The 72,089-nt window shown below is 42.6% G+C and overlaps 1 protein-coding gene across 2 annotated transcripts; it reads left to right on the top strand.

The window, feature by feature from the left end:
• The first annotated feature begins 35,615 nt into the window (after positions 1-35,615).
• Positions 35,616-47,014, top strand: LOC123179893 (ABC transporter D family member 1). Of its 2 annotated transcripts, none has more exons than XM_044591798.1 (25): positions 35,616-36,094; positions 36,223-36,514; positions 37,070-37,294; positions 38,057-38,254; positions 38,377-38,831; positions 39,370-39,508; positions 39,588-39,666; positions 40,757-40,995; positions 41,095-41,399; positions 41,484-41,589; positions 41,673-41,834; positions 42,261-42,360; positions 42,434-42,542; positions 42,749-42,839; positions 43,065-43,189; positions 43,288-43,437; positions 43,543-43,615; positions 44,207-44,387; positions 44,486-44,659; positions 45,183-45,329; positions 45,414-45,620; positions 45,767-45,921; positions 46,011-46,063; positions 46,153-46,231; positions 46,390-47,014. In XM_044591798.1, exons 1-25 carry the CDS (start codon positions 36,033-36,035, stop codon positions 46,474-46,476), a joined length of 3,993 nt encoding a protein of 1,330 aa, XP_044447733.1. In that variant the 5' UTR covers positions 35,616-36,032; the 3' UTR covers positions 46,477-47,014. The 2 variants fall into 2 exon arrangements, with proteins under 2 accessions (XP_044447733.1, XP_044447735.1); XM_044591800.1 differs by having other exon boundaries at positions 35,617-36,094; positions 44,486-44,644.
• The last annotated feature ends 25,075 nt before the right edge of the window (positions 47,015-72,089 follow it).

Below are 72,089 nucleotides of genomic sequence, written 5' to 3'. Positions count from 1 at the left end.
TGCGAAGCCCTGCCGGAGAGCCGCTACATCCACCACCACGCCGTCGTGCTGTTGGATCTCCATCAACCTCTCCTTCCCCCTTGCTGGATCAAGAAGGAGGAGACGTTGCTGCACCGTACGTGTGTTGAACGCGGAGGTGCCGTCCGTTCGGCACTCGGTCATCGGTGATTTGGATCACGGCGAGTACGACTCCGTCATCCACGTTCATTGGAACGCTTCCGCTCGCGATCTACAAGGGTATGTAGATCCACTCCTTTCCCTTCGTTGCTAGTAGACTCCATAGATGCATCTTGGTGAGTGTAGGAAAATTTTAAATTATGCTACGATTCCCAACACGGAGAAGACCCTCGGTGGGGCCACAAGTCTGGGGGCGTGCCCTGGTGACTTATGGGCTCCACCAAGGCCCACTGATGCCCATATTATGTTATATGAAGCCGTTTACCCTATAAAAAATGAGGAGAAAACTTTGGGACTAGACGCCGTTGTCTCAAGGTGGAACCATAGGAGGAGCACTTTTGGTCTCTGGCGGAGCGATTTTGCCGGGGATACTTCTCTTCAGGAAGGGAAATCGAATCCATCGTCATCACCAACGCCCCTCTCATCGTGGGAGGACCCATCACCATCAACATCTTCACCGGCACCATGTCATCTCCAAACCCTAGTTCATCTCTTGTATTCAATCTTCGTATCAAACCTCAGATTGGTATCTGGGGATGTTAGTAGTGTTGATTACATCTTGTAGTTGATGCTATTTAGTTTACTTGCTGGTGGAAGATTATATGTTCAGATTGTTAATCACATATTTATATCCTTTGATCATGAACACAATTATGCTTTGTGAGTAGTTCTATTTGTTCTTGAGGACATGGGAGAAGTCTTGTTACTAGTAATAATGTGAAGTTGGTTTTCGTTCAATGCTTTAATGATATGTTATTGATGTTCTTGCTCTAGTGGTGTCATGTGAACGTCGACTACATGACACTTCACCATGTTTGGGCCTAGGGGAAGGCATTCTGGAATTAGTTTGTAGGTGATGGTTTGTGGGAGTGATGGAAACCTAAACCCCATTTTATGAGCTATTCCGTAAGAGGCTGTTTTGGATCCTTATGTTTAATGTTATGGTTAGATTTATCTTAATTCTTGTCTTGTATTTCTGGATGCTTGCATGGAGAGGATAATCACAAGTAGGTTTTTTGTTCAAGTAAAAATAACACCTTAGCTCTGAAACTTATCAAAGCAATGAATGCAAGTTAACGAATCGTGGTGAAAGTAAATAGATGAATCCCCGTGTGTCCTCAAGAGCGCTTTAATCACTATAAGAAGTTCTTCTGGCTAGTCCTTAGCAATAATATGGATTGCGCCACCATGTTGCACTTTGTTACGTTGGTTAATGCCGAATATCCAATTCTGAGCCCGAGCTCATCTGCACCTGGTCAACAAACAATTCATAAAAAAAATCCATTTTTTTGTGCAAGGTAGACAATTTGGTGCGTGAGGGTCGCTGAAAATTTGGACACCTAAGTAGCTCTCAGCAAAAAAAAGACAAATTGGATCAGAACAGTATATAAACAACACACTTTTTAACAGACCCCAGATTTGTGTTTTTTGCCGAGAGCTACTCAAATGTCCAAATGATTTGAAATTTGGAGCGGACATCACGTACCAAATTATGTACCATGCAATTTTTTTTGGAATTTTTCAATTTTTTCTAGTATTTTTTTGAATTTTTTATTCAGCACGGGTGTAGATGAGCCTGGGAGCCAAAAGGCCTCACTCGGTTAATGCATACTTGCTATCATATTTGCTATCAAACGACCTTACAACACTTGCAGGAAATACTTTGCCGAAAACCTCTTATCCATTCCTTCTTCTCCTCGTTGGGTTCGACACTTTTATTTATAGGACTATGATTGATCCCCTATACTTGTGTGTCATCAAATACCTATTAACAAAACGGTAATCTCAAGAGAGATGATAGATATGCTATTACAATGTTACTTTATATAGGACAACACAATAAAAATAACTCAAACATATTCCATCTTCTTGGCAAAAATTTTGTATCAGAAACCACAAAGGATTGTTCTCTGGGTTTACTTTATCAAAAGAGCATTATCTATAATGCATTTAGTCAATTAATACAAGTATAGTTTCATAAAAATCATTATAAGTGTATAAATTCAAACAAAATAGCAAAGCATCAGTTGGTTGGCACAAACATTGTTAAAAGATGAAAGAACAAAGAAACAAGAAAAAACATATATGATACTTTTGCAAATGAGTAAATTGTGCAACAATGTTGCGTGAGTTCGCGCAAACTAGAATATATTTCAGTCCCGCTGTCCAAATTTTCTCTCTTTCTCACCGCCACTCTTTTTTTCTTAAGTCTAAACAACTAGTTGGCATGTGTAGGTAATCTACTAGTGTCGGTGTACAAAAGTAGGGGTCCCTTTTTGCACCCCTTTACTTGTGCGCGGGCAGTCGCAGCCCCACACCCCTAACCACGCTTGGCGGGGCAGGAGAAGCAAGGGCACAAGACAACTAGATCAACGCCAAGACCAGAGACACAAAGAGCAAGAGGGCGAGGTGGACTCCCCCAGCGAGACCCTTGCCGGGGCGGCCCCCGCAGCCCCGGCAAGTGCCTTGCCAGGGCAACTTGCCCGACGCCAGTAGAGCGCGCCACCCTTGAGCCCAAGGGTTCCAACGCTATCAACCACATTGGAACCAAGGCTCGGGAGGCACCTCCATGGTGGCATGCAGATCTTTGTGAAGATCATAAGCACACAAGATCAGATGAGGACCAGAAGACGACGATCCTCGGCAAGATCCTGGTCGAGGAAATCCACAAGACCCCCGGCAAGATCCTTGCCGGGGACAACCGCGATGCCACGACAAGACCCTTGCTGAGGCCCCGGCAAGACCCTTGCCGAGGACACCTGCGGGGCCACGGCCAGGCCCACGTCTGCCAAGACTCCAACGCCGTTCCCATACAGTTGCCAGCCCAACCAGCTGGGCAGGCACCTGCGTGGCGACGCGCGGCCTCAAGGCCAACTCAGCAAGCACATGCGTGGTGGCATGCAGATCTTCGTGAAGACTCTGCCACCGCACCAGCCCAGCAGCCAGCCAACGTGGCGCTACAACGCCTCATCAGCTCGGACGTGCGTCGGAGCCAGGCGAGGCGGCGACAGCTGGGACGAGCTTCCCCGCCGTCCCCGATAAAGCAAGAAGGGCACGTCGGCAGCACATTAAATGCATTTGTCCGACGGTGCCAGAGGATAGACTTAACCACTGTATACCTTTCCACCTCCTGTGTGCCACTGTGGCAGCCCCTTTTGACTATAAAAGGAGGCCCGAAGCGTACTGGAGAAGGATTCGGATCTTTTGGACTACGCACGCACCACAGCTAGTTCGAGGGCTCAAGAACACTCAAATATACACCAAAGCAGGACTAGGGTATTATGCATCCTTGCGGCCCGAACCTGGATAAACAATCTTTGCGCTGACTACCAGACCCGCTCTTTGCACAACCCCGTGCCCGCCAACCGTAGAAGGGATCCCAGTGATTCCATAGGTGTCGTTTCCCCCGACAACTAGGCAACTGGCTGGATCCGTACGTGGTCATCACTCAGCCATGCAGAAGCCAAGGAGCTTATGGATTATGGGTGCAACCGTTGGAAGACGGTAGCACGTGATACTTACAACCGGTTTGGATGGCGGTCCAACAACAACAAGATAAGTGTTTAGTCATCTTGTCCTATTTGTGCCAGTTGTGACGAGTGTTATTTGATTCATTTCAGCTCATTTTGTGAGTGTGTACCGAACTACGTATCTGATGTTTACTTGGTTTAATGAGATGGCTGCATGCATAATTTTGATGTAGAGATGGGGGTAATCCTCCTTTTTTAAATGCATCATTCCATATATACATTTGGGAGCCATCTCATACTCTTCAAATACACCCTCGATTTTGTTTTTGAGGGAAGGCCATCATGGCTAGCTTTATTCAAAATCAAAATAGGTTTACATCGTCTACGAGTTTGCTGACAACAATGTCAGGAGGCTCGTCCAACCAACTATAGGAAGTCTTATTACAATAACAAAAGTGAGCTAGCACATGAGCCGCTTGATTAAAACATCGATAACAATGCTTAAAAATGACCTTCCCAATCAAATTACTAATGTCCAAACATTCTGCGAAGATAGCCGCCGACGCATCCCACCAAGTTGTTTGGCCATTGCAACAATTAATGACTTGCAGATAATCTAATTCCGCTTCCAACTGATTGCATCCGAGTGCATTAGCAAACACAAGTCCATCTCGCATAGCCAAGGCTTCAGTACTAATTACATCTGCTACGTAAGGAATTAATTTGCATTGACCTCCAATAAAGTTACCTCTGTCATCACGCAAAATCGATGTTGTAGCCCCTACACTCTCATCAGGATAGTAAGCTGCATCCACATTAAGTTTAATAAATCGAGGATTAGGTCTGCACCATTTTGCTTCCGTAGTGTTCCTTGTTTGATCCAAGGCTCTTTGGTGATTACTTGAAATAGATAATACAGAGAGCGGCCACTTCCACATTGGCGGGATTGTTTCATTATGTGTCACCTGTCTCCGTATCCACCATAGATACCGCCCTCCAACAATTATAACTTGTTTGAAATTCAATTCTAGATGAACTGCAAGCTGTAGATCATGTAAAGATAGGATAAATTCGAGGATCGCAGAGCCAGATCTATCCACCTGTAGTGCTTGGTCAATAATATGTGTCACACCCAGCCTACGCCATAACTCTCTGGCGTTAGTGCAATGAAATAGCAGATGTTGGATGTCCTCGGCTCACTGATTACAAATAGGACATGTCTGATATGTCTCCAACGTATCTATAATTTTTGATTGTTCCATGCTATTATATTATCAATCTTGGATGTTTTATATGCATTTATATGCTGTTTTATATGATTTTTGGGACTAACCTATTAACCTAGAGCCCAGTGCCAGTTTCTGTTTTTCCCTTGTTTTTGAGTTTCGCAGAAAAGGAATATCAAACGGAGTCCAATTGACCTGAAAATTTACGGAGATTATTTTTGGAAAATATAAAAAATACTAGAACGAAAAGATACCGGAGAAGAGTCCCGAGCCCACCACAAGGGTGGAGGGCGCGCCCCCTACCTTGTGGCTGCCTCATGGGTCCCCCTGACTTGTTCCTGACGCCAACACCTCATATATATCCCCAAAACTCCAGAACATAACCTAGACCGGGAGTTCCGCCGCCACAAGCCTCTGTAGCCACGAAAAACCAATCGGGAGCCTGTTCCGGCACCCTGCCGGAGGGGGAAACCATCATCGGTGGCCATCTTCATCATCCCGGCGCTCTCCATGACGAGGAGGGAGTAGTTCACCCTCGGGGCTGAGGGTATGTACCATGGATTTGTTTGAGAGAGAGACCATCTTCATCCTACGCCTCCCACTGATTGATAAACCTTAGGTCATCCACTTGAAGGAAATTTGCTACTGTCCTACAAAACTTTGCGCTTGGAGGCCCAACACGAGTCTACAAGAAGAAGGTTGTGTAGTAGACATCAATGCCCCATTCGAACCAATGTGCCTGTTAACAAGTATAGCTCAGAGCGGTATTATTCATCTCAGTATTCTCCATCCAAAAATCTGAACTTTACGTGGAACTTGCAGTTTCCATAAAGTTTTCGATACTGCCAAAGGGGTAGACCCACCAGCGTGTCCTACCACGGTTGCATGCACCCGAAAACTATGCATCCATTGCATATGGTAGGCACTCTTAACTGAAAACATTCATGTTCTATTTGGGTGCCATGCAGTGAAGTCATCAAAACCTTGTAGATGTAATGGAATCTGAAGTATTCCGTCGACGTCCACTGGGTTAAACAAATCTGTAATCAATTCCTCATCCCATGACCCACTTATAGGATCAATTAATTCGCATACTCTTGTGATAATTGTTTGACCTCTTGGGGTGATAATCATTCTGTCCGCACTAGAAGGAATCCATGGGTCCCTCCAAATGTTTACCTTCTCTCCAGTTCCAATCCTCCATATATAGCCTTTTTTGAAAGTGTCAAGCCCCTTCAAAATACTCTGCCATGTGAACGAGGAGCCACTCTTCGGTGTTGCATCAAGTAAAGACCCGTTTGGGTAATACTTTCTTTCAGCACTCTCCCAACCAAAGAATCCGGTTCATTTATTAGCCTCCAACATTGTTTCGCTAGCATTGCTAAGTTAAAAGAGTATAGGTCGCGGAACCCCATCCCTCCTTCACTTTTAGGAACACAAAGCTTCCACCAAGACATCCAATGCATTTTTTTGTTCTCCTCATCATCACCCCACCAAAATTGCGCAATGATATACGTGATCTCCTTACAAACCCCTTTAGGTAAACTGAAGACAAACATAGCAAACACGGGTATAGCTTGGGCAACGGATTTCAGTAATATCTCCTTTCCTCTTGTAGATAGGATTTTTTTCCAACCAACCCACTAACCTAATTTTGATTCTTTCCACAAAATGCCCGAAGCAATCACTTCTGTCAGCTCCCACTAATGCTGGAAGACCAAGATACTTATCTGATAATGCCTCGGTATCAATATCCAAAATTTGACAGATCTCTGCTCTTGACACCATACTAGTATTAGGACTAAAGAATATATATACTTGACTTGACCAAACTCACCATCTGTCCTAAACTCTGACAGTAGGTATCTAGTGTCTGCTGTAAGGAAGTTGCATTTAACACATCTGCTTTCATGAGAATTAGAGAATCATCAGCAAATAAAAGGTATGAAACTGATGTTGCATTTCTGCACACTCTAATCCCATCCATGCCACTAACTTCTTCTTCATACTGCAACATACTAGAAAGCCCTTCTGCACAAATAAGGAACAAAAATGGGGAGAGGTCCCCTTGCCGAATACCCCTCGTTGGAGTAAATAGTTCTGTTTCATGGGAATTAAATCTTACCTTGTATTTTACAGAACTAACACATGCCATAATCAAGTCAATCCATTGTTCATGAAATCCAAGTTTTTGCATCATGCTCCTCAAGAAAATCCACTCCACTCGGTCATATGCCTTGTGCATATCCAATTTTACTGCACAAAGACCTGTTTGTCCTACTCTTTTGTTCTTGATCTTATGGACACATTCATAAGCAATGAGTACATTATCTATTATCATTCTGCCCGGGATAAACGCACTTTGAGTAGGAGATCTAATATCTGGCAAAATGCTTTTGAGCCTCAAAGCTAGCATCTTTGAAATGATTTTATACAGAACATTGCATAAGTTGATAGGTCTATACTGAGTAATCAATTCAGGCGTGTCTACTTTGGGAATAAGAAGAATGGAAGTACCGTTCCACTAAGCTGGAATCTAGCGGGTGTTTAAAGCAAACAAAACCTCTTGTGTAATAGCATCACCGAGTATATGCCAATATTCCTTAAAGAAAAAGGCATGGAGGCCATCCGGACCGAGAGCTTTTAAATCACCAATACTGAAAACAGCTTTACGTACATCCTCATGAGTATACGGCTAAATGAGTGCATTCCGTATATAACACTTTGGTCCATGAAGGAGCTTCCAGACTTGAGATCTGCTTTCAAAAGATTACGATCTGGGTAGTACCTCGCTATAAGAACCTGGTCGCGCAAAGAGGATGGATTCTTTAAAGGCCTCCAGCACTGATTTGCCAACATGGCCGTATTAAAAGTGTGAAGATCACAAAGCCCATCCTTTGGTATACAAAGTTTCCACCAAGCAAGCCAGTGCATCCGTCGATGGTCGTCATCAACTCCACCCAATATATGCGAAATAGCATATGTAATTCCTTTGCAAAAGTTTTTAGAAATCTTGAATAGTGTCAGCGCAAAAAAGAAAAAAAAATACTGTCATCACAAACACCGGTATGGATTGAGCGACTACCTTCAAAAGAGTTTCTTTCCCACCCATAGATAAATTTGTTTTTTCTTCCAACCACTTACCCTTGCTAGGACTATTTCAAACTAGCTAGTTCTTAAAAACAAATCACTCATGTCAGTTCCGACCATTGCAGCTAAGCCAAGATACATATCATTAAGGGATTCTGTCATAATATTTAATTCCTGACATCTATTACATTTTGAGTGTACGCGGCCCCAACATTTAGAGTCAGCCGATAATGATTTCTGGCCATCCACATGACGAGATTGACGTGCATGCCCCGGCCAATCCATTCTTGCCGCATCAACACATGAAAGAAATTAATAGCTTCAATGACACTCCACCCACTCTGCTAGGCCTAGCATCATGAACGGACGAATCCAATGTGATATACTCATCCCACAATATAAGAGAGTTTTTTACACTACACTGGGACGGAGGGAGTAGTAGTTTTGAAGGCAAGGCAAACATGAGCAGCATCATGAGACAACTGCAGTACTATAGTAGTACTCCTATTATTGACAAGGACTTTCAATGAGTGAGCTGTGAGCACATTGATTATGTGCATTGCATCCAATGCAATCATGCCATTCTGCAGTGACTGTGTCTGTGTGAACTACTACTAACTATGAGTGATCTAGTAGGTGACTCAGTTCCATCCCTTTCATACTGTTGGAGCCAGCTCCCTCCTTGTCAGTTTCCCAGAAATTGGAGTGAAGCTTCCTGCGTGCTTGAAGCCTTGAACGGCTTGTAGTAGCTCACCTCCGCTACAAACCAAGCCCATATATACTACTAGTAGTAGTCGTCCATCTTGATCTTGTGACACTACACCAATCAGCCACATACAAGAGGAGCTAGAGCTAGAGCGCTAGCAAGCTGCACAAGGGCCGGCCGGCGCCATGGCAGCGGCTAGAAGAAGAAACCATTGGAGGCTTGTCACTGCCCTCGTCCTGCTAGTGCTACTACTCGCCTCACCATGCCGATGCACAGGCGCTGCACCGGCGACGACGACGAACGCCACCACAGACGACGACTTGCGAGCTCTCCTCTCCTTCAAGGCCCTCATCAACGGCGACCAGGAGGGGGCGCTCTCCTCGTGGGTGAACACCAGCGACCCCTGCGGTGGCTGGCGGGGCGTGGGGTGCCGCTCGCTCCGGCACCCTCGCCGCGTCACCAGCGTGGAGCTCACGTCCTCCGGCCTGTCCGGCACGGTGTCCCCCTACCTCGCCAACCTGACCTTCCTCCGCACGCTCAACCTGTCAGGCAACCTCCTCGCCGGCACCATCCCACGGGAGCTCGGCTCCCTGCGTCGCCTCTCCGAGCTTGACCTTAGCGACAACAACCTGCAAGGTGAGATCCCTTCGTCCCTCACGCGCTCCTCCAGACTTCGCGCACTACTTCTGGGGCGCAACAGCCTGGTGGGAGAGATGCCCGCCAACTGGAGCCACTGTCGCCACCTCGAGGTCTTGGACGTTGGCGTCAACAACCTCACCGGCCAAGCTCATCCACTGCTACTTGGCCTCGCCTCTCTCTCCAACCTCAAGAAGCTTCGCCTCTACACCAACAATCTCGTGGGCACCATCCCTTCCTCTCTTGGAAACCTTACATCTCTAGTGATTTTGAGCATGGGTAGAAACAGATTAGTAGGCGAGATACCAGAATCCTTTGGACAAATGACCAAGTTGCGGTATCTCCATTTAGCCTTCAATGAGCTCTCGGGCACCATCCCGGCATCCATCTTTAACTTGTCTTCAATCAGACAGATCCAGCTGAGTCACAATGAGTTGTCTGGTGTTATCCCGAATGATGTTGGATCTACTCTCCCAAACCTCGAGCTTTTGTTGCTCTATCTTGCAATTTCCATGGAAGGATTCCCGGCTCATTAGGAAATGCTTCTCAACTCGTAATGATTGAACTTGCCAACAATCAGCTCCATGGATCAGTGCCACTCAACATTGGTAGCTTGAGAAATCTTGAGACGTGTCGGTGCAGCAACCATGGGCGTTTGCTCCTCTGACTTATGCACAGACGTGTTGCAGCTCCCCCCGGCAAGAATCGAACTTCATACACAACCAAACAAGAGAAGCCGCTCTTCATAAGATCAACGAGCGCATTAAGAAGACCAAGGCTTGAAACAAGCTGCGAGATTCACAACAGAAGCAACTAACCCTGGCAAGAACGAGCCGGCAAGACAAGGCCCGGCAAGCCCCTCGAGCACGGACTTCCTGCCAAAACACCAGCGAGACCTCTCTGGCCAGCTGATCGTTGATCAGTGAGGTTTCGAGCCCGCAGGTAGTTAGGTGGAGACGGCTCGTACGTGTCAGCTTGCTGGAAAGAAGGATTATCTTTATTGACACCCGTCGTCCTACTAGCGTGTCAAGCTAATAGGAGGTAGTTGGGCAAGCGGTGCGGCAACCTTGTCGGGGCTCCTCCTCCACACGACACCTTGCAGTGCATTTAATGCATTTTTGTCCTAACTAGCAGAGTTAGGTATGATAGTTTTGTATCTATCTAATCACCATGTAATGACCTTTTTGCCACTGTGGTAACCCATTGAACTACTCCCTCCGTCCCGTAATATAAGAACGTTTTTGATACTATACTAGTGTAAAAAGCGTTCTTATATTATGGGACGGTGGGAGTATTAAAGTAGGACCAAGGCAACCTTTACAAGGGTTCGAACCCTTTGCAACCCCACGCATAGGTATCTGTGCAGCTGCCCTCTCCTAGCGACTTGTCGGGGGAGAGCGCTCTGTGTACTTGTGTTCACAACCACCCAATACACCAAAGTAGGAGTAGGGTTTTACGCTTCTGAGCGGCCTAAATCTGGGTAAAATCATGGCGCCTCTCGTTGCCCTTGATCTTTCCTTTGAGTGCTCCCCCTTGCCGAACCAGGAAAGGGGCAGCAATGCCCCATAGATCACTAGCTCCACGCCAACATCTTTGGCGCGCCAGGTAGGGGGCGCATTCGCGTGAATCAATACAACGAGCAGCGTGTCGACTTCATCAAGATCGACACCTTGATCATCATCCATGATGCCCAAGAAGAAGGGCTCCATGACGGCGAAACCATCCACCTCCAAGCTTCCGCCACACTCGCCTGCGGCTGGCGCCGCTGCGGACGGTGCAGATGCCACGGGGGGTGCGGCTGGAATGAGTATTCCTACGAAATGTAGCGCAAAAAGAATTTGTAGATTTTTTCTATAGGATTAATTCAGTCATATAATAAGAGGGCCTAGAAAAAAATCATATGGATTCAACCCTCTAAACTTTCAGTGAAAAGATTTTGGATCAAAGATACCCTAAGGTGGAATAGAAAGACCACCATGGCCACAATTATCATCAAAAGTGGTTGATGTTTGTTATGAACTATTTTGAATACAAATAATCGGAAATAGGCCAAATATTTATAGGCCAAATATTTATTAGACTCGGAGAGGATGTGGCGTGCAATGGTGTTGGAGTAGGCAGATACCGGAGTAGACGTGGCACGTTGACCCGCTTATATATATACTATGTTTTTCCCGTTGCAACGCACGGGCATATTTACTACTAGTCAAAAAAACAGAAAGGAATAAATAAAATAGCGACAAAAAAGAAAACAAGAAAGAAAAAAACCAGTGCAAAACCGTGGAACAATGTGAAAACTGAAGAAAACTAAAGGAAAAAAATGAAAAAACGATGCAAAAGAGTGAATGCAGTAAAAAGTGGTGCTACATCACTGGACCGGCCTGGGCCAGCCTACTACTGCTTCAGATGAGAGAACACTGTGCTTTAACAACACGCGAGCTTAAACATCTCTCGCTGAACGCTTTCGTCCCTCGCACAGAACCCGGGCCGGCCCGATTATATTTCCTTCGATCGCTGGCGCTCGGGAGGGAGGGATCACCTCGCTGGTTCGCTTCCTTTTTTTTTTCTCTTCTGGTTTTTCGTTTCTTCTCCAGCTTTTTTTGTTGTTCCGTTATTTTTCATCGGTTTTCTTTGTTTTCTTCATGGTTTTATTTCCCTTTTCTGTAATCTTTGCTTTTGCATTTGTTTTCGTTGTTTCTTTCTCGATTCTCACTGGTTTTTGTTTATCTTTGTTTTCCTCTGTTTCTTTTTTGCTTTTGCTTTTGCCATTTCCCCCCTTTTTTTTGTTCTTGTCATTGCTTTTATTTTTTTGTTTTTAGTTTTCCCGGTTTCATTTTTTGCATTGTTTTCTTCGGTGTTTCAATATTTTGTTTTTTTTTCTTGGTTTTTCTTTGTTATTTTGTCAATTTTTATTAGTTTCATTTTTGTTCAACACGTGTTAACTTTTTTCCAATACACATTCAAAATATTTCTTATATATCAGAAAAAAATTCTGTATACATATTTTAACATATTTGAAAGACTTGATTAACATTTTTCGAAAAGTTATTTTTTTAATGTCTACTTTGTTTTCATACACATTTTTGGGTATATATCAAACAAATAAATTTCTAATACACGTTTAGCATTTTCAGATCCCAGTATAACATTTTTTGAATAAAAGGTCAACAATTTTTTATTTCTTGGTTTCAATATTTTTTGTTTTTCTTTGTTTCTTTATTCATTTTTACAGTTTTTCAATACTTTTTGCATTTGTTTCTTTGGTTCATGTTTCGTATTTTTTTATTTTTGTTGTTTATTCATTTTTTTTATTTCTTTTGTTTATCGTACTACATTTTTTGCATACGTTAAGAATGTTTTCTATTACAAGTTTAAGATTTTTCAAATACAGGTTTAACATTTTTCGAATACATGGTCAACATTTTTTAAACAATTTAAAATGCTTGATTAACATTTTTTTAAACCTCGGTCAACATTTTTTCTATTTCATATTTTAAATATTATCAAGTGCTTGATTTACATTTTTCAAATAAAAGACTAACATTTCTTAATATATGGTCAACATTTCTCCTATACATATTTGACATTTTACAAATTCTTGATTAACATTTTTTTAAGTGCAATACTAATTTTTTTTAATACATGGTCAACATTTTTCCTATACATATTTGACATTTTTCAATTGATTTTATGAATATTTTTTAATGCAATATTAAAAAAATTAATACCTGGTCAACATTTTTTATACACATTTAACATTTTTTATACAAGGTCAACATTTTTCTATAGACATTTAACATTTTTCAAATGCTTGATTAACAGTTTTACAAATGTAATGAATATATGTTCAAAAAAAATTATATACATTTAACATTTTTTCAAATGCTTGATTAACATTTTGCAAATACAAGTTTAACATTTTTTTCATACAATACAAGATCAATGCTTTTGAATACACGGGCAACATTATTTATATACAAATTTAAGAAAAATCAATGCTTGTTTAACATTTTTTTAAATAACAAATCATTTTTTTTCGCACACATTGAATATTTCTTGTATACATTTGTCTGGTTGGGCTTGGACGCTCTATTCGTTTGCCTCACGGCCATGCAACCATTCAGATTATGAGCGAGGGTTTACCCATTGGTTTTCTTTTCCGGATTCTCATCCGGTTTGTATTTCTTTTCATTCTCTGGCGCTACTGCTTTCCTTCTTTTGTATGGTCTCCTTTATGATATTTTTTTTGTTTCCATTTATTTATATAATTTTTTATTCTGTTCCTGTTATCTGTTGTCTTTTTATCTTGTTCTAAATTTTGAACATATAAAATTTCATAAAAAATATCAAAAGATTGATAAACATGATTTTTTTATATATTTATGAATAATTTATAATATCATAGCATATATAAAATTTGTGGTTTTAAAAAATTGTGTACAATTTTAAAATAAAAATTTAAAGATATGAACATTTTTCTAAATCAGTTAACACTTTTTAATCCGCTAAAAATGATAACACAAGATTTAAGAAATCCATCTAATTTTTTAAAAGGTATAAACACTTTTTCACAATACATTTTTGTGAATGTCAAAATAACCCGTGGCCAGTTTTTCTCGGAGGCAAGAGTGCCTTTTTTCGATCGTTTCTTCCTAATAGCATATTCTCTTTTGAGAACAACTTGGTGGGTGCCCCTTGGGGGGCTTCCATAGAGGGTACTTCCTGCCCACGCTAGGGCTACCACATGGCAAGGGGAGCAAACATGAGGTTTTTCCCATTTTATGTGTATTTCTTGTTTTTCGCATGTACTGGCAAATTGTGGAAGTACATGTTACATTGTATGTACTGCTCATATGTTTGCTCCACTCTATGAATGGTCTCGCGGTGCATGCAGTTGTGCACCCATGTCGAAGTTTGCTCCCACGCTGGGTACAAGTGTGTTGAACAACTTAGGTCACGTTCAGATCACAAATTAATACTAGTTTGAAGCACATGTTAGTTCTCATAGGTCCGCGTCCGACTAACAGCCCCCCGACCCCCACGTCGTCCCCAGGGCGGCTCGGGGGAACCCTAGGTACGCCGCCGCCGCTCCCCTCTACAGCACGTCCCCCCTCCCGCCGCCGCCGGATGAGTCCGCCGAGCGAAGCCCGCGCCGGAGGACGGAGGCGGAGGGGATCTCCGCGCGCTCGGCGGCCGACGGCGCGGTGTCTGCGGATGTCGCTCTCCTCCTGGGGGCCGTTGTGGAGTTCTCCGACCTCCTCCGCTCTCAGGTCACTTTCTTCGGGTGAAAGCCCAGAACCTGCGGTGCAGGACCAGACGATGGCGTGATACGTCGCTTCCCCTCCTGAGGGCGTCGTCTTGAAGATCGCGATTCCCTGCGTGCTTTCCGAGAGCTGGACTTGCACGACATCGTGGCAGGTGGCCGGCGATGCGCCCAGAGGTGGAGCGGTGTTTTCTCCTCCGCATCAAAGACGGTGGATCTCGGCGGCGTGGTGGAACGGAGACCCGGCGCCCGATGCGTGTAGATGGACTCGCGCAGGAGGAGGTGGCTGTCTGGCGTCATGGTGGCGTCGATGGCAGAGTGGCCTGACAAGGTAGAAGCCTCAATATCTGCTCTGAAGACGGACCTGTGGAAGATGGCGGCGATGACACATGTGAGTGCGTCAGACCGGTTTGTTCCCCAGACCTGGTATGTGGCTCGGCTAGGGCTTCCGGCTTTTGATGATAGGTTTAGGTGAGTGGTCTGGGTATTTGGCCCAGCTAGCATCCCTTCATCATCTGGATAGGAGTAGTAGCATATGTTGCCAAGATGGCGGATTCAGGCATATTGTTGTAATACTTTGTAAGGTCCTCGAGAATAATCAATAAAGTGGCCGCATGCATCTCCCAGATGCAGAAGCCGGGGGTCATCCTCCTTTTCTAAAAAAAACAACATGCGCTTGTAAAAAAGTTTGTCGAAAACTATAAACTATAAATGACCTTACAAGGATACCGCTTAACTATGATTTCGTTCTCTTTCTCGTGCTAGAGGAGCACACACAACTCACTAGTTGAGCCGGCCCAAATGCGTGTTTTAGTGTCCCTCGCATGGTGCCATGGCTTGTGTGTTTTAGCATTTTGGGCTACCGAATGGGTTCGCAACCGCCTTTTCAGTTCTCGAGGGTGGCCACCCGGGAGCAACAATGAACCAGCTCCGACGGCGATAAGACATGACTGCTACATGAGGCCACCAGCCCACCACCATCTATGGGTTCCACAGTGGAGAAGATCCATGAGAGCGGGGAACCATGATAGCAATAAGATGGTGTGGCTTGGCTTCACACACATACAGTGAACCCCCTTCTCTCACGGTCTCACCTCATGGACACTATATATGTTCCTCCCATCCGGGTTTATTAGGCCCCTTTTGTTTTGGGTCAAAGTTTGACCATAAATTTTAACTAATAAAATATAAATTAGATCTTACAAAGTTTATACCATGAGAAAGCTCTTTCGGATACAGATCAAGGACATACCTTTTGTAACATATACTTATGTTTTGCTAGTCATATGGATGGTTAAAATTTGACCCAAAATACAAGGAGTCCAACAAACCGGAAGGGAGGGAGTACTCCCTTTATTCCATAATATAGACGTCACAAGCAGAGTATTGCCAACGGCATCTGTCTGTGTACTCATTACTCAACTGTACGTAGCTAGCACGTACGGCAACCGTGCACGCATGCATGTGTTGCCACTGTCATGCAATAAGCACTTGCACGCTTGTCGCGCAATAATTTTCTGGTTGACAGGCAGTTCCAACCTCCAGCCCACGTCTACGCACGCGTACGTACGTCCATCGGGTGTGCACGTATGGTGACCTGACCGGGCATGCAACTGCACGGCTGCAAAATAATTAATCCTATGGCTCTCGCGTCCAGGCGGCTGGAACCCTAGCCGCCGCCACCCGTTAGGAGGTCAATCTTCTAGCGCCGTCCTCCGGCGGCTCCCCTCTGCCGGCGACCTCGGTCGTCGGTGATGAGGGGGGTCACCGGATCCACACGCGTGGATCTTTTTACTCTCTCGTAGTTTAGGTTTTTAGGTTCTTCATCGTCTTGGTTTCGACAGCGATGATGACGGTGCTGAATAAAGATTCTTCGGATCCATCCCTGATGAGGCCATCGGTCCTATGGTTGGGGATGAATTTGGAAACCAGTCTGTTCAAATAAGGATGGGTGGCAGCGGCGGCATCCTCGCGGTGGACCAGTGTCCTCGGGCTCTGCTGTTGCGACGACTTTTGCTCCAGCGTCGGCGCGGAGCTTGGGAGGTAGTCCAGGAGCGGATGCAGATTGTGGTCTGCATCGACGTCATCTGGAAGATGGAACGTGCGTTGGGTTCGTGGTTCATGGATGGTAGGTATGGTTTCCTCCTTCGGCGTCTTAGTCGTGGTGGGGTGCCGGATCTGGAGTTCGATGGCGTGTCTGGAATGTTGCCCCGGTCTAATTCGTTCAACGGCAAGGGCTTCACTTTTGGTGAGCCACCTTAGAGGTCCGCAAAGCTGCATATCAGCGATGGAGAGCTCGGGTGAGGAGGTGATTCGTCATTCTTTTTTTCGGTGGCTGCTATGGTGGTACCAGAGACATGTGACAGGTGTTGTTGTCAAGCTCAGAGATGTTCTACTATCTTTTTAGTTTTATCATGTTAGTCTTACGTGACTTATACTCTGTTTTTTATAATATAAATGAGACACGTATTACCATGCAAAAGAAATTAATCCTATGCATACGTGCGCACGCGTAGGGTTAAAATTTAGTCTTTGAACTTGATATTAGGCTTGACCTTGGCTTAGAAGAAGCTCGTGAAGGATCGGGCTGCGCTTGGCAAAGCTCGTTAACCAGATTTAAAGAAATGAACAAAAGAGTGACACTTGGAAATATGGTTCGAACAATTTTGGTAGTAGTTTCATGAACAATCCTTTGTAGGATTATCTTTTTGAACATCAGTACAGACACAAGCGCTCATATACACGCGCATATATTCACCCCTATAAACACACACACGCACATCCTATCCCTATGAGCACCTCCGAAAGACTGAGCCGGCATTTCATCTTGAAATTTACGAAGTCCCCGTAGGCACCTCGTCGTCGACGGGAACGTCTCCTCCCACTGAATGCGCATCGCCGAAAATCCTGAAATAAATCCAGGAATAAATGCGAGCACTAGGATTTGGACGTTGATGGGCTGGGAATACCACAGTTCATCTTTGTGGGATTGGGTTAACCAGGCTCCGGGGCTCAGCTAGACAAAATCACATAGATATGTATCTATATGTGCTAATCAAACTATTCAGGATTGAGCTCAGCTTGTTCAGGGCTCGAGTCGGGCTCAAACTGTGCCAAAATCGAGTCAAACTTGAATAACCCATGGAGCTTGAACTTTTTTACGACCCTACATGTAACCTCTCGAATTGGCAAATGCATGGTTTAGTTAATCTCTACCATTCTTAACAAACAAAAATTAATCAATGAAGATGACATATTTAGCTCGTGCGAATCAACATGTGATTGGATGGTTAGGAGGACAACGGTATCCTTGGCCTGTCAGAGTTCAAATCCTTGACTTGACATTGATGCTCATATTTTTCTGGATTTATTTCAGGCCTTTCGGCGATGGGCGTTCAATGGAAGGAGACGTTTCCGTCGACTATGAAGACGTCGGTGCCGACTCTCGTCAATCTCAAAATGATGTGCCAACTCGGTCTCTCGAGGTGCTCAGAGGTAAGGTATGTGTGTGCGTTCATAAGAGCACAAAAGTACATACACTAGTAGAAAAAGGACCTAATGTGAGACACATTAGTCCCGGTTTGATTTTGGCCCGGTACTAATGGTACCATTAGTGCCGGTTCGAACAGCTATGCATTAATGCCGGTTCATGTTGAACCTTTAGTACCGGTTCGTGCCACGAACCGGTACTAAAGGGGTGGTGGCAGGCTGGCGTCAGGCCGGGGCCCCACGATCACCCTTTAGTACCGGTTCGTGTCATGAACCGGGACTAAAGGGGTCTGACCTATAGTCCCGGTTGGAGACACAAACCGAGACTATACGGCAATTTTCAAACTCTACCCCCCCCCCCCCCCCCGTGTATCGCCATTTCAGTTTTGAAAAAATCAAAAGAAAATGATAAAAACTTCAAAAAATAAAATCCTTCGAGAGGTAGTTATATTACTACATCTACTAGTTAGGAAAATTTGAAAACTTCAATTTGGACATGTTTTGCAAAAAGTGTAGGGAAAATGTAAAACGGCTATAACTTTTGCATACGATGTCAGAAAAAAAGTATAATATATCAACAAATTCAGCACAAAAATCCGCATACGATTTTGACGGCCTACGGCCTGTTTGCAATTTTTTAGAATCCTTAAATTCCAAACGGAAAAAAAGATATGCTCAAATTTCAGTTTTTTTGGTTAAATCTGGTCAAACTATGGTCAAACTACTTATTCAAGAAGTATTAATGTTACTACATAATTATTCAAGAATATTAGTGTTACTAAATAATTATTTCAATTTTTTGAATTTTGGTCAAATCTGGTCAAACTTATTCAAAAAATATTAGTGTTACTAAATAATTACTGTTTTAAAAAATAATAGTTTCAAACTCAAACGGTGAAACGTGTGACCTAATGCTCAAGCTAAACTACTGAGGGTTAATAGGATTGTCAGCTTACATTTGTCAGGAAAACAATAAGTGCAGACTTGGAAAGTAGAGGGAATAGAACTCCGAAGTTAAGAGTGCTCAGGCTGGGGGAGCGAGAGGATGGGTGACCGGCCGGGAAGTTAGACGATTTGGAATGAGTGATCCACACTTGAGTAGTTAAGAGGGGTGATTAGAGACTAAATCATCAAATAATTCAGAAAATTGAAAATCGAAAAAAATTCAAATTTTTTTTCCAAAATTTTCAGAATTTTTTTTCAAAAAAAACCTTTAGTACCGGTTGGTAACACCAACCTGTACTAAAGGCCCCCATACCACAGCGCGAGCTCATGCCACGTGGTGGGCCTTTAGTGGTGGTCCGTGCCGAACCGGTATTAAAGGGGGGGGGGGGGCTTTAGTCTCCACTCTTTAGTGCCGGTTGCAGAACCGGCACTAAAGGCCCTTATGAAGCGGTGATAAAGCTTCATTTTCTACTAGTGATACGGTGGCCGGGCGAAGGGAGCTCATTCTTGTTTCAACGAAAATACAGTTTCTACATTCCAAAATAATCTGAAAAAATACAAATAAGCATATATGTATGTATGTATGTATGTATAAAATTTCATAAACATGTATGTTGATATGTGATGTACAAAATATAAAATACATAGATTAAAATGGCCTTTTTCTTTCTTATATTTGAGCCCAAAATTTTCTTTTTTTGTGTAGTCTGTAAATAATCGTATTATTTAATAAACTTTACAAATACTTAGAAAACATGCATACATATTTGTAAAAACTAATATTTATTTTGATATATATATTTTGATTTTTTTTCCTTTTAAAACAGGCTCCCTATAACCCGTCCTATAAAACGTTGCGTTCCCAATGAGTAAAAAATAAGGGCACAGGCCTCTCATGGTTTTTTTTAGTGTAAGGCCTCTCATGGGAGTATACCTCTTGTGGACTTGCACTACATTCAAACAAAAGAAGCAATGAAATTAAAACCCGCATCTGATGGAGCTTTAAATTCAGAGATCGGGGTAGGGGGTGCTGCTGGTGTGGCGAGATCGGCGACTTCCTTTCTTGGAGCGTGGAGCAAGCCGTATCCCGGCGTGTCAAATCCGTTGGTCATGGAGGCGCTAGCACTGCGAGATGCTGCCAAACTTGCTAATATTCGTGGATTCACACAGGTGCTTATGGAGACCGACTGCTTTCAACTAGTCCAGCTATGGAATACCCGGTTGCCAGCGCGTTCTGTCGTGGCACCGCTTTTAGATGAAATTAGAGAGCTATCCCTTCAGTTTAATTTCTTTGTAATTCGGCACATTTATAGATCGACCAATGTACCGGCGCATATGTGTGCTAAGCGAGCTTGCACGCTAAGTGTGTCTGAAAGTTGGATCGATGAGACTCCAAGCTTCCTGATCGGCACCCTTTTGGCGGACTGCAACATGAATGCATTATAGTTGAATAAAGCTCTAAAGTTTCCTGCAAAAAACAAAAAACGTCAACCCATAGAAAAGTCGAACCTGAAAACAGTCATGACCAGCGCCAAAAACCTTTTCTTCTTCTTTGCCAAGCTTGGGTACCAACGACTTTTCTTCCTTTTATCCAAGAGTTCAAGGTAAGATCCATGTTAGCTAATTTAAATAATTAACTATTAAATCGCCGTAAAAAAATTAACGATTAAATCCTTGCACGTTGTTGTGAACGAAGATCCCTGCCTACGACCTTGCCTTGATTTCACCGTGGAGGTAGCCACGTGCACATCCTTGTCACCAGTGAATCCACCCGCAAGCTAGCGCTAGGGCTAGGTTGGTGGGGTACCATGCCATACGCATCATGCATCATGCACGCATGGCATGACGTACGGACACGTTACGATGCTACTAGCGTACAGTGGAGGTTGTTGTCCGCTCAACATGTGACGAGAGGGACGTGCTGTGCCAGATCATGGAGCTTCTTCTCAACGGCAATGGCGGGCCCGTGCACGACACAACCAACGTGTACGTACATGCCGGGGCTTGCCATTCCTATCATATATAAAAGCTACTAGCTTGCATTTGATATTCAGAGATTCACCCTTTTGTACTAGCTTGCACAGTACAGACGCAAACGCTCATATACACGCGCATACACTCACCCCTATGAACGCACACATGCACACCGGCTTATCCCCTATGAGCATCTCCGAAAGACTGAGCCGGTATATCATTTTGAAATTTACAAAGTCATCGTAGGCACCTCTCCCACTGAATGTGCATCGCCGCAAATGAAATAAATCCAGGAATAAATATGAGCATCACGACTTCAACCCTGATGGGCTGGGGATACCACGGTCCCTCTAACCACACAAGCACATGTTGGTTCGCATGCATGCGCCGGTTACTACATGTGGTTTGTCCAGCAGCTCCTAATGTGCAGATCGGATGGCTATTGTGGGCTCATCTAGTATATTCAATGGCTAAATTAATTTGGGTGATGTGGCTTAAGGAGAAGCAAGAGAATTCCTAGTAACGGAGGGGCTAGCTATTTAGATACAGTAGATGATCTAACAATGAGTCCCAGCCATTCGGTACACGTAGCATGCTATGTCGCAGTTTTCTTTCTACTTTTTTTTTTCCTACGCGTGAATAGATCGACTGACTTACTTGGACGCATTTTTGTTAACGGCCGTCAGATGTACAACCGCACCATATCTTGCAGTTGGTTTTGCTAAACAGTTTAGGCGAGAGCGTGGGATGTGTCTGGCTCATGAACACGAACCAGTCCAGACTACCCTGCAAAAAAAAAAACTGTCCAGACCAGAAAAGGAACAAAACAAAAGGAGGAAAAGCAGGGTCATGAAAAAAAAGAGGAAAAGCACACGTGGCTCGCCGTATGTATCTGACAGGCCGTGATCCACCTAGCAGATCACTCTTGAAAGTTTAAATATGGCAAAACTTTTGCCACATGATCATGCGATAATCTAGATGAGAAAAACGGTTATAAATTGGGTAATTAACTTTAAAGCTGTCAAAGGATGAGGTAAAAGCAGCTGGATAGATTCTAGAAGCGAACCATCAATTTTAATTTGGTCGCCGAGGAGGAGGAGCAAGGAGATGCATACGTGCATGGAAGCTCACGACATAAGCGGAGTGAAGTGCCCAGCACGACACACGTTGCCGTTGCGGCGTTACGTCCGCTTAATTCCTTCTCCATGGGTTCTGTTGAGTGCTTGCCGTCTAAGCTTGATCGTCGCTCATGGGTGCGTGTGGTCACCGTACATGGAAGCTGAGGCTGACAGAGAAAGGGAAACGGGCCCATCATCAAATTAAGAACGACGCCCCAACCAACGGTGCATGTGGCGCACTTCCAAACCAGCCCTTAAGCAAATTCTCTATTGTTTTGGCACGCATCTTTTTTTTTCCTCTCTCTGTTTGACAGACTTTGTATGCACTTCTTTATGGCTAATTTTTTTTAAATAATACATTTTTTTATTAAATTACACAAATATTACGCCAAAAAATATTTTTCACAAATAATACACCGTCGGCCCTGGCCGACAGGGTGCGGCCCCACCTCGCGCGAGGCTGGCCGGCTCCGATGCGGTGGCGCCTGAGGGTGCCACCGGACCTTCCTAGAGGGCGTTCGGTGTCACCCTTCCATTCTCCTTGCCGTGTATCGGGGGAAACCCTTGCAGCAGCGTCGTCATCGTCGCGTTCTTTCTTGGAGGTGTTGCGTGGTACTGGCGCTTCGGAGTTGGAGCTTGGTGGAAGATCCCCGGTGGGCGCAGCGGTCGCGATGATTCTTCGTTTTTGTTGATCCGTTGTTGTCGGCATTTGTTTCTTTTATATTTTCTCTTTCGTTTCTTTTGGGCGTGCCTGTGCTGCTTCCGCCCCAGCACCTATCGTGGGTTGTATCGATGATGGTTGCTTTGTAATACAAAGCGGGGGGAAACCCTATTTCGAAGTATTGGCCTGATTTGTTTCGAACCATTTGCTGCTTTGGCCCACTCATAGAAGCATTAATTGGTTTGTTTATGCGTATTATCGTCGCCTACTTGGTTGGCTTAATTTGCATGATTTTGGATGGAGACCACCTTGAATATCTTATGACAATAGATTGAAAACTAGGTAGATCATGAGAGGGCACATGTTTTTCTCGCATAAGGCATAGTTTCTCTCTAAAAAGGAAAAAAACCAAGCTTCACATGATGAAGTCCACGCAACATGAACAATTTTGTAAGAAGAGCAAGAATGTTCCATGCGAAGGTTATGAGGCAGCAATGTTCAGTTTCTAGGAGAACATGATATATAAAGCTCAAAAGTGAAGAACTCAAACATATTCCATCTAGAAAGCAAGAACTAGTAACCGGACCAATAACTGATTCGCTCGAATGTACCATCTTACGATCAAAACGCCATCATTTGCCAATGCTTTTTATGTAGGAGAACACGCTAATATCTAGAGAGATGATAGATATGTCATTAGTCATTACAATGTTTCTTTATTTAGTACAACACGATAAGCTCTAGAGAAATATAATCATTAATCAAATGTACTATTCCATCTTCTTGGCAAGTTTTTTTATTTGAAACCACAAAGGATTGTTCTCTAGGTTGAGTTTATCAAAAGAGCCATATCAAAAATGCATTTAGTGAAATATTAAAAGCATAGTTTCGTCAAAAAACATTAAAAGTATAGACATTCAAACAAAATAGTCAAGCACGTTGACACAAGCATGAGTAAAAGATGAAAGAACCAAGAAAAAATAAAAAATGATGCTTTTGGAAATGAGCAAATTGTGCTACAAGTTGCGTGAGTTCATGCTAATTATAGTATATTTTAGTTCTCTCCAAATTTCTCTCTTTCTCGTTGCCACTCTCTCTTTGGCTTAAATCTCAACAACTTGTCTGGCATTCACTATGACATAACATGATAATTTCATAAGAAAAAGAGAGAATGCTTTGTCAAGGAGCTAAAGTGCAAGAATGCTCCATCGAGGAGTTGCTATCATAGCGTTCTTTCATTTAGGAGAACATTGTGAGATCAAGAAATGTAAATATCTCAAATATAAGCTATCGTCTATGCACCCTTTGTCTTAGAAATAACAAAAAAGTTATGCATCTTTAATTTCTTCAATGCCATTGATTACATGTGTAGTCAAATATTAAACCATAGTAATTCATCAAAATAGAGAAGTATCAGGCATGACACAAGCACAACTAAAAATGAAAAGAAACAAACAATACGTATATGATGCTCTTGCAAGTGAGCAAAGTAAGCAACATACTTGTGTGCGTTCAGGCTAGATAGAGTAGATTTTAGTCAAACTCTCTCAAACTCCCTCTTCCTTGCCATCATTATCTCTTTATCTTAAATAAATCTCGTCAACTTGTTTGCATGCTCCATGATGCAAACATAAGCAAGTCCACAAGCAGAGCAAGAATGGTCCATCAATGCACTAAAGAGCAAGAACCCGCCATAGAGGAGCCAATACCACAATGTTCTGGTATCTAGGGAAGAACAATAAGTGCAAAGTTGTTTATCTCAAATGTTAGTCAATCTTCGCCTTTTGTCTTAGAAACCACAGATAAAAAGTTCCACACCTTTAATATATATTTCCAATGCATACTATTTACTTGTGTGCTCCAACATTAAAAAAAATCCAACAAAAATATATAAGCATCAAACAGTCGAGATAAGCACAATTGAAAGAGAAAAGAATATAGAAAAAGGCCCAGGATGCTCTTGCAAATAGGGTACATTAGCAATGAGGTTGCATGAGTTTGTTCTGAGTACAATAGGATTTTGATTCCTCACTCTAAATTTCTATCTTTCTCGTCGTCACTTCCCTTTCTCTTGAATCTCATCAATTTGTTTGCATGCTGCTATGATGCATCATGAAAAATTTCTTAAGAAGAACACGGACACTCCATCAAGAAGCCACGTGAAGTTTTACTACGGTATTCCTGTATCTAGGAGAGCTCGAGAGTGGTAATATCCCAAATAATCTTCTATCACCCTTTATCTTGGAAAATACATGTTCACCTCTACTTTTCAGAAGTACAATGTATCAGTTCTCGAATATATGTAGCACCGAGGACCTCAATACCGGTCCAATTTAGAACTACAGGGATCCCCATCAAAGTGTTTTTGTTGTTGGCTTCTATACAAGGACAAGCTAAAACACCAAAGACAATCTACTTCGCAAGCACATTGGTCAAACTAGTGCTTGAGCGTGCAGTCAAGCACTCTACGAAGATGATGAACGTCTCTTCATCTTCCACCTAGACAAGGAGCCTACAAGGGTTCATTCCTCCAAACTCAATAGAAAGAGTTAGGAACATCTACAACCCCTCAAGCCGCGATCTGCTCACCTGGCCAGCCGTGGCTCTCACCGTCCTATGAAAGTTTCGAAATTGAAGAAATACCAAAGTACTGTTGGGGAACGTAGCAGAAATTCAAAATTTTCTACGCATCACCAAGATCAATCTATGGAGTTTACTAGCAACAAGAGGGAAGGAGTGCATCTACATACCCTTGTAGATCGCGAGCGGAAGCGTTCAAGAGAACGGGGTTGATGGAGTCGTACTCGTCGTGATACAAATCACCGATGATCCTAGCGCCGAACGGACGGCACCTCTGCGTTCAACACACGTACGGAGCAGCGACGTCTCCTCCTTCTTGATCCAGCAAGGGGGGAGGAGAGGTTGATGGAGATCCAGCAGCACGACGGCGTGGTGGTGGAAGTAGCGGGATCCCGGCAGGGCTTCGCCAAGCGCAAGCAGGGAGGAAGAGGTGTCACGGGAGGGAGAGGGAGGCGCCAGGGCTTAGGTATTGCTGCCCTCCCTTCCCCCCACTATATATAGGGCCAAAGGAGAGGGGGGGCGCAGCCTTGGCCCTTCCTCCAAGGAAGGGTGCGGCCAGGGAGGAGTCCATCCTCCCCAAGGCACCTCGGAGGTGCCTTCCCCCATTAGGACTCTTCCTTTCCCTTATCTCTTGGCGCATGGGCCTCTTGGGGCTGGTTCCCTTGGCCCATATAGGCCAAGGCGCACACCCCACAGCCCATGTGGCCCCCCCGGGGCTGGTGGACCCCCTTGGTGGACCCCCGGACCCCTTTCGGCACTCCCGGTACAATACCGATAAAGTGCGAAACTTTTCCGGCGACCAAAATAAGACTTCCCATATATAAATCTTTACCTCCGGACCATTCCGGAACTCCTCGTGACGTCCGGGATCTCATCCGGGACTCCGAACAACTTTCGGGTTACCGCATACTAATATCTCTACAACCCTAGCGTCACCGAACCTTAAGTGTGTAGACCCTACGGGTTCGGGAGACACGTAGACATGACCGAGACGACTCTCTGGTCAATAATCAACAGCGGGATCTGGATACCCATGTTGGCTCCCACATGCTCCTCGATGATCTCATCAGATGAACCACGATGTCGAGGATTCAATCAATCCCGTATACAATTCCCTTTGTCTATCGGTATGTTACTTGCCCGAGATTCGATCGTCGGTATCCCTATACCTTGTTCAATCTCGTTACCGGCAAGTCTCTTTACTCGTTCCGTAACACATCATCCCGTGATCAACTCCTTGGTCACATTGTGCACATAATGATGATGTCCTACCGAGTGGGCCCAGAGATACCTCTCCGTTTACACGGAGTGACAAATCCCAGTCTCGATTCGTGCCAACCCAACAGACACTTTCGGAGATACCTGTAGTGCACCTTTATAGCCACCCAGTTACGTTGTGACGTTTGGTACACCCAAAGCATTCCTACGGTATCCGGGAGTTGCACAATCTCATGGTCTAAGGAAATGATACTTGACATTAGAAAAACTCTTAGCAAACGAACTACACGATCTTGTGCTAGGCTTAGGATTGGGTCTCGTCCATCACATCATTCTCCTAATGATGTGATCCCGTTATCAATGACATCCAATGTCCATGGTCAGGAAACCGTAACCATCTATTGATCAACGAGCTAGTCAACTAGAGGCTTACTAGGGACATGGTGTTGTCTATGTATCCACACATGTATCTGAGTTTCCTATCAATACAATTCTAGCATGGATAATAAACGATTATCATGAACAAGGAAATATAATAATAACCAATTTATTATTGCCTCTAGGGCATATTTCCAACAGTCTCCCACTTGCACTAGAGTCAATAATCTAGTTCACATCACCATGTGATTAACACTCACCGGTCACATCACCATGTGACCAACATCCAAAGAGTTTACTAGAGTCAACAATCTAGTTCACATCTCTATGTGATTAACACTCAATGAGTTCTGATTTGATCATGTTATGCTTGTGAGAGAGGTTATTAGTCAACGGGTCTGAACCTTTCAGATCCGTGTGTGCTTTACGAATATCTATGTCATCTTGTGGATGCTACCACGCGCTACTTGGAGCCATTTCAAATAACTGCTCTACTATACGAATCCGGTTTACTACTCAGAGTCATCCGGATTAGTGTCAAAGTTCGCCTCGACGTAACCCTTTACGACGAACTCCTTTTCACCTCCATAATCGAGAAAATTCCTTAGTCCACTAAATACTAAGGATAAGTTCGACCGCTGTCATGTGATCCATTCCCGGATCACTATTGTACCCCTTGACCAACTCATGGCAAGGCACACTTCATGTGCGATACACAGCATAGCATACTGTAGAGCCTACGTCTAAAGCACAGGGGACGACCTTCGTCCTTTCTCTCTCTTCTGCTGTGGTCAGGTCTTGAGTCTTACTCAATGCTCACACCTTGTAACACAGCCAAGAACTCCTTCTTTGCTGATCTATTTTGAACTCTTTCAAAATCATGTCAAGGTGTGCTGTCTTTTGAAAGTATCATCAGGCGTCTTGATCTATCTCTATAGATCTTGATGCCCAATATGAAAGCAGCTTTATCCAGGTCTTCCCTTGAAAAACTCCTTTCAAACAACCCTTTATGCTTTCCAGAAATTTTACATCATTTCGGATCAACAATATGTCATTCACATATACTTATCAGAAATGTTGTAGCGCTCCCACTCACTTTATTGTAAATACAAGTTTCTAACAAACTTTGTATAAACCCAAAAACTTTGATCTCTCCATCAAAGCGTATATTCTGACTCCGAGATGCTTGCTCTAGTCCATGGAAGGATCGCTGGAGCTAGCATACCTTTTAGCATCCTTAGGATCGACAAAACCTTTCTGATTGTATCACATACAACCTTTCCTTACGAAAACTGGTAAGGAAACTTGTTTTGACATCCATCTGCCAGATTTCATAAATGCAGCTAATGCTAACATGACTCCGACGGACTTAAGCATCGCTACGGATGAGAAAATCTCATCGTAGTCAACTCCTTGAACTTGTGGAATACTCTTTGCCACAAGTCGAGCTTCATAGACGGTAACATTACCGTCCACGTCCGTCTTCTTCTTAAAGATCCATTTATCTCGGATTTCATGGTTTCTAACCATTTGTCGGAATATGGGCCCACCATCGCTTCTCCATAGCTCATAGGTTCAGTATTGTCCAACAACATGATATTTCAGACAGGATCACGTACCACTCTGAAGTAGCACGCATCCTCGTCGTCCTACGAGGTTTGGTAGTGACTTGATCCGAAGTTTCATGATCACTATCATAAGCTTCCACTTCAATTGGTGTAGGTGCCACAGGAACAATTTCCTGTGCCCTGCTACACACTAGTTGAAGCGACGGTTCAATAACCTTATCAAGTCTCCACCATCCTCCCACTCAATTCTTTCGAGAGAAACTTTTCCTCGAGAAAGGACTCGTTTCTAGAAGCAATTACTTTTGCTTCCAGATCTGAAATAGGAGGTATACCCAACTGTTTTTGGGTATTCTATGAAGATGCATTTATCCGCTTTGGGTTCGAGCTTATCAGCTTGAAACTTTTTCACATAAGCATCGTAGCCCCAAACTTTTAAGAAACGACAACTTAGGTTTCTCTAAACGGTGTCGTCTCAACGGAATTGCGTGGTGCCCTATTTAAAGTGAATGCGGTTGTCTCTAATGCCTAACCCATAAACGATAGTTGTAATTCGATAAGAGACATCATGGTATGCACCATATCCAATAGGGTGCAGTTATGATGTTCGGACACACCATCACCCTGTGGTGTTCCAGGCGGTATTAATTGTGAAACACTTTCCACAATGTCTTAATTGTGTGCCAAACTCGTAACTCAGATATCTCTATGATCATATCATAGACATTTTATCCTCTTGTCACAACGATCTTCAACTTCACTCTGAAATTACTTGAACCTTTCAATAATTCAGACTTGTGTTTCATCAAGTAAATATTCTCAGCATCTACTCAAATCATCTGTGAAGTAAGAACATATCGATATCCACTGCCTGCCTCAGCACTCATTGGACTGCACACATCATATGTATTACTTCCAACAAGTTGCTCTCTTGTTCCATCTTACTGAAAACGAGGCCTTTCAGTCATCTTGCCCATGTGGTATGATTTGCATGTCTTAAGTGATTCCAAACGATCCATCTGCATGGAGTTTCTTCATGCATATATACCAATAGACATGGTTCGCATGTCTCAATCTTTTCAAAAACGAGTGAGTCCAAAGATCCATCTACATGGAGCTTCTTCATGCGTTCTATACCAATATGACTCAAGTTGCAGTGCCACAAGTATGTGGTACTATCATTACTATCTTATATCTTTTGGCATGAACATGTGTATCACTACGATCGAGATTCATTTTAGGTGCAAGACCATTGAAGGTATTATTCAAATAAACAGAGTAACCATTATTCTCCTTAAATGAATAACCGTATTGCGATAAACATAATCCAATCATGTTCAATGCAAACACCAAATCTCGATAGTAGAGGGAGCATGCGATGCTTGATCACATCAACCTTGGAAACACTTCCAACATACATCGTCATCTCACCTTTAGCTAGTCTCCGTTTATTCCGCAGCTTTTATTTCGAGTTACTAACACTTAGCAACCGAACCGGTATATAATACCCTGGTGCTGCCAGGAGTACTAGTAAAGTACACATTCATACAATGTATATCCAATATACTTCTGTCGACCTTGCCTGCCTTCTCATCTACCAAGTATCTAGGGTAGTTCCGCTTCAGTGACCGTTCCCCTCATTACAGAAGCACTTAGTCTCGGGTTTGGGTTCAACCTTGGGATTCTTCACTAGAGCAGCAAATGACTTGCTGTTTCATGAAGTATCCCTTTTCCCCTTGCCCTTCTTAAACTAGTGGTTTTACTAACCATCAACAATTGATGCTCCTTCTTGATTTCTACTCTCGCGGTGTCAAACATCGCGAATAGCTCAAGGATCATCATAACTATCCCTGATATGTTATAGTTCATCACGAAGCTCTACTAGCTTGGTGGCAGTGACTATGGAGAACTATCACTATCTCATCTGGGAGATTAACTCCCACTCGATTCAAGCGATTGTGGTACTCAGAAAATCTGAGCACATGCTCAACGATTGAGCTTTTCTCCCTTAGTTTGCAGGCTTAAGAAACTTGTCAGAGGTCTCATACCTCTTGACGTGGGCACTGGTCTGAAATCCCAATTTCAGTCTTCGGAACATCTCATATGTTCTGCAACGTTTCAAAAATGTCTCTTGTGCCACAATTCTAAACCGTTAGCATTACGCATTGAACTATCACATAGTCATCAAAACGTGTATGTCAGATGTTTCGCAACATCTACAGACGACGCTGAGGTTCAGCACACCGAGCGGTGCATTAAGGACATAAGCCTTCTGTGCAACAATGAGGACAATCCTCAGTTTACGGACCCAGTCCGCATAATTGCTACTACCAACTTTCAACTAAATTTTCTCTAGGAACATATCTTAAACAGTAGAACTAAAGCGTATGACATAATTTGCAAATACCTTTTGACTATGTTCATGATAATTGAGTTCATCTGATTAATGAACTCCCACTCAGATAGACATCCCTCTAGTCATCTAAGTGATACATGATCCGAGTCAAACTAGGCCGTGTCCGATCATCACGTGAGACGGACTAGTAATCATCGGTGAACATCTCCATGTTGATCGTATCTACTATACGACTCATGTTCGACCTTTCGGTCTCTTGTGTTCCGAGGCCATGTCTGTACATGCTAGGCTCGTCAAGTCAACCTAAGTGTTTCGCATGTGTTCTGAGGCCATGTCTGTACATGCTAGGCTCCTCAACACCCGTTGTATTCGAACGTTAGAATCTATCACACCCGATCATCACGTGGTGCTTCGAAACAACGAACCTTCGCAACGGTGCACAGTTAGGGGGAACACGTCTCTTGAAATTTTAGTGAGGGATCATCTTACTTACTACCGTCGTTCTAAGCAAATAAGATGCAAAACATGATAAACATCACACGCAATCAAATAGTGACATGATATGGCCAATATCATTTTGCTCCTTTGATCTCCATCTTTGGGGCACCATGATCATCTTTGTCACCGGCATGACACCATGATCTCCATCATCATGATCTCCATCATTGTGTCTTCATGAAGTTGCCACGCCAACGATTACTTCTACTTCTATGGCTAACGCGCTTAGCAATAAAGTAAAGTAATTTACATGGCGTTATTCAATGACACGCAGGTCATACAAAAATAAAGACAACTCCTATGGCTCCTGCCGGTTGTCATACTCATCGACATGCAAGTCGTGATTCCTATTACAAGAATATGATCAATCTCATACATCACATATATCATTCATCACATCTTCTGGCCATATCACATCACATAGCACATGCTGCAAAAACAAGTTAGACGTCCTCTAATTGTTGTTGCAAGTTTTTACGTGGCTTGTATAGGTTTCTAGCAAGAACGTTTCTTACCTACGTAAAACCACAACGTGATATGCCAATTTCTATTTACCCTTCATAAGGACCCTTTTCATCGAATCCGTTCCGACTAAAGTGGGAGAGACAGACACCCGCTAGCCACCTTATGCAACTAGTGCATGTCAGTCGGTGGAACCTGTCTCACGTAAGAGTACATGTAAGGTCGGTCCGGGCCGCTTCATCCCACGATGCCGCCGAAACAAGATAAGACTAGTAGCGGCAAGAAGAATTGGCAATATCTACGCCCACAACTACTTTGTGTTCTACTCGTGCATAGAAACTACGCATAGACCTAGCTCATGATGCCACTGTTGGGGAACGTAGCAGAAATTCAAAATTTTCTACGCATCACCAAGATCAATCTATGGAGTTTACTAGCAACAAGAGGGAAGGAGTGCATCTACATACCCTTGTAGATCGCGAGCGGAAGCGTTCAAGAGAACGGGGTTGATGGAGTCGTACTCGTCGTGATACAAATCACCGATGATCCTAGCGCCGAACGGACGGCACCTCCGCATTCAACACACGTACGGAGCAGCGACGTCTCCTCCTTATTGATCCAGCAAGGGGGGAGGAGAGGTTGATGGAGATCCAGCAGCACGACGGCGTGGTGGTGGAAGTAGCGGGATCCCGGTAGGGCTTCGCCAAGCGCAAGCAGGGAGGAAGAGGTGTCACGGGAGGGAGAGGGAGGCGCCAGGGCTTAGGTATTGCTGCCCTCCCTTCCCCCCACTATATATAGGGCCAAAGGAGAGGGGGGGCGCAGCCTTGGCCCTTCCTCCAAGGAAGGGTGCGGCCAGGGAGGAGTCCATCCTCCCCAAGGCACCTCGGAGGTGCCTTCCCCCATTAGGACTCTTCCTTTCCCTTATCTCTTGGCGCATGGGCCTCTTGGGGCTAGTTCCCTTGGCCCATATAGGCCAAGGCGCACACCCCACAGCCCATGTGGCCCCCCCGGGGCTGGTGGACCCCCTTGGTGGACCCCCGGACCCCTTTCGGCACTCCCGGTACAATACCGATAAAGTGCGAAACTTTTCCGGCGACCAAAATAAGACTTCCCATATATAAATCTTTACCTCCGGACCATTCCGGAACTCCTCGTGACGTCCGGGACTCCGAACAACTTTCGGGTTACCGCATACTAATATCTCTACAACCCTAGCGTCACCGAACCTTAAGTGTGTAGACCCTACGGGTTCGGGAGACACGTAGACATGACCGAGACGACTCTCCGGTCAATAATCAACAGCGGGATCTGGATACCCATGTTGGCTCCCACATGCTCCTCGATGATCTCATCAGATGAACCACGATGTCGAGGATTCAATCAATCCCGTATACAATTCCCTTTGTCTATCGGTATGTTACTTGCCCGAGATTCGATCGTCGGTATCCCTATACCTTGTTCAATCTCGTTACCGGCAAGTCTCTTTACTCGTTCCGTAACACATCATCCCGTGATCAACTCCTTGGTCACATTGTGCACATAATGATGATGTCCTACCGAGTGGGCCCAGAGATACCTCTCCGTTTACACGGAGTGACAAATCCCAGTCTCGATTCGTGCCAACCCAACAGACACTTTCGGAGATACCTGTAGTGCACCTTTATAGCCACCCAGTTACGTTGTGACGTTTGGTACACCCAAAGCATTCCTACGGTATCCGGGAGTTGCACAATCTCATGGTCTAAGGAAATGATACTTGACATTAGAAAAACTCTTAGCAAACGAACTACACGATCTTGTGCTAGGCTTAGGATTGGGTCTCGTCCATCACATCATTCTCCTAATGATGTGATCCCGTTATCAATGACATCCAATGTCCATGGTCAGGAAACCGTAACCATCTATTGATCAACGAGCTAGTCAACTAGAGGCTTACTAGGGACATGGTGTTGTCTATGTATCCACACATGTATCTGAGTTTCCTATCAATACAATTCTAGCATGGATAATAAACGATTATCATGAACAAGGAAATATAATAATAACCAATTTATTATTGCCTCTAGGGCATATTTCCGACAAGTACTAGACAATACCATTAGGAATACTGTTGTGGACTTCACTCTTTGGACTGGTAGGTTTAAAGGACATACTCAAAATGCAAATATAACCTCTTCATCAATACCTTTTCTCTTGCATCGACCCAGCCTTATAATTCAGATGTGGGTTTCAGCTTTGAGTTATATATACGAGTTATTATAAAAGAAAATTAAGTTATGGAAATAATTCATCAATGGAAAACATAACACAATTTTGACACAAAAGGCACATAGGATAGTGAAAAACAAGAAAAATGCTTAGGATGCTTTTGCAAATTGTAGCAATGCAGTTGCAAAGAGGTTTCTCCAAATCTCTCTCTACCATTGCCACACACACACACACACACACACACACACACACACACACACACACTCTTAAATCTCTATATGGACCCTCCCTCTCCCTCTACGAAGACGACAGCCATCTGTCCATCTTTGCCCGGATCCTACCCAGGTGAGGAGTCTGCTATGGGTCTGCTATGGTTCATCCCCCCAAACTCGACATGACGGGTTTGGGACATCTACAATCACTTGAGCCGCGATCTGCTCACCTGGCCAACCGTGGCTCTCACCGCCCTATCTTATGAAAGGTTTTAAATTCAAGAAATGCCAAAGTACTCCACGATACCATTGGTATATTGTTATATACTTCACTCTTTGGACTCATAGATTCAAAAGACCTAGTCAAAAGTGAAACAGTATGTCTCGCCACTAATACCTTTTTCTCGCATCGACGCAACCTTATAGTTTTGAATCTGGGTTCAGCTTCGAGTTATATATACGAGTTATTATAAAAAGAGCATTAAGTTATGGAAATAATTCATCAAAAAATGGAAAAACATAACACAGTTGACACAAAAAAGCACATACGATAGAGAAAAACAAGAAAAACGCTTAGGATGCCCTCTCTCTCTACGAAGATGACGACCATCTCTCCACCTTCGCGAGGCTCCTACCCAGGTGCGGAGTCTGCTATGGTTCTTTTACCTAAATTCGGTAGAACGGGATTGGGACATGTACAATCACTCGAGCTGCCATCTGCTCACCGTTCTATTAAAGGTTTTTAATCCAAGAAATGCCAAAGTATTCCGCGATACCATCTGGAATATTGCTATATACTTCACTCTCTGGGCTCATAGATTCAAAGGACCTAGTCAAAAGTCAAACAACATGTCTCGTCACTAATACCTCTTTCTCGCATCGACGCAACCTTAATAATTCTGAACCCAAGTTTCGACTTCGAGTTATACATATTATTATATAGAAAAACTAAATTACGGAAATAACTCAAATAAAATGGAAAACATAACACAGTTTTGACACACGAAAAAAGCATACAAGAAATGCCAAAGTATTTCGCGACACCATTTGGAATATTGCTATATACTTCACTCTTTGGGCTCATAGATTCAAAGGACCTAGTCAAAAGTCAAACACCTTGTCTTCGTCACTAATACTTTTTTCTCGCATCGAGGCAACCCTAATAATTCTGAACCCAAGTTTCGACTTCGAGTTATACATATTATTATATAAAAAACTAAATTACGGAAATAACTCAAATAAAATGGAAAACATAACACAGTTTTGACACACGAAAAAAGCATACAAGAAAAATAATTAGGATGCTTTTGCAAATTGCAGCAGATGCAGTTGCAGAGAGTCTTCTCCAAATCTCTCTCTCTCTCCATCGCTGTCACACACCCTCTCTTGAATCTCATCAACTTGTCTCTCGTACTCACCATTTTTTTACTCCCCCAATCTCCTCTCCTCTTTCCCTCTACCCGCCTCCCTTGCTTCCCGGCATCTACTGCCCCACCGCCGGGGATCTCGCCGCCGAGATCGAGGTCACCACCCCTCAAGATTCCCCTCCACCGGCTGCGCGCCCCACTTCGCCCTCCCGCGGCGATCTCGGAGGCGGTTGAGCCGCCCCTTCTCTGCTCCCGTCCCGGTTCCGGCGGGCGCACGCAGAAAGGGCCGGCGACGATGCGCCGCGAGGAAGGGAGGCGCGGCTCGGCTCCGCGTCGCTGCCGTAGATAGCAAGATCTTCTCCCCCTCCGGCGGTGAGCCCGGCCTGCTGCTCCGGGGAGGTCGCGCCTCGCGGCCTGCCGCTGCTCCGGGGAGATGCCGTCCCTGCAGCTGCTGCAGCTCACCGAGCGCGGGCGGGGGCTCCTGGCGTCCCGGAGGTGCGTGCGTGCTCAGCTGCAAAGTCCTGTTCTTTTTCACCCCTTACCATGTTCTCCTTGATTGGTGTCTGAATAGTATTTTTTTTTGTTTTGGAATCTTGAATCTTGTCAATTTTGGGTGGAAGCAGGAGGACGCTGGCGGTTGTCTCCGGCGCGCTGGTCGCCGGCGGGGCGTTGGCGTACGCGCGGTCGGGCCGAGGCCAAAGGAGGAGAGGCCGTCCGGAAGCCGCCAATGACGGTGATGATGCATTGGCCAGGAATGGGGAAAGGCTGGGTCACAACGGCACGGATGGCCGGTTGTCCGGGACGACGAAGCGGAGGAAGAGCGCGCTCAAGTCCTTGCATTTCTTGGCCGCTATCCTGCTCAAGAAGATTGGCCCGAATGGCACGCGATACCTTCTTGGCTTGATGCTGACAGCAGTAAGTTCAGAGAATTTTGCAGAATTGGTAGTTCTTCATAAGCAATGTCATGTTTTTACCGTGCCCGAAGAAGCGAACTGCTAGCTAGCTTTGAGTTTAAGTTTTGCACAATAATTAAGCTCCCTTTTTTGGTATGCGTACAAAAAACAAGGACTTTTGTAACCGTCGATCTGGTCTGCAATCATGCCGGTCCTGCTAATAGTAAGGACAACGTAGAGCATACTGCTTGGATCTGTGACGCCTATTCTACTTCCTTAATAGAGCAGGCAAATATATAGCAAGTTTGAGAAGACACATTTTTGTTACTTCTGCAGTGCCCCAGTGGCACAGTTCAAGTGAATACACGTTTCATATGTTTGATTGGTGATATTTGAAATGGCTAAGCTCACTCCTGTTGTCCTATATTGAACGTTCTCAATATGATGTAGTACACAGATGCGACAATATAGAAAAAGCACTGATACTACTGCGTTCTGTTGTATTTTAAGATGGCATTTGAAGTATACTACGTATTTAATGATCGGAGACATTACTTTGGGTATGTTTTCTTTTCAGGTGCTGCGTACTGCTGTCGGGCATAGATTAGCAAAAGTTCAAGGCTTTCTGTTTAAAGCGGCATTTCTTCGGCGTGTTCCAACCTTTACACGCCTAAGTATAGAAAATCTGATCTTATGCTTTCTCCAATCAGCAGTATACCAGACCTCAAAATACCTAACTGGGTCTCTGAACTTGCGCTTCAAGAAAATTTTAACAGACCTCGTCCATGCCAATTATTTCCAGGTACATCAGTTGATCAATTTTGATTATGTAGTGGCTGAACATTCCTCACTTGTGTTGGTCTCCAGAATATGTTAATGTTTATTTTCCAAGTTTCTGTCTATCAGTGGACTTATGGTTTCTTGCAAAATAAGAAGTAAAATGGACTCATATGGTTCCGAGTCAGTATGCTCGGGAGGATTATGTCATGGGTTATAAGAACCAGTGGCTTAAAAGTATTGTCAGTGTTGCAAATGTAACAAGCTGATGAAAGAATAACATACATGCACCTTGTTGCTAGCTGAATATAAACTTACAAACCCCAAAACCAAAATCCAAAACTATAGAGTACTGGGGGATTACTGATCTAGTTTTCATGTGCCTTCCTTTTCAATTTAATATGAACACTCTCATTTATGTGATATTTAGCTGTTTCTTCTAGGTTGTTCATGAAGCAATCTATTTACTGTTTCTTCTATTTTGCTTCCTTTCCCTCTTCCCTTAGTAGCATTTTTTCTATGCTAGCTGAATTTGCTTTCTCTATTAATTTATTGGAGATGGCGTCAATTGTTTTTGTGTTGCCATGTCAAGTCATATCTTTTCTTTCTGATTTGATGTTGAAGTAGTGGCCATATCAGTTCATGTTCTTCTTTCTGAAGAATTGTTATAAAAATACAGAAGATTCATATGGTGCATGCACACACTTTTAGAATACAGGTTAATCAATAGTTTGATCTTTTGGAATACAGTGTTAATATCTTGCCGCTTTTTCTTCTGTATGTCCAGAATATGGTTTACTACAAGATCTCTCATGTGGATCATCGAATATCAAACCCGGAGCAAAGGATTGCGAGTGATATACCAAAGTTCTGTTCTGAACTTAGTGAACTTGTACAGGATGATCTGGCTGCAGTTGCAGAAGGGTTGATATATACCTGGCGTCTCTGTTCTTATGCTAGTCCAAAATACATGCTTTGGATTCTGGTAATTATTGATATAGTTTTAATACACGATAATACCCCTACCAATGAGGAGCAATGCTCAATTTTTATATGTTTTGCTTCCTTGGTTTTCCTATAATGTATTAATATGCAAAATGCTTTCAGGGATATATACTAGTTGCTGGTGGAGCAATTAGAAATTTCTCTCCTGCTTTTGGAAAGATGAAATCTACAGAGCAGCACTTAGAAGGGGAGTATCGTCAACTTCATTCACGCTTAAGAACTCATGCTGAGAGTGTAGCATTTTATGGTGGTGAGAAGAGAGAAGAATATCATATTATGCACCGATTCCGAGCTCTTGTTGGGCACTTGAAGCATGTACTCCATGAAAACTGGTGGTTCGGCATGATTCAAGATTTCTTTCTGAAGTACTTTGGTGCCACTGTAGCAGTTGTTCTTATTATCGAACCGTTCTTCTCCGGCGACCTTAGACCTGATTCATCTACACTAGGAAGGGCTGATATGTTGAGTAACCTTCGATACCACACGAGCGTGATCATAGCACTATTTCAGTCTCTCGGGACCCTTTCTATCAGCTCTAGGCGTTTGAATATCCTGAGGTAAGTCCATCTGTCATGAAAACTATTGATAACACCGAATAGTTTCATTTCATTTCCGATCCTGTTACTTTAGGACTCATTGCTTGCATCTTTCAGAAGTATAGACATTTGATGGAAGTGAAAATGTTTAAGTACTTGCTGATATATTGCGAGCTTATGTTTTTCTTTGTCATTCTTGTACATGTTTTAAGGGTTCTTTTGAAACAACACAATTTATGGCAGTGTGTTGTTCAGTCTGACCTGTTACCTATTGTTGGATTTAGGAACCTTTTGCATCTTGTAGTGTATGAGAACTGGCGGAGCCATTAGATTTTTTACTGGGACCTTCCATATCGAGGATTATTTGAATGGGTTATCTTCTCTATAGTTTGTATATCTAGACAACTGTGGCCTATATATGCAACTATGGCTGTAATTTTGCAGGGCAAACTTTACTGTGGTCCTGTGACCTACTGTCTCTGATGCTATTCTGCTGTCTTCGAGTTCTGATATTTTTTTGTGACATGATTGACAATGGACTTTCACTGTAATTTGACAGTGGCTATGCAGACCGGATTCGTGAGTTACTAGATGTTTCACGTGAGCTGTCTGGGGTCCGTGATAGATCGTTGAATCACAGCTCTTCTGTTGGGAATTACATCAGCGAAGCAAACCATATAGAATTTTCCGGTGTTAAGGTAATAGCATGCTTGGAGGAGCACGTTCGCTTTCTGTTTCCTCACATAATTCCATCATTCTGATATGAAATGATTACAGGTGGTGACACCTGCTGGGAATGTTTTGGTTGATGATTTAACTCTCCGAGTGGAAACTGGATCTAATCTATTAATCACCGGTAATCCTCTCCTACCAATTGAATTTGGATTTTTGGCTTAAACTGTTGCAATGCTTGCTTTAATCAACACACACAGCAGCAGCTACCCAGCACTTATGAGAATGTATGTAGCCTCATGCACATTTTTCTTTTACATGTTCTAGAGCATCTGTAAATCATATCCAGATATCAGACTGCCTGCAGTTATGAACCATGAAACACGATATGTCGTGACATTGAAGTAGTTTCATGTCTGGCCTCTCTGTTTCAATCTCTTATAGCCTTAAGTAATCTGATAAAACTAGAAGTTAAAGAAAACTTACATTATACTAGCGGATAACAGACTTTTCTGTGTCGCAACTGTAAACTGATCTTATAAATTATAATATCTATGATGACATTTCTTATTCACTATTTTGTTTTCAGTTTTTTTTGGATCGTAAGCCCTAAGGACGTGAATACAAGAATATGTTAGGTTGTGTAGTAATTTGAAAACATGCTGAATTCAGTTTCATACATCTGACAATTAGTTCCTGAAAGAAGATTAATTAACAACACTGAAACAAAGTTGGATAATATAGCATCTGCAAGTTTGAATTGCATTGGTAATCAGCTTAGTTACTACTACTTACGGAGTTGCTATTCAAAGTCGTGCGTATGCTGTTTAAGTGCGTCTCCTTGAGAGGATAAGATTTGAACTGGATGCTTAAAAAAGGGCAGCCCGGTGCATGTAGCTCCCGCTTGCGCAGGGTCCGGGGAAGGGCCCGACCACTTTGGGTCTATTGTACGCAGGCTTTCCCTACATTTCTGTAAGAGGCTGTTTCCAGGACTTGAACCCGTGACCATCATGACATCATGGTCACAAGGCAGCAGCTTTACCACTGCGCCAAGGCTCTGGATGCTTATATTCTTATAAAATAATCTAGTACTCCCTCCGTAAACTAATATAAGAGTGTTTAGATTACTACTTTAGTGATCTAAACGCTCTTATATTAGTTTACAGAGGGAGTACATCCAAACTCTCAGTGTCCAACTGTCCATAGTCCATGCATATTTGCATGAAATGCCATTTAAGTGAAATGTTGACACTCTGATTTTACTCTTATTTCAGGTCCCAATGGTAGTGGAAAAAGCTCCCTTTTTCGGGTTCTTGGGGGCCTATGGCCACTGGTATCTGGCCATATTGTCAAGCCTGGTGTTGGTTCCGATCTTAACAAGGAAATCTTTTATGTCCCACAAAGGCCATACACAGCAGTTGGCACACTTCGCGAACAGCTAATCTATCCTCTCACAGCAGATCAGGAGACTGAACCACTTAGCTATGATGGCATGGTGGACCTTCTAAAGAATGTAAGTCTTCGTATCTATATGATATTTGTATTTTACATCATGGCTTCTTGAGTTATGTCTCTTAACCTGCTGGAATTTGTAATGATGCTCCTTTTGCAGGTTGATCTGGAATACTTGCTAGAACGTTATCCTCTTGACAAGGAAGTTAACTGGGGTGATGAGCTATCCCTTGGCGAGCAACAAAGATTAGGAATGGCCAGGCTGTTCTACCATAAGCCAAAGTTTGCTATTCTTGATGAGTGTACTAGTGCTGTGACAATTGACATGGAAGAACGTTTTTGCAAAAAGGTTCGAGCGATGGGAACATCATGCATAACAATATCTCATCGCCCAGCGTTAGTTGCATTTCATAATATTGTTTTGTCATTGGACGGTGAAGGAGGGTGGGATGTTCAGCACAGAAGGTATAAATTCTGAAATAATTTGCTGAATGTTTATTGGTCCAAAATTAATTCACTGTAAGTTTAATATCACTCTTGATTTTGCAGGGATGACTCATCCTTTTACACTGAAGAGTCTGAACTTACATCACTGGAAACTGAACGTAAATCGGATGCCCTAACTGTTCAAAGGGCTTTTATGAACAGGGCAAAGGTATAGAATTACCTGGTATGTCTATTCCATTATTATCAACTGAATTTTGGCTGTGACACAGTTCTATGTATTCTCTTTACTAGAGCAATGCTTCGTTAAGGTCCAAGGATTCCTACTCTACAAAGGTCATAGCAACTTCCCCCAAGTTGGAAACAGGACAAACAGTACGAACACCTGTAATCCCACATTTGCAGTGCTCCCCAAGGCCTCTGCCTCTGAGAGCAGCTGCAATGCTCAAAATATTGGTATGTTCTGCTTCATACATAACTAGTTCTCTTTAATGTTGTTCCAGTGAGTCAATAGTGTCTTTAGAAACTGTATCTTGTTACTAGCCCTTGTATACATAATAGATCCGTATCTTTTTTGATAAGAGAAAAATAGACGATATATAGATCTGTGTATTAACATTCTCGTCTGAACAGCCCATCGTCTATTAACATTTGCCTCCACTCACTGGCGTCGCTCTTGTATCTGAGATGTTAGGATTTTAAGATGCAGGTGCTAGTAATTTAAGGATCCGAGACTCCGAGTATACTGAGGCAATATATGTACCAAGAAAAAAAACTGGCATGGCATATATCTGATGAAGCATATTAAATTATCTCAAGGAAACTTATATCCAATGTTAATATGTTCTTGAAGTCTAGTAATGCTCCCATCTTGCTTCCCAGGTTCCTAAATTACTTGACAAACAAGGAGGGCAGTTGCTTGCTGTCGCTCTACTTATTTTCTCTCGCACTGTGATCTCGGATCGTATTGCTTCACTGAATGGTTGGTTTCTTCAATATCTTCTATTATCAGAAGAGCCACACATAAAATTCTGTCTGATTTATCTCATCTTCAGGGACTACTGTGAAGTTTGTCTTGGAGCAGGATAAAGCTGCTTTTGTTCGGTTAGTTGGTGTCAGTGTTCTGCAGAGTGCTGCCAATTCTTTTGTTGCACCATCTCTGAGGTAACTTGTTTATGTGCACTCAGTAGACTCTTTTGACATGGTATCATGAATAATCACTTTGTAAGTTGGTTTAAATGAATAACCTGCTGCTTTTGGTTTGGTGCTTGTGCAAACTGTTCTTCTGGCATGCAAATTTAAGCTTGGCCTGTTGATGATTATTCCGTGTATGTTTGATTTCATGGTTTTGATAATTTATGTCTTCACAGAACCCTTACTTCAAGACTTGCCCTTGGATGGCGTATTCGTTTGACCAACCATTTGCTTCAATATTATTTGAGAAGAAATGCATTCTACAAGGTATATCCTGTATCTGCTTGTGTATTCAAGTTGTCTCAGTGATGCGTGGGAAAGGTTGTCTGTTAGGCCAAGTCTTTTGATGAGTTCTGGACAGGGTTTTGGTCAGTTGATGTCTATTGGTGTGTATGAAATCTGGTTGTGGAATAAGACTGCATGTCAAACAGAGTTAACATTGTGGATTTTGACTTTTGACTGAAGCTAAGTTGTTCTAGTATATGTTTTCAGGTATTCAATATGTCAGGTAAAAGTATCGATGCAGACCAAAGATTAACACTTGATGTGGATAAGTTGACCACTGACCTTGCTGGCTTGGTTACTGGAATGGTAAAACCACTAGTTGACATTCTTTGGTGAGTTATCTTTGGAATCAGCACTCATATCTACTTGGTTTAATCTTTTGTTAGCATGTAAGATTCGCTTAACAATGTCCATGGATATGACTCACTAGGTTTACATGGAGAATGAAGCTTTTGTCCGGCCGAAGAGGAGTTGGTATATTGTATGCTTACATGTTACTAGGATTGGGTTTCCTGAGAGCTATATCACCCGACTTTGGTCATCTTGCAAGCGAAGAACAAGAACTTGAAGGAACATTCAGGTAATATTTCATTCCTTGCTGTTTCTTGGTCTTCTTGCCAGACCTGAATTTTTTATTGCTTTGAGAATTTCTGAATGTCGGTTAACCTGGTGAACTATGTACTAGGTTTATGCACTCGAGGCTGCGGACACATGCTGAATCAATTGCTTTCTTTGGTGGTGGTTCAAGAGAAAAGGCTGTGAGTTTCTTCACCCAGAATGAGAAACGTTTAAAATGTGTATATACTGATGTGTTGGTAGTGTCTGTTCATTTTTGGGTCAACTATTTTAATTTGAATCATGAACTGTGATGATCTGTAAACTCTGGTAGGTTGGATGCTAGTTGCATAGTTCTGTAACTATGCCAAGTATGAGCAAAATACTCTCGTGTTGATATCTAGTATATATCTCCAAATATGAAGCTAGTGTCTTCCTGTTTAGTTCATCCATATTCTTGATAATGGAAAAGGTTTGTTTAAGCATAACTATTTACATTCATAGTTACTAAGGCCTTGCTTTTCTTGAAGCATCAATATCAAAAAACTCCAGAAGGTTTTGTACAAAGTAAAACATAACTAATCCATTTTGCTGCTGTTGAACTTTTTCCCTGTGTTACTAACATTGTTAGTTGTCTTTGCTTACTCGAACTAGTAATACGATATGTGCTTATGATTTCACCCTTCTTTACGTTCTTATGAATCAAAAGATGTTTTCAATAACTTTTGCTGGCCTTATTTTGTTATGAGATATTAATTAGTCTTCCTTCTTATGGTTTTGTTCTCTTATATCAGATGGTTGAGGCTAAATTCATGAAATTGCTTAACCACTCAAAGGTTCTGTTGAGAAAGCAATGGCTTTATGGTATTGTTGATGATTTTGTGACAAAGCAACTCCCACACAATGTGACATGGGGTCTGAGTTTGTTATATGCTCTGGAGCACAAGGGAGACAGAGCTTTGACTTCAACACAAGGTTACTAATCATCAAAATGCTTCAATTTCAGGACTCAGGACTAGATTATTTTAACCTTCCACTTTGCAAAAACCTTAATGTTCTCTTTGGTGCAACAGGAGAGCTGGCACATGCTCTGCGGTTCTTGGCATCAGTGGTGTCACAAAGCTTCATAGCCTTCGGTGACATTCTTGAGTTGCATAAGAAATTCCTTGAACTTTCTGGTGGGATTAACCGGATCTTTGAACTCGAGGAGATTTTGCGTGTAGCTCAAAAGGGTAAGTTTCAGTTAGGTAGGACTTGGTTATCGCAGCACTTTTGTTTTAAATTCTTAGCTGGAATTTTCTTTTAATTTTTCAGTATGCATATGTAATAGTGTGGCTGCGCTAGTACTGTTGCAGGGTATAACTAATCTTGTTGTATGGCATGTAACATGTTTGGTGTAAATTGTGGCAATTTCCTACACCCTGTTTGTTATGGCACATCCTGTTTAACATATTATGATTGAACTTTGGCACATGAACTACAGCATTCTCGATCTAAAACCGTTTGCCTGCTCATTATGCCGAATGTTAGTGCTACATAGAGTGGTTGCAGGAATTTGATGTTTCGTTAAAAGCTGCAACTTTGTGTTAAATTATTGATACTTTTTAGCATTAATGACCAGCTCTGGGCATAGTTGGTAACTTGTACCACTGGGTTGTGTTGTAATTTTATATCAATAATGTCCTAAGGTAGCGGATGTTATGATCATTTGCAAATTTTACAGCAATATCTTCCGCTAATTAAGCATGTCTTTTCAATGATTTCCTGCAGATACCCCAGTGCCTTCCAGTGCCATTAGTGCAGCCTCAGCCGAAATTATTGAATTCCATGAAGTGGATATTGTAACACCTTCGCAGAAGCTATTGGCTAGGAAGCTGTCATGCAGTGTGGTACAAGGGAAAAGCCTTCTTTTGACTGGTATGTCTGCGCTCTGAAACCTTCAGTCATCTTTATAAGGCAGTGAATCATGCTGACGTTCCTTTTTACCTTGATTTTCTGAAGGCCCCAATGGTACCGGGAAGAGCTCTGTGTTTAGGGTGCTCAGAGATTTATGGCCTGCCTTTTCTGGGAGAGTTACCAAGCCCTCTGAAGGGATGTTCCATGTTCCTCAGAGTCCATACACCAGCCTGGGAACTCTTAGGGATCAGATCATATACCCTCTGTCAAGGGAGGAAGCAGAGATGAAGATTCTTTCATTATATAAAGCTAGTAGGTGCCACTCAGAATATGGGCATATTGAATTACCGTAAACTGTATATATTGAACTGCATATCCTTCCTTTTTACTATGAAATTGCTTGTCAAAATGAAGTAGTAAGTATTCTCCTGGTAACCTGAAATCCTGTGCTAATGTAGGCAACAGGTCTAGTGCTCCTGAGTTGCTAGATGACCACCTGAAGACGGTTCTTGTGAATGTCCGGTTGGTCTACCTTCTAGAGAGAGAAGGCTGGGACTCTACCCCAAACTGGGAAGACGTTTTGTCGCTGGGAGAACAGCAGAGGCTTGGGATGGTCAGTGTTAACTCCACTGCAAGCTGTGCAAACTGCCAAAACCATTGTCTGTCCCCTTAATATCTTCTGATTGAACTGTTTTGTTCCAGGCTCGTTTGTTCTTCCACCATCCAAAATTCGGCATCCTCGACGAGTGCACAAAGTATGTGCAGCGCCACAACTCTCTTTGACCATTTTTATTTTCATTCACTGATCAATTACTGTGGGTCCTAAAATCGCACTTCATTGCAGCGCTACGAGTGTTGATGTTGAAGAGCATCTGTACAGGCTAGCAACAGACATGGGCATAACTGTGATCACTTCGTCACAAGTAAGTGTTCGCGTAATTCCCGCTAATTGTGTAAAGTATCTGCTGCGACCGCAGTTCAGTTATTTGTTGTAGCCTCTGCATTTCAATTGTAAACTTATTCCCAGAAAATCTGAAGTTGAGTATTTTGCTGAAACTTCTTTTCCCCGCTCCATTTACAGAGGCCTGCTCTCATACCCTTCCACTCCGTGGAGTTAAAGCTCATCGACGGCGAGGGAAACTGGGAGCTGTGCGAGATCCAGCATTGATTGACGCCACCAGCTAGAGTTTTATCGGCTCTCAGTCACTTATGCCGTACGGAAGAAGATGCTGCTGCTGCTGCTACTGGTGCTGCAGCAATTTGTTCATAACAGGTGGCCCTCACGGACCGTCTGAAAGCTGGAGCAGTCTGTGCATCTGCGAAGCAGCTCGAAACAAAGAAATGAATCCTTGCCAGGAACTCAAAAGACGCAGAACATGTCGGTCGTAGTCTAGTTATACCGAATTTAGCAACAAACTGAACGAGCAGGTGATGACGGTAAACCGGATGCTTAGGATTGAGAGGTGTTTCAGTTTGGAGGTGTGGAGTGAAGTAGGAAGAGTGTATAGCAGCAGTACATAATCTCAGAGCAGCTGTTAATGTTAATTCATCCATCCTATTATTGATTGATTCCAAGATAGTGTAGTACATATGGAATAAATTTGGCTGTTCTTGCCATCATCTTCATTGTTGTCGTCGTCGTCAGAAAAGATCGTGTAAACAAAAAGGCAGGAAATTATGGAATAAGTTATTGGTTGTTGCCATCACCAAACTGCAATTGAATGTTTCTTTTGCATCATGGATGATCATATGTTTGGTTGTATAGAACTAGCAAAAGGGACCGTGCGCTGCAATAGAAGAAAAAAAAACATAATTCGGTGCCCAGGCTCATCTGCACCTGGTCAGAAAAAAATTCAAAAAAATTCAATTTTTTTTCCCATGATAGACAATTTATTGCGTGAGGTTTGCTCCAAATATTAGCTCATTTGGACATCTGAGTAGCTCCCTGCAAAAAAGACAAATCGGGTCAAAACAGTACATGAACATTAAACTGTTTTACGGAACCCGAATTTGTCTTTTTTGCGGAGAGTTGCTCAGTTGTCCAAATGATTTGAAAACTTGGGCGGACCTCATGCATCAAATTGTCTATCATGGGAATATTTTTTGGAATTTTTTAAATTTTTCTAGTATTGGTCTTGATTTTTTTATTAACCACGGGAGCAGATGAGCCCGGGCTTAAAAGATAATTTTCGCATTTTGCTGCATTATTGAGATACACTATCACTCTCTTCTCATTGCGTGTGTCAACCCGGGACAAACGTACTTTTCCAGCCGCTACTGTGTGGGCTGGCCCAGGTGGGGGTGAGGATTCCCCTGTCTAAAACGTATTTTTCCAACCGCTACTGCATGGGGTTTCCTATTTGGCGCGTAGCAACCTAGGGAAAAACCTATTTGACGCATGTTGCGTCAAAATATCAACAAATCGGGCCGGCCCATCTGTAGCCTATGTACACGTTCCGGTTTTGGGAACCTTCCCCAGCCGGTTCTTATTGGTTTTGGGAACAATCTAGAAGGTTCCTGAACCGGTTTTTTATTTTTCCTTTTCTTTTTCTATTTTTGCTCTTTTTTTATCTTCTTACTTTTTCTGGTTCTTTTTTCTTTTCTTTTCGTTACTTTTTTGTTGTCTTTCAGTTTTCCTTTTCAAGTTAATTTCTCTTTTCAACAGTTTTTCTTTCTTTGGTTTTTTATTTTCATTTTAGTTCTTCTCCTTTTTTCCAAACTTTTTTCAAAATATTCAAATTTTGTTCGTGTTTCCAAAAAATGTTCTCAAAATTCAAAAATTCTTCTTGTTACACAAAAAAGTTCAAAACTTTCAAATTTCTGAAAATGTACCGGATTTCAATTTTTTGTTCATGTATTAAAAAAATTCACGCTACCAAATTTGTTCGGGATTTTTCAAAATTGTTCTCCGTTTGAAAATTTGTTCTCAAGATTCAAAAAATGTTTGTGCTTCAATTTTTTTTCTCCTTTTCGGAATTTTTTCTCAAGATTCAAAAAGTTTTCGTGCTTTATTTTTTTTCATAAATTAAAAAAAGTTCATATTTTCAAAAAATGTTTGGTAAATTCAAAATTTGTTCGTTTCCATTATTGTTTTTGCGTTTGTGAAAAAAATTGTACGTTAAAAAATCTACTCAGAATTTGTGTTTTAGAGATCTTAAAAAAATTACTCAATGCTTGTGTTTTTGAAAAAATGTTCGTAATTTCAAAAATATTCCGGTTGTAATTTTTTGTTCCTGTTTAAAATAAATGTTTGCATTTCCAAAAAAATGTTCATAATTTAAAATATTGTTCTCCCTTTCAAATTTGTTCCTTTTTTCGAAAAATGTTTTGGGTTCCCAAGATGTTTGACTTTTTAAAAACATTGTTCAAAATTTGAAAATGTTCGCATTTCAAAAAATATTTACTCTTTTCAAAAAGAAAATCACGTTTAAAATTTAGAAATAAGTTTATTTTGTTTGTGGCTTATAGTTGACACACACTTGCTGCTATTTTAGACATCTAATCTCAGTAGTTATGGTGGCTAGTGTCGTTGTTAACGACCAAGAGCTTAGATCTCCTTGGTTCGATCCCCTATACATTTATGATTCTCCGCGGCCGTCGCGAATCCAATCCAACACAAGGACATGTCTGGTGCGGCGGTGAGGACAGAGCGCAACTCAATCCGTGGTCGCGCGTTAGATTCCCAGCGGCAGCGTTCTTCTTTTTGGCGTTTCTTCACGGGAATCGTCGATCTGCACCTGCAAATGGGCCGGCCCACGTGAGCCGCCCTGTGCGAAACGTCGACCTCTTGCGGCAGTTAGCGGCATATAGGAGGTCCCGCGACCTAGCGTGTTCCCTCTCCTGCCTTCGATCCTGTTTTTGGTCGGGCCATTTTCGGATTTCTTCCTAATTGGTCTTGGGAAGGTCCTTGAGCCGGTTTTTTCTATTTTTTATTTTATTTTTCGTATTTCTTTTCATATTTCTTTTCTTTTTTTCCTTTTCTTTTTCTTTCTTTACTTTCTTTTGAACATCCTTTCGAATTAATGAACATTTATCTGAAATCATGAACGTTTTTTAAACTCATAAACATATTTGAAATCATTAACTTTTTTCAAAGTCATGAAATTCTTTACAATTTTTTTTAAAATCATGAACATTTTATATTATTTGTTATTATTTTTTTAACGTGATTTTTTTGAATCGGTGGACATTTTTAGAATTGACAATTGTTTTTGGAAATTGATTGAACAATTTTTGAAATTCACAAACACTTTTTTGATTTATCGAACATTTACTGAAATGATGATCAATTTTTAAACCAGCAATTATTTTATGAATCAATAAACTATTTTGTAATTCATGAATTTTTTTCGAATTTTTAGGACATTTTGAAAAATTCCTGAACATTTTTTGAATTGGCGAAATTTTTGTTCAATTATTAACATTTCTAGACTAAAGGTTGAACTTAGGATTGTCATCTGCCAAGCTGAGCTGGTGGGAGTCATGGGCGGCGGGGTGGGCCGAGGGATGGCTGGCGACGAGGTGCGCAGCGGCGCATGCGCTATAGTTTCCCCCATTTTACCGAGACTTGTCCTTGGAGGACAAATGGGCTAGAGGTGTATATTTTGGGATGAACAACTATAAATTTGAGGGATGGGTAGATAGTGCTTAATTCCCCAAACCAGAAAATATCGTCCATATATAACTTTCGGATGAGATTTTTGAGGGAAATTTTTGGGTGGGCCCGCCTCGTTATTTCTTTAAAGCTCCGCCACCGCTAGGCAATCTACGTATACACTTCAACACCTTGAACTAGACTAGATACCTTTTTGGTCCGGGTTTATAACCCCCCTTTTGTATTTTTGATTAATTTTGACCATAGATATTATTAGCAAAATTTAAACTAAATATCATAAAATTTATACGACTAACTTCATATTTGAAAGAAGTTCCGAATAATATTATTTTTACCACGTAAAACTTACATTTTATTGGTTAAGTTTACATTAAAGTTTGACACAAAATATGAGGGGAACTAAATAAACTCAGACGAAGGAAGTATATTATAAGAATCTTTTATCGAGTTATTATTCGGTTAGAAGACTTCCCGGCTGCCATTGGCAAGGTCAAGCCGACTTCGGTAGGGGAGTCACGGCAGCGGTGCATCGGTGAATCGTTCTGGCAGCAGTGGTCTTTCGATGACCCAGAGACCTTGATGTAATTTTTATAATGTCTGAGGTGTTTTGTACTAACTTTGATAATAAATCTGAATCATTTAGAAAAATAGTATTGACTAATGAATGTGTGGCATTTATTTTTGTTTCCGCATTTTTAGCTCCTTATCAAAAGAGAATTTAAGCATTCAATTTTGCTTGTGAACTGAGCATAGCTTGGATGGTTGAATCAGCTCACCAGGGTTCAAGTCCTAAATTTAACAATTGTGCTTCTACTTTTCTAGATCTGTTTTAGACTTTTTGACGATGTTGGTTTAACGAGAGAAGACGTTGGTGACTTCTTCAAATATGTTGTGTCGACTTAGTATTTTAGAGGTACATTGTGCGTGTGTGACTTCATAGAGATGAATGTACGTGAGCAAACCTGGACAAATGGGCTGGTCTTAGCGTGCCGATCAGATAGCCGTGTGCCTGGCCCGACATGTTTATAATCGCGCTGTGCCGGCACATGGCACACCTAGGGTTATGCGTGGGCCGCGAGGCTGGACATAAGTGCCGACACGACACGGCCCGCTTAGTTTTTTATGTAGCCTAATAGACTAATATAGGCCCAAAATAACCTAATGGGCTGGATTCCACGTGGGCCAGTGGGCTAAATGGGCCGACATGTCGGCCCGTGTAAGAAGGGGGCCGGGCCTGGGCCAGCGAGGGAAGCATGCGTGCTATTCCAGCATGGCCTGTGTACTTGCCGTGCCTGGCTCGTATAACCCAGGTCGGGCCGACCCACTTGTCCTAGTTTGTATCTGAGCATTATCAGTGTACTATGTTAATTATGTTTTGATAAATGCCAATTTGACCCCTCAAAGCCTACCAAATTACGCCTTCCGTGCCCGCGTCGAAACACACGGCTCCCCACCTCAAGTTTCATCCCCGGAACAACCGTACAACTTCCCCATCCCCATCCCATCCCGAGCAGTCCACCCACCGACAACCACTAGGGCGAGCACCCCCCTCCTTGGCACCGAAGAGAATCCGGTCTCGGAGCCCAGCCGACTTGGTCTCCTCTCCGTCTCCCTCACCCTACGCACCGCTTCGGTGCCACCCACCGCACCCCACTTGCCCTATGTCTTCTCCCCAATCAGGTTGATCTCTAATAGAACAATGGACAATGCCATGAGTGAAGAGGAGATGATTCGCGAATTCAACAACATGGTCACAAGAGAGTCTGAAGTATATGAGCCTACAAGATTGTTTGAGGGCCGTAGTGATGATGATAAAATAAAGTACATGAAGCAACTTCAACTCAATTTGTCAGAACAAAGTGAAGCTACAGATCTTCATGATATGGATGTCCCGGTGAATGGAGGTTCTCTTCTACAATATAATGTTCTTTTTAGTGCATGTCTAACCTAAGTAGTGAACCACTAAATCCCTGTAGGCTAGATCTAAGCAAGAAATGTTGCTTATTTAATTTGTGGCTAAACTTTGAGATGTCACTTGTCCAAACAAATTGGAACATGGGTCAAATTATAAATATGATTTATACTCAACTTTTATATGTATTTATAATTAACTTTATCATGTTGCGGTCTTAAGAGTATTATTTACATAGTTAATCACATATCATTGTTCATACATATTAGTTATAGTGTGCTTTCTTATACAATTCTGTTGTATATCATTATAACATATATTTGCATTCTCTTGAATTATTTTTAACAATGTCATAAATTATAAATGTGAATTTTGTGTGTGTTTTCTATTCTTAAATATCATGTAGACACCTTTTAAGTGTTTGATAAAACTAATATCTTAATGATGGTTTCTGATTTATGATTAGGTAAGCTTATTTGTACAAACTTCTAGAGTATAACTTGAATAGTTGTCATTTTTCTTTTGCTGGTCTTTTTGTGGTTGAACGTATCTTGCAAGTTATGGTTCATCAATTAGTTGACGAGGACTTTGTGCTATTTGTACTGATTTCTTTTTAACCTATGGCAATCACCTATGAACATCAAATATCATGCCAAGTACCTCCACATGTACACAATACAATTACTTGATATGCCCGCTTGCAATGTGTTTGGTATCATCTTTTGTGTATGAGTTCTGCTACTAGTTTCTAAACTAACAGTCTTACTAAAACGAAAACTGAAAATCTAGTTAACTCAAGTTTCACTACAACATGTAGAATGTCCATTAGAGAGATACATGTGTCAAGATTGGTCTTTGTGATTAGGTTTACCGTGTTTCCAATATGGTCAATAATCACATCGAAGTTGTTTTAGCGATTGCTAAGGCACCTCGTAATTGTTTGGTGTAGCCGGGTCATGAAAGTCTCCTCCACCAAAATTGATATCATCTCTTCAAATGATCAGGACACCCATTTACATATCACAACCCCATGTCACACGGAGGCTTTGTGGGCTGCAGTTGCATCCACATGCGATACAGGACAAATGGCGTGGGCCACCGTTGTGTATATGATCATCTCTCTCACACATTCTTTCTCTATCCTCTACGAGCCCCACACAACTGTGGCCTTTTCAGCTTTTTGTTTCACCCAATGTGAAGTTTCTAGAATTTTGAAAAGTTCAGAATTGCAAAAGTATTAAATTTTGGAAAGTTCAAAAACTATGAATGTCCAAATACCGAAAGTTGTTTTAAATTTCTAAATTTCAAATTCTAAAAAACTTGTAAATTTTGAAGTTCAAAAATTTCAAGAGCCCAATTTATTTTCAAGATTTGAAAATTTGAAAGTTTCAAATTCAAAAAGGTGGGAACAAAAAATTTAAAGTGAGTATTACAACTCCTGAAATTGGCAAAAAGTTTTTTTTAAAGTAGGAAGCACCACATAGGGAAAGTTACCAAGAAAGGAGTGTCCAAATTTGACCGCGGCAACATTGGATGGCTTTGCGTTAATAGCGACCACCATCCGCCAGGCAGGAGACACGTGGCCAAATTCAACCAAGTGGGGACTTCTTGTTTTTGGAAAGTCATGCTTGGTTGGACTTTTCTTATTTTTAGAAAGTTCCCTTTTTAGGAAAATTTTGATAATGCATGCACCGTCTTTCGAAAATGGTGCACCATCTTTTAAAATTTCAAATTTAGGAAAACTTTTGGTTTGAACTTTCCAAAATTCAAAATTTCACTGACAAAACATAAAAGTTCAATATTATTTTTTGATTTATTTTACACCACTTGGAAAATCAAACTTACGTAAAGCTAAAAGTTTTCAACTAAAAATAATAAAGTTCAAAATTCTAAAACATTCAGGTTTTTTGGAGCTTCACAAAAGGAGAAGATAACCCGGAAAAAAGGACACACGAGCGAGGACCACCAGAGAGATGCTGAGAAAGAGGGGACATATTGTGTGCCCCCTAGTAACTTTCGACATCAATTTTATTTAGGAGGGTTGGCCAGTTTCAACTTGATTCAAACAACACGCCCAACATCTTTTTCGGGGACCACATGCCCCATTTCTGTTTTAACCCCAAATAAAAGTAGGCAGGGAACCACACATAGGCTTATAGCACCCGCATAGGCTTATTGGTAGTTAGCACACCCCACCACGTATGCCGTCCAGAACCACACATAAACTTACTTCAAAATATATTAAAGTATGACTGATTATGCATGGCTTTATTCACACCAAAAAAAGACATGCATGATTTGATGATGTGATATTGTTTATATTGATAGATTAATGCTAAAATGCACCTTATGGGTACATGGCTGACTTGCCGATGTTACAAAATTTTAATCAGACGACTATTGGTCATTGAGGTGACGTGGAAGTACGCATAGTGCAAAAACTGTAATAGTGTGGACTAGCTACTCAGATATAAAAGATATCTTGTTGCCTATTTATTTTTATAATATTGTTGTTCTTCGGTCGTCGTATCATGTTAGATTCTCCTCTGCAGGCAGGCAAATACTCCATATTAGATTTTTTAAGTGTTTGGTGAATGCTGAAGTGAACAACCCGGCCCATCCAAATCCCACTGTTAACTAAGAGTGTGTTAACTATTGTCCAGAAGGTGTTTCGGGACATGTCTACTTATTTCCGGACCTATTTGGTCACACGCTTAACGGGTTCTAGTCATGGCTATTGGAGAAATGAGTTAAAAGAGCTCCGAAAGAGTTTCAGGTAGTTCTGAAAGTGTTCCAGATGGTTCCAGAAGGGTTCTGGGAACTCCGGATCGGTATAACATGATTTTAGAAAGTCTAGATATATATATGGAAATTTTTCAGGGTCTCACAATGGGTTCTGGAGACATCCAGAGAATCTAAGATTTTATTTGTGAAAGAAAGTTGTGAAGGACCATCATGAGATGACGACTCCTAGTGGGCCCCACACTAGGAGCGCCCCAGGCCGAATTGGGCAAGGGAAGGGATTCTTCCGTGTGCAAGGAGAGAAGGATTCCTCCTTCATGGGTCTCCCTCCTCCTTATCCACCCATATATTATATGTGGAGGGCTCCCTCTTGAAATAGATCAAATCCAAGGGCTTCTCTCCCGCATAGCTCCATGCTCTCCATGTCTAGTTGTGCCAAGCGTTTAGCCTCCTAATTAGACGAGCTCTAATCTTGGTCTCATTAGTCTAATAGAATTAGAATCTTAATTAGAAGAGAAGCGTGGCTAGGCTTTCTCTCTTTAGTTTTCTCGTAATTCTTCTTCCTGGACGTCGAAGCTCTGCCGGACTACTACTTCGGAACACGTGGATACCTCGAAGGGGTCATCTACACCGACTCTCATCTCGGAGAACAATCCCGCGGATGGGAGGTATAACCTAGCCGTGGGAATCAACGGGAATCGTTGCGCTGCACCGACTCGTCACTACTTCCGCTACTCTGCACCGTCGATGAGTTTGATAATTACATCCATCTTCATAGTGTTTCTGGTTTTTTTTAAGAAAAGGAGGATGACCCCCGGCCTCTGCATCTGGGCGATGCATACGGCCAATTTATTAATTATTCTCACAAGACCTTACAAAGTCATACAACAGTAAGACTAAAGCCGTCGTCTAAGAAACAAACTGTCGCTACACCTATCCAGTTGATGAAGGGGCGCAGATAGCCTGGGCCTAATACCAAACAGACATCGCAGCCAAGCCTAACATCTAAGACCTGAGACCCAAACCTAGCCACTTGCCGGGTCTGGGGCACACACTGGTCCGGCGTCCTCTCAGAGGCCGCCGCCGCCAACTGCCACCGCTCCATCTTCAGAATTGTACTGATGCATCAACCTTGCTCGGTCTAGCTATCGTCGACGCCACCACGGCGCCCAACGGCACCTCCTCCCTGCGCGCAAACAGTTGAACACGTCGCGATCGCCACTGATACACCTCAGTGACATGCTGCCAAGTACCACCAGCCGACACAGCTTGAAGCCCTTGGTGGATCTGTCATGCGTAGCACCTGCCGACCAGGCATGACCAAGCGTAGGTCGAGGTAAGAGAGCCAAAACACTACCGGAGTCCGGGGAGGCCGTCAACATACGCAAGAAACCATCGACAGCTGTCGGCATAGCCTCGTCGGCGTATTCTAGACGGTCCATCGACATAGAAACGCCATCGGCATAGCGATATGTGCCGACGGCTTCCGTACGGCCGTCGACCTCGTACCACCGTCGGTAAAAAAGAAGACCAGACGACAGCTGATGGCGCCGTTGGCAATTCGACCCTACCAGAGCCCGCCACGTGTCGACACTATGCCGACGGCCAGGTCGTCGGCATATATGGGGAACTATGCTGACGGCTAGCGTCGACACATGGCGGCACCTAGTGCTTCAAAAGAATACAGAGCATTAATTGCACTTCGAGACGCAAGAAGAAAATATAGTTGAGCACCTCCAACAAGAATCTTGGTGAACACTTGACGAATGAATTAAATCATGAAGAACCACTATGAAGAACTCCGGTAACAAAAGGATGATGAGATAGAAATGAAGAATGAAAAGAATAAGATTAAAGCCTTGTAGTGATTTAGATGGAGCTTTGTGACGAGATGGCCGAGGAAACTTTGAACTCCGGAAAAGAAAGATGAAAACACTTAGAATCGAGAAATTATTCACCATGAACAATCTCTGAAGAAAGGAATTAATCGACTTGATGAAAGAAGAATAAGAATTGTGTTATACTTATCCTCCATCAAATTAAATTGATGACAAGCAATGGATTTGCATACAACTTATTCCTCTTGAAAAGGATTGAGGAGTGACATAGCGCAAAACTTGGGAATGTCTTCAACGAGCCACCGATAGGATTGGAAAAGAACGAATGAATTGATACGATAACAAAGGAAAAGGAATCTTGAATGAACCACCGTTAGAATTTGAAAATGAATGAAGAAAGAGAATGAATCACCGGTAAGAATTAGAAGGCAAATATGCTTGCGGGGATTTAGATGCAAAAGAACGAAGAGACGACGAGCTGATTAAAGAGTACTTGACAGATGCGTCGGGATGATTGGATAACGATAGCTGGAATGTGAGGGCGAATAATTATTCTGGAATGATGGCCTTTGGTGAAAAGAAACGAAAACCAACTCCTGACATACTCCGGATGGGTAAGAAAGAATATCTGACAAACAGAATAATTCGAGAGGATAACATGAAGCTAGAACCACGAATCTTTGAGAGAATAGACAAGATTTAAGAGAAACTCTTCTTCTGTCTTGAAATGTAGAGAATGACGACGAGAAACACCACCAAAATTGTTGAGACACTCCGGAAGAATGAAAAGAGGAAGGGTTGAACCAAAGATGAAAAGAATTTGACAACGACCTTAGAGAAGGCATGTGACTGATGGAATCCATTCTTATGTCACACTTTGAAAAAAAATTGAGAATAACTCTGAAATAATTAGAAGAGTCAGGGCAGATCCTGGGAATAAACCTATGGGTTAGGGCCCACCGAAGAGAAAACACTGTTGGAAAGGATTGTTGAAGAGATAGATGATGCACCGGAACAATTGAAATATTTGAATGAGGTGAGAACCTTGAATTAATCCGAACACAGACGAATCTCCTGAGATGTCTTGAGCACTCCGGAAGGATAAACTGGCGAGAGGCGAACAAGCAGGGAAAACACTTTATCCAAGGAAAAGAATACGATCAACACCGAAAAACTTGAGTTGAATCCACCGGAAAGAAAACAAGACGAATCAATGATGAACTTGACAAGAATTCACCAGTTGAAATGATTGAGGGAAGACTGAAGAGGCTCCACACGAATGAAATTGATGCTCGAATAGAGACTCAGACTCCAGGAAGAAAAAGGGGTGGGAGGGCGGGAAAAACAAAGGCAACTTGGAAGGGGAACCGATGAATAACTTGAATAGAAAAGCAGCGGTTGAAATAATTGAGGAAAGAATGCCAAGGCTTCATACGAGTAGGATGGATACTCGATTATGGACTCCGGCTCTGAGAAGACAAAGGGTGGGCGGGTGGGAAAAGAAAACAATTGAGGACGGGGAGAACCTCATCGCTGAGAAGGAACCGAGGGTTGATCTTGCGAAAACAAAGAGGGTAGAATCGTCTTGACGAGAAATGCACCAGATGAAAAGAGCTGAGAACCAACGATCAAAAAACCAACTGAGTGTTCCTTAAGAAAAATTTGAAGGGGAAGAGGAGTAAGTCAAAACACCTACGTCAAGATTCCTCACCAGAGCGACGAAGGGGCAAAGGAGTAAAAAGAATTCCTACTCTCCAATATAACTAAACTCCGAAAATAGGTTTCTTCTAGACTCGACAACAGCCAAACTACGAACAATCAAGGGGGCTCCTATGGTCGGTCGAGGCTCTGATACCAACTTGTCACGCCCAATATGGACCCTATCCTAAAGGAATTCGAAGGTCCCACCAAGGATATAAGCGCATATTGGAGACGCTTTTGTAAGGTGGATACCATTACATCGTACCATTACATAATAGTTGGGGATACATACAAAAGGCATACAAAGCCACATGAATACAACAACATCATACATAAGAGCAACATCAGACTACAGATGAAATACAAACAGAAACTCAAACGACATCCACCCTGCTAGCCCTGGCTGCCGGTCAGGAACCTATCCCCTGAATGACGAAGCAGAAGAAGAACTCAAAACAAGCAAGCATCGCTCTCACGTCATGATCATCGCATTACCTGTACCTGTAACTGTTGTTGTAGTAATCTGTGAGCCACGAGGACTCAGCAATCCCATTACCATGGGTATCAAGACTAGCAAAGCTTAATGGTATGGAATGGATAAGTGGTAAGGCTGCAGCAAGCGACTAAGCAATGTATGGTGGCTAACCTACGAGTACAAGAATAAGATGAGAAGTTACGCCAACGGCCACAAACTAGTAATGATCAAGAAGTGATCTTGAAACTACTTACGTTCATACATAACCCAAACCGTGTTCACTTCCCGGACTCCGCTGAAAAGAGACCATCACGGCTACACACGCGGTTGATGCATTTTAAATAAGTTAAGTGTCAAGTTCTCTACAACCGGATATTAACAAATTCCCATCTGCCACATAACCGCGGGCATGGATCTCGAAAGTTTATACCCTGCAGGGGTGTCCCAACTTAGCCCATCACAAACTCTCACGATCAACGAAGGATATTCCTTCTCCCAGAAAGACCCGATCCGTCTTGGAATCCCGGTTACAAGACATTTTGACAATGGTAAAACAAAGCAAGACCGCCCGACTATGCCGACAAATCCCGATAGGAGCTGCACATATCTCGTTCTCAGGGCACACCGTATGAGACATCCTACGAGTAAAACCAACCCTCAACTTTCCCCGAGGTGGCCCCGCAGTCTACTCGGTTCGGACCAACACTCAGAGGAGCACTGGCCCGGGGGGGGGGGGGGGTTAAATAAAGATGACCCTCGGGTTTGCAACCCCAAGGGAAAATTATTGGTTGTTAGGCAAATGTAAAACCAAGGTTGGTCCTTGCTGGAGGAGTTTTATTCAAAGCGAACTGTCAAGGGGGTCCCATAACCCCAACCACGTAAGGAACGCAAAATCAAGGAACATAACAACGGTATGATGGAAACTAAGGCGGCAAGAGTGGAACAAAACACCAGGCATAAGGCCGAGCCTTCCACCCTTTACCAGGTATATAGATGCATTAATTAAAATAAGAGATATTGTGATATCCCAACATAATCATGTTCCAACATGGAGCAATCTTCAACTTCACCTGCAACTAACAACGCTATAAGAGGGGCTGAGCAAAAGTGGTAACTTAGCCAAACAATGGTTTGCTAGGAAGGTGGGTTAGAGGCTTGACATGGCAATATGGGAGGCATGATATAACAAGTGGTAAGTAGTGCGACATAGTGATAGAACGAACAACTAGCAAGCAAAGATAGAAGTGATATCGAGGGTAATGGTCATCTTGCCTGAAATCCCGCTAGGAAGAAGAGCGAGTCCATGAAGAAGACGAATGGGAGTAGACGAGCCTAGCGTAGTCGAATGAATCCTCACATCGAAACGTTACCGGCAACTATCAAGAAGAGGAACAACCAGAAAGAAGCAAACAACATAGTAAACACACAACACATAAACATGGCATGATGCTCAATCAAGTATGATGCATGACAATATTATATGATGCTACTCATGGCAAGGGGCGATGCATACAAGAACATCACATCCAAGCAAGTTTAAATGAGGCCGGAAACAACATATAACAAATCCGGTAAGTCCTCACATGCTAATTTCGAAAATAGTCCAGATCTGATTAAACCTTATGTTCAAGTTGTTAAACAGCAAGTTAAGATGCACCATGATGATCTACACAAAATTCTAGTCAAGTTACATATGAAGTTCATTTAATTCGGAGCTACGGCCTAGAAGACATGAGCAAAACAAGTTAAACATGGCATTGATGCAAAATGCATTCAAACATCAAGCAAACACACTCAAAACAAGGATTAAAAATTGCATGATGAAACTACATGCAATTCTAAGCAAGTTTCATATAGAGCATGCTCAAAACGGAGCAACGGTTGAACACATACACTCCAAACAAGATATACCAACAATCTGTCCAAAACAGCAACTAGGCACTTTGCAAACATCAAAACAACATGCTACATGAATCATATGAGCACAAACTTGACATGAACTTTATGTACAGATAACATACTTCAAATATCATTAAGGGTCAGGTTCATAGGCATCAAGATTAAACCAATATGATCAATCCAAAAAGCAACTTTATAACCCAGGAGCATATACATGAGCAGAGTTAATATGATGGCAAGTTGGAGGCATGAAACAAAGATTCTACAGCAACTATACATAGCAACCAAGGGCATGGCATCAAATTAAACATAACAAAGAGAAAATATCATCAAAGCATCATATGCATATGGCTCATGGATTAGTGGGAACCAACATGACAACATTGAATGTTAAAACAGTTTCAGCAAATGTAAAACAACAACATTATGATAGCATGTTTGCAAGCTTGAAACAGAGGCATATGATATCCAAAATTAACAATCATGGCATGTGAACAGAGTACTCATAGGATAATTCAAAACATGTAATTGGAGAATTTCCAAAATAGGCATGGATCAATCAATAATAAGCTCACAACATGGCATCATGAAGTTAACAGAAAACTGGAACAACATATAGGCATGTTCATGTCAATGAAAACATATGCTAAAGGACATATATAGGGCATAAAAAAGGCATGGCATGATAGAGCATAACATGGACAACGAAACATGTCATCTAAGCATCTCCAGATTATGGATGGATTAATTGGTAGCATCAGGCAAACATGGCATCATGATATAACAGATTCAGCATTGACATAATACTAACAGCAAGTAGCCCACTTCACAAGCTTGATGCACTCACAACAGGGCATATCAAAATACATGGATCGCATCCCTGTAATGATGGCATGATTATTCTCCTAAAACATATAGACATAATGCTCAAAAGAAAATCACACAAAAAGATATAACAATGACAAATAGGCAAGTTATAACAGTTTCCAGTAGTTAACAGCAACATGCACTTTTGCAACAGAGATTAAGATATGTAGATGCACCCTAACATGAATGCAAAGCACACCAACATGTAGAGCATGAAGAGCAAAACATGTGCATATCAAGATCATCATCATAAGATCAACATGTACAAAGTTACACAACTCACAAGTTGCATAAATGATGTTAACAAGCAGCAGTTTATATCACTTAGCACTTTTGCAATGAAGATTAAGGCATCAATATGAACAATAACATGCACGCAAATGCAACTAGCATGTAGAGCACGAAGAGTTGAACATTTTGACATATCATATGCACAAATCGGAGCCATGGACATGGAGATATGACATGATGAACAGGGCAACAAAATGTTACAGGTTCGGGACTTGGAGAAAACGAGGGGGGTCAACCTTCGAATTAGGGTTTGGCACGGACTTCGAGGCAACCAGAGTAGCTCGCCGGAGACGTCACCGGACTTGCGGGGAACAGCGGCCGGAGTGGAGAGGAGCTCGCCGGAGCTCGTGGGAGGCCGGATCTGGCGCGGTGGAGACGAGGGTGAGGCCGGGCGGTGGCGGACGGCGCGGTGGCGGCGGAGGACGTGCGGCGGGGCGGTGGCGCCGATGGAGGCGACGCTCGTCGGCAGCACAGGCGGCAGCTGGCACTGCGGGAGGCGGGCGAGGGCGGGGTCGGCGCGGGAGGCGATGGGCTTCGGGGGCCCGTCTCGGGCCTGGCGGGCCGGCGGCGGCGCGCGGTGGCCGGGGCCAAGTGTCATGTGGTGAGTGGCTCGGGGCGGCGGCGCGGTTTCGCTCACACGATCGTGATCCAACGGCGGAGAGCACGGAGGGGGTTTAGATGGGCTAGTGGGCTGTTGGAGGGGTGCTGGGCTGCAAAGAGAAATGGGTCCGACGGCTACACGGTTAACCGTTGGGGCATCGAACGACCTCTAAAGGGAACAAAATTTGACAGGCGGTCTACCGGTGATGTACCAAGACCACTCGTCAACTCTCGGCCCATTCCGAGAACATTTTTCTGCGGCTCACAAAACAAGATCTGGGAGGTGCAACGGGTGAATGCGAGTGTGGTTGGGCTCGGAACGGACAACAGAGAGAACTGGGAGAACCCAGACGGATGCAAGTTTTCAAAAACATGCAGATGAAATGCATATGATGACATGGCAAAGTGCAACACGCAAACAAATGACATGGCAACGTCGGCGAATAACTGGAAGACACCTGGCGCATCGGACTCGGGGCGTTACAGATGCCACGAGGGGCCCACAAGCCTAGGGGCACGCCCCTCGAGCTTGTCGCTCCCTCTTAGCTTGTCTGGCCTTCTCCCGAACCTTTCAGGGTCTATTCTGGTCCAGAAAAAATGAATCCGATTTTTTTCTCCGTTTGGACTCTGTTTGATATTGATTACATGAATAGCTAAAAACAGGCAAAAAACAACAACTGGCTCTGGGCACTAAGGTAATCGGTTAGTCCCAAAAAATGATATATAATGGCATATAATGGTATATAAAACATCCAAGATTGATACTATAATAGCATGGAATAATAAAAAATTATAATTACGTTGGAGACGTATCAACGACCAAGCTATCGGCATAGTTCCCTCTGTTTGCCACCGGCCCGACCGCCGGCATAGTATTTAGACATGGCGGCATCAGGTGCTTCGTGGCTCCAAGCTATGCCAACGGGCTGGCCGTCTGCATAGTTCCCCCATATATGCCGACAGCCAGGCCGTTGGCATAGTATGGAGTCCACGCGACGCCGATGAAGGGTTCAGATTGTTGCACTAGCATATAATGGTCCACAATGGATCTCCCCCCAATGAAAGCACTTTGGTTGGAGTTCACAAGCTTAGGCACGACAAGTGTGGCATGCATAGCCTTGATCTTGAATACAATTTTTCCAAGGTTGTGAACCAAACTGATTGGCTGAAAATCCTTAATACCATAATGTCAACATGTTTACGAAGAAACATGATGAAGTCTTCATTTAGCTTGGTCACATAGTGGCCCTTCGAAGTGTCAAACGCGCGTACCACAAGCATGACAAATTCTTTGATTATAGCCCAACACTATTGATATAATCTCATAGAGAAACTATCCGGCGACATGTCTTTGATTGCATTCCACACAGCCTCCTTAGATATGGGCTCTCTAGTATGGACATACAGAACCTGGTAGATTAAGATGCTTGATGACCCGCAAGTATACGGGATAGTTGTAGCCTCTTTCGATAAGTAAGAGTGTCGAACCCAACGAGGAGCTAAAGGTAGAACAAATACTCTCTCAAGTCCTATCGGCCACTGATACGACTCTACGCACGCTTGACGTTCGCTTTACCTAGAACAAGTACGAAACTAGAAGTACCTTGTAGGTGTGATAGGATAAGTTTGCAAGATAATAAAGAGCATGTAAATATAAACTATGGGTTGTTTAGATAAAGATGCAAATAAAGTAAATATAGCGAGTGTGGAAAAGTGGTGGTAGGGGTTGTGGAATTGTCCCTAAGCAATTGACTATGTTACTAGACCGGTAATCACTATTGCAATTTTATTTGAGGGAGAGGCATAAGCTAACATACTTTCTCTACTTGGATCATATGCACTTATGATTGGAACTCTAGCAAGCATCCGCAACTACTAAAGATTCATTAAGGTAAAACCCAACCATAGCATTAAAGTATCAAGTCCCCTTTATCCCATACGCAAACAACCTACTTACTCGGGTCTGTGCTTCTGTCACTCACGCCACCCACCATAAGCAAATCATGAACATATTGCAAACCCTACAGCGGGGATCCCTCACGCTTGCGCGACACGGAGGGCACCATAGGACAGCACCAATAATAAAACATGCAACTCAAATCAATCATAGCAATTCATCAATCACCGATAGGACAACGAAAATCTACTCAGACATCATAGGATGGCAACACATCATTGGATAATAATATGAAGCATAAAGCACCATGTTCAAGTAGAGGGTACAGCGGGTTGCGGGAGAGTGGACCGCTGAATATAGATGGGGGAAGGTGATGGAGACGTTGGTGAAGATGATGGAGGTGTTGGTGTAGATCGCGGTGATGATGATGGCCCCCGGCGGCGTTCCAGCGCCACCGGAAGCAAGGGGGAGAGAGCCCCCCTTCTTCTTCTTCTTCTTCTTCTTCTTCTTCTTCTTCTTCCTTGACCTCCTCCTAGATGGGAGAAGGGTTTCCCCTCTGGTCCTTGGCTCCCATGGCTTGGGAGGGGCGAGAGCCCCTCCGAGATTGGATCTATCTCTCTGTTTCTCTCTCGTTCTGCGTTCTCAGATTCTGCCCCTTCACCATTTCTTTTATATCCGGAGATCCGTAACTCCGATTGGGGTGAATCTTTCGCTCAGATTTTCCTTATAAAATTAGCTTTCTTGCGGCAAAAGAAGGGCGTCAACCGCCTTATGGGTGGACCACGAGGGTCAGGGGCGCGCCTGGGGGGGGGGGGGGGGTAGGGCGCGCCCCCTACCTCGTGCCCACCTCGGACACCATTTCGCGTTGGTTCTTCTTCCGGAATTTTCCAAATATTCAAAAAATAAGCTCCGTCCGTTTTTCTCCCGTTTGGATTCTGTTTGATATGGATATTCTGCGAAACATAAAACATGCAACAGACAGGAACTGGCACTGGGCACTGGATCAATATGTTAGTCCCAAAAATAGTATAAAAAGTTGCCAAAAAGTATATGAAAGGGAATAATATTGGCATGGAACAATAAAAAATTATAGATACGACGGAGACGTATCAGCATCCCCAAGCTTAATTCCTGCTCGTCCTCGAGTAGGTAAATGATAAAAAAGATAATTTTTGATGTGGAATGCTACCTAGCATAATCTCGATCATATGTCTAATCATGGCATGAATATTAAGACACGAGTGATTCAAAGCAATAGTCTATCATTTGACATAAAAACAATAATACTTCAAGCCTACTAACCAAGCAATTATGTCTTATTGAAATAACATAGCCAAAGAAAGCTCATCCCTACAAAATCATATAGTCTGGCTATGCTCCATCTTCACCACACAAAATATTCACATCATGCACAACCCCGATGACAAGCCAAGCAATTGTTTCATACTTTTGACGTTTCTCAAACCTTTTCAACTTTCACGCAATACATGAGCGTGAGCCATGGACATAGCACTATAGGTGGAATAGAATATGATGATGGGGGTTATGTGGAGAAGACAAAAAAGGAGAAAGTTTCACATTAACTAGGCGTATCAACGGGCTATGGAGATGCCCATTAATAGATATCAATGTGAGGAGTAGGGATTGCCATGCAACGGATGCACTAGAGCTATAAGTGTATGAAAGCTCAAACTGAAACTAAATGGGTGTGCATCCAACTTGCTTGCTCATGAAGACCTAGGGCATTTGAGGAAGCCCATCGTTGGAATATACAAGCCAAGTTCTATAATGAAAATTCCCACTAGTATATGAAAGTGATAACTTAAGAGACTCTCTATATGAAGAACATGGTGCTACTTTGAAGCACAAGTGTGGTAAAAGGATAGTAACATTGCCCCTTCTCTCTTTTTCTCTCATTTTTTTATTTTTTTTATTTTTTTTATTTTTTTATCTTTTTGGTGGGCTTCTTTGGCCTCTTTTTTTATTTGGGCTTCTTTGGCCTCTTTTATTTTTCATAAAGTCCGGAGTCTCATCCCGACTTGTGGGGGAATCATAGTCTCCATCATCCTTTCCTCACTGGGGCAATGCTCTAATAATGATGATCATCACACTTTTATTTACTTACAACTCAATATTACAACTCGATATCTAGAACAAAGATATGACTCTATAGGAATGCCTCCGGCGGTGTACCGGGATGTGCAATGATCTAGTGTAGCAATGACATCAAAAAATGGACAAGCCATGAAAACATCATGCTAGCTATCTTACGATCATGCAAAGCAATATGACAATAAATGCTCAAGTCATGTATATGATGATGATGGAAGTTGCATGGCAATATACTCGGAATGGCTATGGAAATGCCATAATAGGTAGGTATGGTGGCTGTTTTGAGGAAGATATAAGGAGGTTTATGTGTGACAGAGCGTATCGTATCACGGGGTTTGGATGCACCGGCGAAGTTTGCACCAACTCTCTAGGTGAGAAAGGGCAATGCACGGTACTGCAGAGGCTAGCAATGATGGAAGGGTGAGAGTGCGTATAATCCATGGACTCAACATTAGTCATAAAGAACTCACATACTTATTGCAAAAATCTATTAGTCATCGAAACAAAGTACTACGCGCATGCTCCTAGGGGGATAGATTGGTAGGAAAAGACCATCGCTCGTCCCCGACCGCCTCTCATAAGGAAGACAATCAATAAACACCTCATGCTCCGACTTCGTTACATAACGGTTCACCATACGTGCATGCTACGGGACTTGCAAACCTCAACACAAGTATTTCTCAATTTCATAATTACTCAACTAGCATGACTCTAATATCACCATCTTTATATCGCAAAACTATTGCAAGGAATCAAACATATCATATTCAGCGATCTACAAGTTTATGTAGGATTTTATGACTAACCATGTGAATGACCAGTTCCTGCCATCTCTCTAAATAGATATAAGTGAAGCAAGAGAGTTTAATTCTTTCTACAAAAGATATGCCCACGCTCTAACAAATATAAGTGAAGCAAAAGAGCATTCTACAAATGGCGGTTGTCTATGTAAAGAGAAACAGGCAATCCAAGCTTCAAATGATATAAGTGAAGCACATGAAGCATTCTATAAAGCCATACTCACAAGATATAAGTGAAGTGCATAGAGCATTCTATAAATCAACCAAGGACTACCTCATACCAGCATGGTGCATAAAAGAAAAGTGAAAACTAAATGCAAAAGACGCTCCAAGATTGCACATATTGCATGAACGAAACGAATACGAAAACATACCGATACTTGTTGAAGAAAGAGGGGATGCCTTCCGGGGCATCCCCAAGCTTAGACGCTTGAGTCTCCTTGAATATTTACTTGGGGTGCCTCGGGCATCCCCAAGCTTGAGCTCTTGCCTCTCTTCCTTCTTCTCACATCGAGACCTTCTCGATCATCGAACACTTCATCCACACAAAACTTCAACAGAAAACTCGGTAAGATCCGTTAGTATAATAAAGCAAATCACTACTCTAAGTACTGTAGCAAACCAATTCATATTTTGTTTTTGCATTATGTCTACTGTAATATAACTTTTCCATGGCTTAATCCACTGATATAAATTGATAGTTTCATCAAAACAAGCAAACTATGCATCAAAAACAGAATCTGTCAAAAACAGAACAGTCTGTAGCAATCTGAACATTCACCATACTTATGGTACCCCAAAAATTCTACCAAAATTAGAAAAAATAAAAAAGTTGTATAGAAAGACAGTGCAAAAAGAATCAGAACCAATTGACGTTCCAGAAAAAAATGTAAAATCGCGCACTACAGCCAAAGTTTCTGTCCTGCACCGCACAAACCAACAAGCATTGTAAACATCCTAAAGGCAAACCTTGGCACATTATTTTTATAATACAATGGAATTATACAAGGGTATAATTATTTTTATTGAAAAGTTTCTGTAATTAAGATTCACAAAGTTTCCATGAGCATGAACAAAGTTCAAGGACGTCCCCCACTTTCACAATGCTTGTCTTTCTCACTTTCACTTTCCTTTTTGAAAAGTTTTCTAGGTTCCCCTCTTTATTTTTGTTGTTTTTAAACTATATGAAAGAACTCAACAGAAATAAATGACTCTCTAAAACTTCCGGATTGTCTCCCTGGCAACACTTTCTTTAAAGCCATTAAGCTAGGCATATAGTGCTCAAGTAGTGAATCCACCCGGATCCCAAGGTATATCAAAGCCAATTTTAATTAGCAATGATTTGTAATTTAGTAGTGAGCACAAAGTAACATATATCATGTAATGACGAAGTCTAACTCTCTTCCTATGCATCGGCATGTCATAAAAGAACAATTCATGCACACCAAGTAAAGGCCAATGCATAGTATAAACAGTTTCTTGCAATTTTATCGTATTGGAAACATAGAGAGGTGGAGATATAGTTCCTCTCTCATAATAATTGCAAGTAGGAGCAGCAAGCACATGCATATTACATTCATCAAAATCATCATGTGTAGTAGTAAAAGGCAACCCATCAATATAATCCTTAATAAGCACAAACTTCTCCGATATAGTGTAGTTTGGAGAATTCAAAAAGATAATAGGACTATCATGCGTGGGTGCAATAGCAACAATTTCATGTTTAACATAAGGAACTATAGCAAGTTCATCTCCATAAGCATAATTCATATTGGCATCTTGGCCACAAACATAGCAAGCATCATCAAAAAGGGATATTTCAAAAGAATCAAAGGGATCATAACAGTCATCATAGCAATCATCCTTCGGTAAGCACGAAGGGGAATTAAACAATGTATGAGTTGAAGAGTTACTCTCATTAGAAGGTGGGCACGGGTAGCTAATCTGCTCTTCCTCCTTTTGTTCTTCGCTCTCCTCATCATCTTTTTCATCCAATGAGCTCATAGTTTCATCAATTTCTTCTTCCATAGACTCCTGCAAAATATTAATCTCTTCTTGGACAGCGGAGACTTTCTCAATAAATGCATTAATAGTAATTGTATTCATAGTTTTCATAGCAATATCTAAGTATAGCAAGATTTTCAGGCCTATAAACATCATCATCTAAAGCTTCATACTTTTCAAACAAAGATTCAATTTCATAAGCAGCCTTAAAAGCAACAAATTCTTCTATTTGTTCCACATCATAGTAATCATATATACCATTAGCATAAGAAGCTAAGGTTTCATTATCATTAAATTTGCATGAAAAGGGAAGGTGTGGAGCCTTCATCCTAGAGCAACAAGTAAAATCATATCTCAAGCATAGATCCCGGGCATACCAACGCAACATAATAAATTGATCCCATAATAGTTTCCCTTTTTGTGTCGAGCGATAATCCCTAAAGTATTCAAGTTGATCCAACGTGTCTTCCATTATAAAGTTGAATGGGGTTTTCTCAGGATTATCAAAGTAGTACATAATATCTTTCACATAATGAGAATCGAGGGTTTTAGGAGTTACCCCATCTCTATGAGTAGCAAGTACACCTAATTTTTTTGGTATTTTGTGTTCCATATCCATAACTAAAGATAGAGAACAACTAAGAACAACAAATAAAATTACTTAGTGATAAAGCAAACAAGCACACACAAGAATATTCACCCCACGCTATGACTCCCCGGCAACGGCGCCAGAAAAAGGTCTTGATGACCCGCAAGTATACGGGATAGTTGTAGCCTCTTTCGATAAGTAAGAGTGTTGAACCCAACGAGGAGCTAAAGGTAGAACAAATACTCTCTCAAGTCCTATCGGCCACTGATACGACTCTACGCACGCTTGACGTTCGCTTTACCTAGAACAAGTACGAAACTAGAAGTACCTTGTAGGTGTGATAGGATAAGTTTGCAAGATAATAAAGAGCATGTAAATATAAACTAGGGGCTGTTTACATAAAGATGCAAATAAAGTAAATATAACGAGTGTGGAAAAGTGGTGGTAGGAGTTGTGGAATTGTCCCTAAGCAATTGACTATGTTACTAGACCGGTAATCACTATTGCAATTTTATTTGAGGGAGAGGCATAAGCTAACATACTTTCTCTACTTGGATCATATGCACTTATGATTGGAACTCTAGCAAGCATCCGCAACTACTAAAGATTCATTAAGGTAAAACCCAACCATAGCATTAAAGTATCAAGTCCCCTTTATCCCATACGCAAACAACCTACTTACTCGGGTCTGTGCTTCTGTCACTCACGCCACCCACCATAAGCAAATCATGAACATATTGCAAACCCTACAGCGGGGATCCCTCACGCTTGCGCGACACGGAGGGCACCATAGGACAGCACCAATAATAAAACATGCAACTCAAATCAATCATAGCAATTCATCAATCACCGATAGGACAACGAAAATCTACTCAGACATCATAGGATGGCAACACATCATTGGATAATAATATGAAGCATAAAGCACCATGTTCAAGTAGAGGGTACAGCGGGTTGCGGGAGAGTGGACCGCTGAATATAGATGGGGGAAGGTGATGGAGACGTTGGTGAAGATGATGGAGGTGTTGGTGTAGATCGCGGTGATGATGATGGCCCCCGGCGGCGTTCCGGCGCCACCGGAAGCAAGGGGGAGAGAGCCCCCCTTCTTCTTCTTCTTCTTCCTTGACCTCCTCCTAGATGGGAGAAGGGTTTCCCCTCTGGTCCTTGGCTCCCATGGCTTGGGAGGGGCGAGAGCCCCTCCAAGATTGGATCTATCTCTCTGTTTCTCTCTGGTTCTGCGTTCTCAGATTCTGCCCCTTCACCGTTTCTTTTATATCCGGAGATCCGTAACTCCGATTGGGGTGAATCTTTCGCTCAGATTTTCCTTATAAAATTAGCTCTGTTGCGGCAAAAGAAGGGCCTCAACCGCCTTACGGGTGGACCACGAGGGTCAGGGGCGCGCCTGGGGGGGGGGGGTAGGGCGCGCCCCCCTACCTCGTGCCCATGTCGGACACTGTTTCGCGTTGGTTCTTCTTTCGGAATTTTCCAAATATTCCAAAAATAAGCTCCGTCCATTTTTATCCCGTTTGGATTCCGTTTGATATGGATATTCTGCGAAACATAAAACATGCAACAGACAGGAACTGGCACCGGGCACTGGATCAATATGTTAGTCCCAAAAATAGTATAAAAAGTTGCCAAAAAGTATATGAAAGTGAATAATATTGGCATGGAACAATCAAAAATTATAGATACGACGGAGACGTATCAATGCTCAAGAGGGCTGGCAAGAGCAAGCTGTTCGCAGGACAAAGGACCGGCCGTGAACCGATCGTCATCGACATGGAGGCCGCCCTGCGTGCGGTGGCGGGGAAGCTTGCGGTGGCTCGTGTTCTCTCGTTGTACCCTGTCGACCCCAAGGTGGTCGTCGGCGACCTCCGCGGCCCCTGGAAGATGCGAGGCAATGCGGTGGCTCAGAGGGTCTCCTGCAAGGACAATCATTTTATCATCACCTTCTCGGAGGAGGGGGTCCTAAAGCATGTTCTTCGGGCTGGTCCGTGGCACTTCAGGAACAACGCCGTGCTGATCGCGGCGCTCAACGGGAAGGTTGACCCCTTGAATCTGTGCCTGGACTCGTTCCTGATCTAGGTACAAATCCATGGGCTTCTGCTACTTCTTGAGCTTGCGTTGATTTTTTCCTTGAAGAGGAAATGGTGATGCAGCAAAGTAGAGAAGTATTTCCCTCAGTTAAGAACCAATGTATCAATCCAGTAGGAGGCCCAAGCAAGTCTCCAATATATGCACATGCACAAACTAACAAACACTTGCACAGAACACGAAAAGGGTTGTCAATCCCTTCACGGTCATGAACAAGAGTGAGATCTAAAAGAGATAGGTATAAAAGATAAATAAAAAGGCAAACTAAAATAAATACAAATAAAGTGCAGCAAGGTATTTTTGGGTTTTTTGGTTTATAGATCTGAAAATATATGATAGAAA

Source organism: Triticum aestivum, chromosome 1D (genome assembly GCF_018294505.1).
Source record: "Triticum aestivum cultivar Chinese Spring chromosome 1D, IWGSC CS RefSeq v2.1, whole genome shotgun sequence".
NCBI classification, from domain to species: domain Eukaryota; kingdom Viridiplantae; phylum Streptophyta; class Magnoliopsida; order Poales; family Poaceae; genus Triticum; species Triticum aestivum.
This window is presented reverse-complemented; position numbering and strand designations above follow the sequence as displayed.

Coding starts and splice junctions, on each gene's coding strand:
- LOC123179893 (XM_044591798.1), top strand. CDS start 36,033: ATGCCGTCCCTGCAGCTGCTGCAGCTCACCGAGCGCGGGCGGGGGCTC. Junction 41,590..41,672: donor CTTTTATGAACAGGGCAAAG/GTATAGAATTAC, acceptor TCTCTTTACTAG/AGCAATGCTTCGTTAAGGTC. Junction 44,660..45,182: donor AAAGGGTAAGTTTCAGTTAG/GTAGGACTTGGT, acceptor GATTTCCTGCAG/ATACCCCAGTGCCTTCCAGT.